Below are 72,089 nucleotides of genomic sequence, written 5' to 3' on the forward strand. Positions count from 1 at the left end.
CTGATTAAATTTATTTAATTTGATTAAGGCAACGATTTAATTGACTTAAAATTTTCCTGTGTTGGTTTTTATGGGCGAACAGTTGATTTTAAGATGATGTGATGTATGGGTAACTGATAGTGATATATGTGATAACAGATATTTGAGTTTTACAGGAAAGAAGATATAAGGAGGAAGAAAAAGGATGACAGGAAAAGGAGCAAAAGTTAGGGGCTCTCCCGCTCTGGAGTGAAACTTGGGGAAACTAACACAAGAGGAACTGAAAGGGAAAGACTGGAAGCAGAAAATACAAGACAATATAGAAAAATTAGTGGTGATGGGACAGCAGCACACAAATCAATTTCTGCAGGTTCAAGCTAGTCTGGATGTTTTAACTACACAATGAAATGATCTTAGTGTGCAACTGAAAGCTGTTAATGATCATGCAGATAAGAATACACAAAAGATTAGAAAATTAGAAAAAAAGACAACAAAAGATCAATCTATTGATAGAACAAAACCAATATGATGGAGAGGCAACTTTAATGGAAATTCAGATGGAGAGTGCGAGTGATGAGAATACAAAATGTATCAGAACAGAAAGGGGAAGATACACGACGTCTGATTTAATATCAGAGTGGATTGACACGCCAACAGAGGAGATACTCATGGATCTGGATTCAGCGAGAAGAGTGAGCACTTTTTATCTAAGAAAACATGAACTACCAAGAGAAATTCATCAGAACTTTTTACAGAGATAAAATAGTGAAGATTTCGGAGGAAAAGGAATGGATGGTGGAGGGTTGCAAAGTGAAAATTCTGAGACATGACCCATGGAGAGTGAGAAAGAAGAGAAAAGAATATGAAGAGCTAGCAAAATTTTTAAGAGGAAAGCAAATACCAAATAGATGGCTTCTCCCAGAAGGTATGTTTTTTTTCAATTCCACTCACAGAGATATAATATAAATTCAACAATGAAAGCAGAAAATATTTTGAGTACAGTGATGATAGGTGAGATGAGAAGTGAAGAAAATGAGGAAGAGGAACTGAGAAGAAAAGAACTAGAAAGTGTAGAAATGGAGCTGGAAGAAAAGAAACCAGATGATTCAGAGACAACTGAGGAATCAGAGAAGGAAGAAACTAGAGGTGCAAGGAGGCACTCACCGACAGCAACAAGAAGTCAAAAAGAGAAGGTGAATAGTAAAAAGAAACATGATGGTTAAGGGAGGATGGAGTATTTACTCTGTCAACATAAATGGCTTAAATTCACCTCAAAAATGAAAGAAAGTCTTCCTTCAATTGCAAAAGTTATTTGCTTAATATTACCTTAGATATTATAAAGAAAATGATGTGTATTTCGTTATTATGATATTAACTGCTGTAATAATTTTATATGTTAGATACTGGAAAGATATTAAAATTCCAACGAAAGATGAATTAACAGAGAAAATAATGAATGTGGCAGAAATGGATAGGCTTACAGAGATTTTGGATCAACAGTGTAAAGTGACACAGATAGAGCAATGGAGACCATTTTATGCTTGGTTGAAAATGAAGTTGTAGATGTATAAGATAGGGCATTTAGATGAATATATTGTATACATGACATATTATACAGGATATGATAGATAAATGATATTAAGAGGCTAAACTAGAAGAGGAACAAGATTAGAAGATATGTATTGATTGATCAGATATATAGATATACGATTGCCTGCACCCTCCAACGGTGCATTTTTGTGTTTTTTTTGTGTTGCGTATTGAGTTTGTGTTTGTTCTGTGTTTGTTTATATTTGTTGTTTTTGTTTTGGAAAATAAAAAAAAAGAACCAAGGTGTTGCTGCGGTGGCTGGAGAAGTTTCCTGCAGGAGCAGGGAGAAAGGAGGATCTCTGCAGGTTGAACAGGATGACTACCCTGGTGGTGGGGTGCTGCAGTGCAGAACTAGGGCCATGTTGGGGAAAGTAGGGGAACGAATTCGCTCAAAGTGGGCATACGTTCCATAGGTGAAACTTGGAATGGGAATTTGACAAAACAATACCCTAGGCACTTTTTTCTTTTAACCAGACTGTTCAAAGTAAGGGTGTCTGACAATCGGTTTGGAAGCTACTCCTTTGTTACACTGGAATAGACTAGAACAGAATCTGTTCTGCATCACTAGTGCAACATATACAGGGACATGTTTATATCCTGTGGTGATAAGAGCATTGGTTTACACCAAGGGACCAAGTGGGTGTATGCAAGAGACTGAGAAGTTTAAAAGCATGTGAAATCTAAGATGTCAAAGGGACATAGCAGGCCTTTCAGTAATCAATAGGCAGGGCTTTAGTACTTTACCTAGCTCTTTGTCATTTTCACAACTGGCAGAAACAGGACAAGAATGTGCAAAATAAACAGCAGGTCACAGCATTTAGCTTTTTAGGGTGTAGCATTGGAGGGAAGACAGAACCTGCAAAAAGCAACACAACTTTACTGTGGACCTTTGGCCTTTATTTCTTGTTATTGTTAAGAAATAATACATGTATTTACACGTTTTGTGAGGCAGCAAAGACAGTTCAAAGCATGGCTGTTCAGTTACTTCATTTCAGGCTTCAGGCTCCATTCTGTGGTTATTGCAGGTGAATGGGTATTTGTAATGTCGCACTAGAGAAACATGACAAGGCTCTAGGACTGTGAGACAACCTTGGATGGAGCATATGGCAGTGGGGCTCAGTAGAACCAAGCAGCACATATGTCACTTCAGAAGCAACCCTGATAACATGGTGAGTAGCAGCTGTGAGATTCTCTGCTACTTCAAAGCTGGCACTTACAAGGGGTATGTAGTTCCTGGTCACGTAATCCACTTACTACGCAACAAATAGTATAGATTTTTCTACTTGTACCTTTTTGGGGTTTTGTTTAAAGCTCTGTTCAGAGGCAGTGCTATAGCCACCTTGGGTGCCCTTTGGGGAGAAAGGCAGAATATAAATCAAATAAATAAATAGTCTAAAGTCTCATCCTGTAGCACTAGAATTTGGTGATCCAAGGGCAATCTACCCCTGGTGTGACAGAGATAGTGAAGTATTTCATTAACGGCACAATCCTAGGCATGTCTACTCATAAGTAAAACCCACTGGGTTCAAAAGGACATACTCCCAGATAAGTGCATTTATAGCTCAAGTCTCAAACTGGGGATAAATGGCACATACTTACAGTAGCAGGTAATAATAGCATTTTCTGGGTGGCAACTGAAATTCTCCCCTGCCAGTATCCATCAACCACCCTTTTTGCCAACTGTTGACACTTTGGTAGTAAAGGAACTTAAGCTTTAGCCGATATGGACGTTTTTGTAATTGCTGTGCTTTTAATTTTTATTGCAACTCTAAAGTCCCAATCCTATCCAGCTACAATGCAGCTGTGCCAACAGGCTGTGTGCTGCATCTTGTGGTGGTGGTGGGCAGTCACAGAGGACTGCTCAAGGTAACATTTGGTCCCTTACCTCAAGGTTCCTGGAAAGTTAGATAGAATTGGACCCTAAGACTTGGTAACCACCCTGGAAAGATGCATGCTACAGTATTGGCAACCTTCAGTCTCGAAAGACTATGGTATCGCGCTCTGAAAGGTGGTTCTGGCACAGCGTCTAGTGTGGCTGAAAAGGCCAATCCGGGAGTGACAATCCCTTCCACACCGGGAGCAAGTGCAGTCTGTCCCTGGTCTGTCTCCCTGGCTATGGGCCTTCCTTCTTTGCCTCTTAGCCTCAGACTGTTGGCAAAGTGTCTCTTCAAACTGGGAAAGGCCATGCTGCACAGCCTGCCTCCAAGCGGGCCGCTCAGAGGCCAGGGTTTCCCACTTGTTGAGGTCCATCCCTAAGGCCTTCAGATCCCTCTTGCAGATGTCCTTGTATCGCAGCTGTGGTCTACCTGTAGGGCGCTTTCCTTGCACGAGTTCTCCATAGAGGAGATCCTTTGGGATCCGGCCATCATCCATTCTCACGACATGACCAAGCCAACGCAGGCGTCTCTGTTTCAGCAGTGAATACATGCTAGGGATTCCAGCACGTTCCAGGACTGTGTTGTTTGGAACTTTGTCCTGCCAGGTGATGCCGAGGATGCGTCGGAGGCAGCGCATGTGGAAAGCGCTCAGTTTCCTCTCCTGTTGTGAGCAAAGAGTCCATGACTCGCTGCAGTACAGAAGTGTACTCAGGACGCAAGCTCTGTAGACCTGGATCTTGGTATGTTCCGTCAGCTTCTTGTTGGACCAGACTCTCTTTGTGAGTCTGGAAAGCGTGGTAGCTGCTTTACCGATGCGCTTGTTTAGCTCGGTATCGAGAGAATGAGTGTCGGAGATCGTTGAGCCAAGGTACACAAAGTCATGGACAACCTCCAGTTCATGCTCAGAGATTGTAATGCAGGGAGGTGAGTCCACATCCTGAACCATGACCTGTGTTTTCTTCAGGCTGATTGTCAGTCCAAAATCTTGGCAGGCCTTGCTAAAACAATCCATGAGCTGCTGGAGATCTTTGGCAGAGTGGGTAGTGACAGCTGCATCGTCGGCAAAGAGGAAGTCACGCAGACATTTCAGCTGGACTTTGGATTTTGCTCTCAGTCTGGAGAGGTTGAAGAGCTTTCCGTCTGATCTGGTCCGGAGATAGATGCCTTCTGTTGCAGTTCCAAAGGCCTGCTTCAGCAGGACAGCGAAGAAAATCCCAAACAAGGTTGGTGCAAGAACACAGCCCTGCTTCACTCCGCTTCGGATGTCAAAAGGGTCTGATGTGGAGCCATCGAAGACAACAGTGCCCTTCATGTCCTTGTGGAAAGATCTGATGATGCTGAGGAGCCTGGGTGGACATCCAATCTTGGGGAGAATCTTGAAGAGGCCGTCTCTGCTGACCAGGTCGAAAGCCTTTGTGAGATCTATGAAGGCTATAAAGAGTGGCTGTCGTTGTTCCCTGCATTTCTCCTGCAGTTGTCTAAGGGAGAATACCATATCAGTGGTGGACCTGTTGGCTCGGAATCCACACTGCGATTCTGGATAGACGCTCTCTGCAAGTACCTGGAGCCTCTTTAGTACAACTCGGGCAAACAGCTTTCCTACAACGCTAAGGAGAGAGATGCCGCGGTAGTTGTTGCAGTCACCCCTGTCACCTTTGTTCTTGTACAGCGTGATGATGTTTGCATCCCTCATGTCTTGAGGTACAGGGAGGATAGAAGTAAGAGCCAGCTGGGCAGCAATTTGTCACAGATCATTGGGGGGGGGGGGGAATGGAGCACCTCCTTTTTATACAACACTTTGCAGGTTCTAATTTCTTTTCCTGAGCTTATTGACTCCTTAATAGCTAATTCTTCCCCCCAACATATGGGTTTGCTTTGAGGGAATGATAAGTAGGGTATGCAATAGGTGCAAGACAGTTTACCTCTACTGTCTGTGCCTGCAGTCTTTCCAGTGAGCTTTAAGAAAAGCTCTTTCTAAAAAACGTGTACGGTATTTTGCCTTGGAGTCTTAAGCATGGGGTTTGAGACTCAGTGATAAAAGCCACATGGAGTCTAGTCACCAGGGAACTTAGCTTTGACGTTGATCCTACTAAGCCCCAGTGTTAATTACTCAAAAGGCAATTGTTTATTTTGCGTGAGCAACTCCTGAGAACTGTAATTTCACAAGTGTGTTATTCATTTCCCCAGGAGAAATTTAAGCCTATGGGCTTATAGTCACCATCCCAACTATCTAGGTGAGATTCTGCTATGGATGGGGACTCCTCTTGTCAGCCATATGGGTACTATGTGGGTGATAGTATATCGGGATTCTCTCCCCATTGCTGGTGTAGTTCTTGCTAAGTTACATCAATGGGACTCTAGTCCTGGAGAAAACAACTATGACAAGATACAACGGAAGTCACTTTCTAGGCCTACTTACAGAAGATTCCCATATTACTTTTGGCACCAGGATGCAAAAAGTAATCCTTTTTGCATCTTCTCCTATTGTCTTCTGTGCTCCCTGAGGCATCTGGTGGGCCACTGTGAGATACAGGAGGCTGGACTAGACGAGCTTTTGGCCTAATGCAGCTGGGCTTGTCTTATGTTCTTTCAGGCAGTAGCAGTGCTACACTCACCTGAGACAGCATCTAAGAACTTCTGAATGCAAGACAGCTGCAGTAAGGGGTCACTTTAAATTTAAATATACCAACAACCATGCTGCTGTGATTTTCAGCCAGCTGTTAACATGCTTGTTTATAAATTTTATATTATAAACCTAATCCTCCCCACTCCACAATACAGTAAAAATCAGTGCACAATACACAATACAGTGCAACAATCCATTGTATCCAAATGGTCAGCCACATGGAGAGTACCAAAAGATCCAATTTGAAATAATGTACTTCCGGGAGCAACCATTTCATATCATTCAAGTCCTCCGTGAGCAAGTATGAATGTTTCAAGCTTGTCAAGTGGGGAGTCAGGCATTGCGCCACATCAGTAGTATTTCCCTCACTGCCCTAGAACAGAAACATGCGGTATAAAGTGCTTATCTGAGATTAGAAAGTTGTGCTGCTCTTTTCACTTCAATTACATAAAGTAGCTAGAAGGCTTTGCTCTCTTTTGGTAAGTGGGTGCCCCTTGCCTAGCTTCCTGAGGTGATAATCCCAGTAAGCCAGTGCACTGAGAAAGAAGATCATAGCCAGTGAGTTCACCTTTTGTCAAAGGAGGCATGAATATAACCTGCAGAAGCAGGGTTAGAGGCAGATAACACTAGTTGTGGCAGAACCATTCTCCCCTGACTCGGCTTAATGCAAGAGTCACCATTCCCTTTTGTCTTTTTTTTTTTTAAACAAAGCCAAGATAAATCCTCCAGCTTTGATAAGGCTATCATCCGAGTAGTGTTGCTGTGCTAGCTATAAACAGTGTTGGCATTTCCCTGTGTCCCTGGAAATCTGTTTTCTAATGGGCCAGGCATTGCTTTGGAGAAATATGGCATTTGAAGACTTCTTATAGCTCATGGAACCCTGGAGAGTCAGGTCAAGCTAGGCTTTAGTATAAGTTCCTCTCTGAACTTGTGCAATTTGAAAAGAGACTCTCCAGATGCAAGAATGATGTATGGAAGAGGTATGTGGTTCTCTGCCTTGCATGCAATGATAAAGCATTTGCTCTTGCTATGCACAAGGTGGAGCTAGAAAGCAATGCCACCCAATTAAAAAAGAAGTTGTTTTACTAGATCAGTCAAATTTGTGAAGCTCACAAATAGTGGCATGAAGGAGATTGCACCATCTTGAATTTAACAAGCAGGGTTTCATTAACCTGTTTAAGCCAGTGGCTTTCTATATTTTGTAGCAATGAATTATCCATCCCATTCAGAGTAGCCCAACTTTTTAATTAAGCTTTTCCTCATACGAAAAAGGCTCCAAACCTGTGATAATTTTAATTCACCTTTTTGTTGCTCCTGTAGCACTGTATCTACTTCAAACAACCACAGCTGAGAATTAGAACTGCAAAGTATTTTCCAGTTCTCCTTTCACATTTAAGATACATGTTAGGTGCATCAACCTGAAGGATTCATCTAGTTTTTTTTAATTTTTATATTATATCTCAGTTGCATTTTTTATGAGTTAAAAATCTAATATGTATAAAACCATCCAAGGCCTACACATTAGGCAGCAGCCTAGTTAGCCTAATGATATAGTACAAACCCTGCCTCTAACCCGCACACACCCCTCACTGAAAAGGGATCCGTGGTATCCTTAACTAGTGTCAATTCCTAATGATCAATAGGAACATGTAGAATTCTTAGTTTTGGGTTCACATGACACTCCAAGCATTATAAATATTTTGGGATGAAGTCAAGCTTTAACTGGAAAATTGTCACAACTCATAGGAAATGTTATTCAATATACCACAAAGCAAGATGAGTCGTGTTAAGGTAAGATTTACTTTTCTAGCATGCCAATAGGACAAAAGGATTACTTGTATAATCAGTTGTTTTTATAGATACTGTGTTGAACCGAACTCTTTATAAAAAGCCACAAGCAGGACATATGAAATCCACTGCATCATGTATGGACACATTGATACCATAGAGCACATTCAGTTTCTACTCATGGGGGGGGGGTCGTATTAAAACCACCCTTCGGCCAGAGGTTTTACAGGAGATAAATACAAGGATAAAATCAGGTCACTATGGCTGAAATACTGACAATCGCTTCCAGCTCTACACAAATCATTTTACCAGTAATCTAGATGGTTTAAATACATGAAGCTTCATTCCTAAAATGGTTGTAAAGATACAGTAAGATACTCAAATCAGTATCATATTTACTCTGAGTACCCCCTGTGGTGCACAAAGGGGAACCTCAGACATACAGCAATGTGTGTGCGCTATAGAACACTGGGTTTCAATTTTTCACATGACCAAATTTCTGAGTGTACTCCCTTAAAGTAATAGGTTTCACTAAAAATAGACTAAGCAAGGGAGTACAAGTGTCATTTTCAACATACATAATTTCCCTGTACAGCAGATCAGCACTGGTAATGTATCCCCCCCCCCCATTACATTTGTTCTTTGAAATGAGGAGGGTTACTGCTGTTGCAAAATGCATCCTATCCTCTCCAGCTGCAGCCTACAAATGAAATAATAATGGGTACTTTGAACATATGGAAGAAGTTACAGAAAATGTTTTCAACAACTTGCAGTTCTGTACTGACATGCTGAATCGGTTCTGTCAATGATATCTGTACAATAACGGTGATGATAGTACTAAATACATTGCACAATAAAATTCAAATAAAAAACTCCATTAAAACTAAAGACAGACATATAGAGTCCTTAGCACACAATGCAGCTGGGCACAGCACAGAAAGATTTTATTGCAGCTGCTCATAATCAAACCCTAAGTAGATGTTCAGAACAGCATCTTATTTCAACATTGGAGAGGCAAAAAAGTTGCCCTGGCGCCCAAGAGTGGTTGCAGACTTGCTCTTGCTTGCAAACCTAACAGGAGAAAAAATGAAAAATCAGCACAGAAAAGTCTTCAGAGCATGTCCTAATATTACCTAGATAGCCCTCTATTTTAGAACCTGAGCCTTGTACATCTGTCCTTCAATTGTGCAATCACTGGCTCCATGTTTTCACTTTCATTAGCCATTCCACTGCTTTGCCATACATTGTCCAAGCTGGGAGTGTTCATTGGTGATTATGCAATACAAGTGCAGCCTATTTATCCACGGATTTTTATCTGAGGATTTGTCGGTTGGGGGAACCGAAAGCCACACACACCTTTGCCTCCTTTGCCCTGCGCTGGCATCTCACTCCATTTCCAGGTAGCCCAAAACACTGCAAAAAGGCTCTGCCTCGCCCAGACAGGGAAATAGCCCTGGAGCCCTGGAAGAGGTTCGCCTTGCAAAGGAACAGTAACACTCCTGGAGCCCTGAGCCGGGGAAGAGGGGACCGAAAATCTCTGTAGCCAGAACACATGCAGCAAGGTGGAGCTCTCTCTCACTCACTCACACAGGGGCAGGTGTGGTAGCAACAGAGGGGATTGCTTTAAAAAACCCAGGGAGTGTTTAGCAAACTCCCCCCCCCCATTGAGATGGTGCAGGCAATCACGACACAAGCAAGCCTTCCCACCAAGCAAAGCATGAGATATAGCCTACAATCCTCTCCACACTTTCCTGGGAGTAAGCCCCATTGACTGGAATGGGGCTTACTTCTGAGTAGAAATGCATAGGGCTGGACTCTTAAAAGATCAGCATCCCATGTGAAAGAAGTCAGGCAGCTGGGCAACGGGGAAGGCTGAGTACAGAGGGGGATTGATAACAGCTGCCTTAGTTTCCTTCCATCTGGAAGTGTCAGGCTGCAGTGTATTTGCGTAACTCTATGGAATTTAGCACAACACATTTTGTTAATCGCGCTGAGTCACGGAATGGAACTAACATGGATAAATAGGCTCCACCTGTAGTAAGTACAGAATGCAGACACAACCCAAGACATTAGCACAAATAGACATGCCAGCTACACATCTTTCCCTTTTACCCCTCCCTCCTAGATAATGCTTTATTTGGACCCTGAAAATTGTCCAGAAAACCCACATTGCTACATGAGTGAATCTTAATACCTCTCCCAAAAGGAAACATTGCAGCCATCTATGATGACGGCAAAATAGTGGTCCTCCCCAGTGCCATCCACTATCGCTATACTTTTGGAAAAATTACACTCTGGAGGTGGGCTTAGCACTCTCTTCTACTCCAGCAAAGCTGGTATTTCTACATCATGCCCACTCCATCATAACAAAACCTGAGACAAATCACTATTATCAAATTAACATTTATTTTGGACCATTTCAATTGACTTACTGCTAGGAGCCTGCTAGAATCACGGAACCCTTATTTAAGTAGGTGGAAGGAAAACTATTTGCTAAGGCAAGGAAGTAGGTGCTCAACTTACTTAGGTGTGGTCTTGCTGAAAGTAGATTTGACTTTTTGGGACAGTGAGCTGCTTGACGGCGTCTTTACCAATTGCTGCTCTGGAGTGGTGAGTGGTCCCAACATGCTCACTTTGAACAGAAAACCACAGGCATTGCAGTTAACATTCTTACAGCACAGTCCTATGCAAGTCTATTCAGAAGTAAACCCCACTGAATTCAATGAGCATTACTCCTAGGTAAGTAAGCATGTACAGAATTGCAGACCTAGCCAACAATGTCAAGTAATATCAAAAGCCTAATTAGGCAGTGTCTTTAAGAAGCAGGAAACACTTTAACCTTGTGTGTAAAGTTGATATAGAACACCATATACAGTAGGGGCATCTCTCACTTGCGAAGGTCATAAGGCAGTGGCGTTGTCTTCCTTTGGGCTGAAAAGAAGGATGAGGTGGGGCCAGACATATGTTACACTCAGCAGCTTATCACTAACACCACTGACATGCAAAAAAATTTCAAATCCTGCAAGGACAGTCTGCTTATGCACATTCACAGACAGCAACTAGTTCTGAATGAATGTGAATGAAGGAATATAGTTAAAGAAGGTGGGCTGCCACTGAAAATGGCAACCCTATGCCAAAAGTCTCCCTCCTCTTAATATGTAGCAATGTAAATATTTGGATGTGCTATCACATCTTTCATTTCCCTAGCCCCATTCTACTGGGCAGAGAGTTGCACAATGTGATGTAGACGTGCATTTCAATTACTACATGTTGGAAGGGATGGGAGGGAGGACATAAGGCTGCCATCTTTGGCATCTATTACATATTTACTCTCACACTATGGCTTTTCTGCTCTAATAAGCATTTAGAATAGTGCAATCTCACTTGTTAGAACAGACAACCAATGAAGAAAACAGGTTGCTAAGAAAGAATGAAGCAGTTAAACACACACGTAACAGCCTGAATTATTAGTGGAACCAGCAATTGGCAGGAATAAATTGGTGTGTAAAGTTGTTGAACTATTTGTTGAAAGGGCCAGATTTCAGTTAGCACAGCTGTTAAGGCTAATTACCTTTAACATCTGGTGTGCAGGGTGTGGAGTAAGCATTGGAGTTTTCAATGATATGTCCTGGCTCAATATTTTCCTGTTCCACCATCATGAATCGGCTCCAAAATTCCACTGGCAGGCTGATTAGTCGCTCTACAACCTACAGAATCACATTGGCATGTGACTAAGCTCTTACACAGTGGCACAGTATTATAAGCACTTGGTTTTGGCTTGCTTTAACTTCTTTCTCTCCTTTATTTCCCATTTTCTGTTCATTGCCAAATCATGTCGCTTCTCCCTTCACAACAATTCAGCCACATGTCACTTCCACTCTGTTCCCTTGGCAAAATCTCTAGATCATGCCCCGATCTCCTCTCACTTTAACTACTGCAACCTTACCCTCTTTGGTCTCCCAGCAGCTCATCTCAGTCTCCTCACTTCCATCCATCACTGCTGTCAAAATTATTCTCTTGTGGCACTGACTTATGGCTACAATCCTATGCATACTTTCCTGGGAGTAGGCCCCACTCTTTCTTCTGAGTAGACCTGCACAGCATTGGGTTGTAAATCACACCTCCCTTTAAACCTTACACTGGTTTCTCATCTGCTCCCAGATCTACCCTTACTTTCAAAGCCTGCTGTACTTCTGGGACTCATTTCACAATTCACTTCTGGCCCGTGGACCTTTCCTTCTCCAGCTCCATCATCCTCAGCCATCCAAAGAATCACTACTCCCTCAAGCAGTTTTTCCATTGGTGCCTCTTATGACTGGTACTGTCTCTCAATAAACCTGTGGGACAGTTCCACCAGATCCATTTCTTAAAATCTACCCTTTCTGTGATGGCTTTGGCAGAACCCTTAATCCCCATATCCTACTGTAACAAACAGGTACTGTGTGTGTAATCAAAATCATATACATTTTCCCCATTTACCCCTGCCTCCCTTTTCTATCCTTTATTGTCTGTTTCAGTATCTAGTTTGTAAGCCCCTCAGGGCAGAGGACTGTTTTCTTACTCTTTGAAAAGTGCCATGTCCATGAATGGCACTAAATATATTAATAAGCCATCACTAAGCAATGCAAATTCAACTAGATTTCATGTTATCACATATTTCAAAGTTTTCAATTCCAGTCAACTTATTTACACTGCCAACATACCTTAGGTTGCCTCTTTGTGTCTTGGAGTAGTGTCATAGGATCAGGATCTGGCACAGCATGACCAACAATTGTAGGTCCAAAGACTTTGGCCAGGTTTGTAACATCCATTTTGGTAGCTGGACTTTGAGCCACTCTAAAACAAGAGGAACACTTGAGGTAAAACATGTTTGCAACACAGCAGCAAGTATAACATTGTTCTTTATGAGGTGTTCAGAGTTTGTGAGTAGGGTACAAGCTAGAGTCTGGAAAAGTATTCTAGCACTTCCTCTTCCAGAACACAAAACCTCAACCAAACTCACCTCTGTAGGTGTATCATGAGAAAAGCCAGAGTATCCCTATTTGCCTGGGGAAGCTCCCCAACTGTTTGATAAATTGCTGCCACACTGTTATCCTCATCCATTATTTCTGCAAAGAGAACAAAACAAGAATTATGCCTTTATGACAGCTTTCAATGTCAATAAAACTTCATTAAGAGGGGTTTGCTTTAACCCACACGGAATGGCACAGAACTCTACACTTGAATCTACAGCACCAGGAGTTATCATTACTTAAGATTCTAGGACATCAGTAGAACCTCCCTTTCATTATCAAAAAGTGGAAAGTTAATCTGTATAAGCAGCTAAAGGATTTCCCCAACATACAGTAAGATCGACAGAAACCAAACAAAGGAGTTGAAAATTGCATATGGTGATAAAGTTGCAAACACAGAACTGTTCAGGGAGTCAAACTTTCCTACTTGAGCAGCATCCATGTACCCTCCCCAGTTCATGTTTATTTACTCTGTTAAGATCCAATTAAGTAGTTTTGTAGGCTTGTTGTTTTATTGTGGTTCCTGCTGCAACTCTTAAAATTAAGTAGCTTGCACCAAGTCAAAGGATAAAGTAATGCCAGCCAAATTGTTACACAGAAATATATTTCTATCAGATACTTGATTCCCCCCCCCCAATTGTTGGAAGAGTCATTACACTCTCCTACAACAGCAGAGATTCAAGTAATAGTTGCTTGTTGGAAGAGAAAATATAATGAAAGACTGATAATGAAAGGCTCTGTAGGCTTGCCCAGTGGAGGAAAGCTAAGGTGTACATAGTATGGCTCGAACTGAAGAAGGGTTGTGTATTATTCCTACCTGCTGCCTCCATAAAGGCTTTGTTGAGACGAAAGGTGAGAAGTGGTTCTTTGAGGTTGCGGAGGAAGTCTTTAAGGAGACTGCATATGGCATGGATATCTTCTACCTTGCTAAGCAGAGGCACAGTTTTCCCACGAAGGAACTTTTCCTTCAAGTCTTTCACTGTACGGTCACAGCCAGAGATTCGATACAGGCCTGTCTGTTGAAATGAAAATTCTTAAAGCACATTTACCTAGAAGTCCTGTAGATTAACTTCATAGGACTGCATCCATAATAACTGTGCAAATATTTTATTCAGGCGGCGCCTATCTGAGGTTGTAGACTCTCAAACAAGAACTCCTAGCACCTATATTTTGTTCATGCTAACAATTCCATAAACAAGGTAATAACTTTCCAATTTACCCTTACCTCATGCAGTCCTCGCTGCTCAATTTCATTCACACAGTGAACTACAATAGAAGGGATCATTGGAGGCGTCAGAGAAACAAAATCCGCAAGGGCTCCCTGAAAAGATAACAATGATTTTACATCTGCATCTGATTTCATGCAAGTTCAACTGAACGCTCTTAAAAACGAAACACCAATTTTGGGTCTTCTCATAGAGAGCTTGATAATACCTACAGAGTCCTTGACGAAAAGCACCACATAATTGTACTTTAGACAAATAGAATACCAAAAATTGCTTTTAACTGAACTTTATAGCCATGTGCCACATTCTGACACTTGACTGTAAGACTACTACCGAATCCTATAATGAACTGCACATCAAATACCCATTCAATAAACCAGTGCATGATGTACTAGAAATGTTTAAAGGAATTTCACATGTTCTCTGGTCAGCCTAAGGGATATGGATGTTAATAGCATCAGTTACAGTCATCATACTCTCATCCTTGCCCTACCCCTTAAACTGAATAATTTAAAGAGACTATATCAAGACCTTTCTGCAAATTGCTAGGCATGCATAGCTAATATTAAGATCAGTTCAGCACTGTTACCTCCTAGTTCCCCTAGCATAAAGTCAGGCATTCTTACTTTTTGTTCTCTTCCTCATCTGGTCAGACTCAAGCATACCTTAGGGCAGTGGTTTCCAAACTGGTGGGTCATGACCCACCAGGGGAACCAGAAGCAAGGCATTCCCCCTTAAGGGGAGTGGCCTTGCTCCAATGGCAGTGACAGCATGCAGGGATTGCAGTGCTGCCGCTTCTCACGAAAACTGGAGTAGCTTTAGATCAGCTATGAGGGCTGTTTACAGTAGCCACGAAGGAGATAAGAGGGGGCTGCAAGCCTCCAGGACCTTGCAGGAGGCCAGCCCTGCTCCCCAGGCAAGTAAAATACCCTTAGAAGTTGCAGCATTGCGATCCCTGCGACACTGCCGTTGCCCCCCTCCCTGCTCATGCAAACACCTGGTTCCTAACTCCCCTGCAGGAGTTTGGGAACAACTGCCTTAGGCATGAAATGCACCTTAAAGGTATTGTCACAGCTGTGGCACACACACTCAGTTTCATCCAGTTAAGTACCATTCTTTTCATTTTTAAATCCAAGAGAAAGTCATGCAACTGTAGCCCACTGATGCCATCTCATATACAGAAACAAACCTCTCCAATTCTGACAGGTGTTCCTGCCAAGGTAGGGATGCAGGGCAGGGGACAACGGTCTCGGCATTCCGGGTGAGTCACTACGCGACAGTCTCTGCATTTCAGGGACAGTTTCCCAAACTTTATTCGCTTGCCACATGGAACACATGACTCTGGTTTGATAACCTAGGAAGAGAGGTCATTTGTGTGAGAAACTGGCCTAATCCAACACACAGATTTTAATGGGGATAGGGGGGAGGTATCCAGCTCTAGTTCAAATTGCACCTGATTGCACCCATTTTTATCCTGCCAGTCAGCAACCTAGAGAGACTCCTTGGCAAGTTTAAATACTGTACATATAAAAGTAAGTAAAAATTAAACATTAAAATCCTCAAGAGCAGCAAAACAAAGCAGAGAAGCAACATTAGCTAGTCGGCAAAATGCCTTCTTGGAAATTTTTAACCAACTTCCTAAACTGTGACCATGCTGTTATAAGTCTCCTACCTAGACAGACACAAACTTTCATCCTATAAAAACATAATGTTCAACTGAGATACTGTATCCTTTCCTTGCCAATGGTTTAAGTGCTATGTCTGAAAGCAACACTGAACCATAAACAAACAATTTCTTGGACAGGTAGATTTTTTTAAAAAACAAAACAAAACGATACTGACTCTAAGTCCTCATAACCTTTCAATGCAAAATCTGATACACAGCTGAACTTCAGATCTCTCGAAATATAGTTTTATATTTTATTTATATGCCTGGGATGAAGGTAATTGCAAGAAAATTCTTGTTTTCTGTGACAATGAAATTTTTAATAAGTGGCTTGAGTTTATTTTTACATGAGTTATGATTTTCTTGTATACAGGAACATACAAATAATAAGTTTAAAATATCTAAACTGTGCACACTCTTATGGTCTGCAAACTGTGGATAGTATCTCAATTGCCTATATTTCATGCCATTAAGCACAGCTCCAGCCAATTCCACCTGCCATTAGCATTGCATTCTGAAGTGTTTTCCTGAAGTCTCTATAAACATCAGTAGACCATAATATGAACTATAGATACTGCTTTTCCGGAACGCAGGCCAAACTCTCAAAACTCCATTTTGACCTCTTTTCTACCAAGACGCCAGCTCATGTAGGCCACCTATTTGGGGGAAAGGGATGAGGTTGCAAATTCCTCTCATTGTAATGTGAAAGCAGTCATCATCAGCATTCGGCAGTCATCAAGCAGAATGATGATGAAATACCATCATCGGTCATGGTATTTGTTTGACTTCTGCCTGTACACAGTATTTGTCATTGTAACTCATCAGTACTTGTGTGAATCCTATTCATGTACCCAAGTCACATTAAGCACACAAAAGCAGGGACTCCCCTCCAAAACCCACTTAAAACATTTAGTTAGAGGCTTAAAACATTGCCCTAAACCTACGTGTAAGCAGCAGTTCAAATCCTCATAGTCAGGTGCACTCTACCTGGTGCAACTCCTCCGTTGTGGGTTGCTGTTTTAAGTCAAAGTTGTGCCATGCTGCACAGGTACCAACAGCCCAAGACTTGACATGTTCTCAACTGGAATTGCAACTATTACTGCACTTCTTGCTTTTCTCTAAACCCCTCTCCCCTAAGATTTTGCCTCTTTCCCCATTAAAACTCAGGGACCAGGATAAAAGGTTAGGAGCTTCCCTGTGCAACATCTTCCCTCTAAACCATGTTTTCCTTCCTCCCCTTAGATGCACCCCAAAATATACATTCATACTGAAATCATGGTTAGGTACGCAAGACTCAGGTATTATCAGAAAGGGTATCATTTTTATATTAGTTCATAAATTTGCATCTTTTGACTGGAAATTCGCCCCCCCCCATCCCAGTGTATTCTTCAAAAGAGAGTTCATTTCTGTATGATGCCGGATTTATATCTAGTTCAGATTCCTTATCAAGGAAACATTTTACTTCGCCTTAGCTATTTTTTTTCCTTTACAGAAAAAGGAAAACTGGACATCCTGTGTTTTTCCAAGGGAAACATTTGTTAAATAATTCTTCACACAGCTTCCTTGGTAACAGAAGATGTGCTACAAACCAAGATGTGTAGTAAACCTGCAAGCCATGCATAAGCATCTGTACAAAACAATGGTTTAAACTATTTCCTCATTTCTCTAGCCTGTTTACAATGTCTCCAGCAGGACTTACTTAACAAGCCCTCTCTCAACAAGCCCTCCCAGGCTGGATTTAACTTGGCAACTTCAAGTTTATTATGATTAATCATACCATTCTTTAAAAAAATGTTTAAGACAGCTCACAACATATAAAATCATAACACACCACAGAGTACACAGAAAGAGCTACATAAATAGCAACTGCTAACACGTCATAACAGAATTAAACAGCTGATATATTAAAACCCTTGCAGAACTAGAAGGTCTTCACACAACAGCAGCTGTAAAACTATTAAGTCCACAATCTGGGCATGGTCCCAGATCAGGCACTCTCCCATGCTCCAAGCAAATACACATCAAATATTGGTGGAACTCAGAGGAATCTCATCCTAGCAGATCTTAGTACTGAAAAAGGGTTGTACAGAAGAAGCCAAACTTTCAGCAACCCTGGTCTCAAGGTATTCAGGGAATCACGACTTCACTGTACATCTGAGATCTTAAAAGCATTTGTTTCCATTAGTACCAAAAAGGTTGCCACCATAGAAAGTGTCCTGCTCCTTGTCTTCAATAAGTGGTGACTTCCGAGAGGCTCCCCACCCTTGCCACAGGAAGTGAAAGAAGAGGTATGTCTATAAGAGAAGGTGTTTCCTTCAGCTATTTTCACGTAAACCAGTACTTTGAACAGATTCCAGAAACTGGCAGCTTCCTAGAACCAATTATTTCAACCATGCGCACCAAAAAAAGCATTAGGATAGACGGATAACTGCCTTTCCGCTCACCGTTTTTGATACAAATTCATGTAGTCTCATCCCAGTGTTCCCAGGAGTGCTTGATCCATCCGTCACAGTTTTGATTTCTAGCTTCCTGCTTCCTAGGCTTGAATCACTGCTCCAGGGCTGCAGAATGGCTTATGTGAAGGCAAGAGACAAGTCATTTTCCAGACTAGCTTTGACATATGAGTCAAAGTGGCAATAAGAATCCCAACTGTAAACGAGTGAGTGTGCTGTTTCATCTGTTAATGCAGCTGATGCATTATGGGGGCAAGCTACAATGCAGCTAGAAAGGGAAGTTGATATCCAGTTTGGTCTCTCTCCTTTTCTATTTTCAGTATTAAAATAATGAAAGCTTCATTTTAGAAAGCAGCGTAAAGGTTACTTTTAGATCCTTTTCCCTGAACTGAGGATCAAATTTTTGAAGGAGGGATATATATGATGGTCAGCTTTCAATGCACCTCCTTAATCCTTAAAGGCAGTAGAAATAGAAACCGATATGTAGGCTGGATTTTAGCAGAACAAAGTGTTCCAAAAGTGTGGCTCTGCCTTATGACAAAATAAGAGTGCAAAAGATTTGAAAGTGAATAAAACTGAACTAAGCAGTACAAGAATAGCAGCAAAAAAAAATCTGCTCCTACTTTATTCATAACATATTTCAAACATAATTCAGAAATGTTGCCCTGTTCTCCTGAACTTCAATAGCAAACAGCCTCCTTTGAAGTATCTAATCACAGAAAATCATTCCCATTTCTATCAGCATCTGAATGGCTACAAACAGACATGGATTTTGTCCATGTAAATGCTTACCTGCTTTTCTACGGCTTCCAACATAGCAAGGTATAGTCTCAATAGTGGAGATTGCTTCAATTGGGCCTCCATCGTTAGGTACTGTAAGGGTTGTTTTTGCAATTATAGATTCATTTCCCTGAAATAAGACATTCAAATTGTGGCTTCAAAAAGAGGACAACTTCTCTGTAATGGGAGAGACACTTTGCTACATTCAACTAGGTATTTTATATTCACTCAACATTCTCTTTGAGCAACAAGCAATTACATTGATGGGCCATAGTTTTCCAACTATGGAAAAGCAGCCACACCAAGTCTGTTAAGGATGTCCTATAACAGGGGTGCCCAAACCCCGGCCTGCGGGCCACTTGCGGCCCGTGGTGCGTCCCCATCCGGCCCCCAGGTGGGTCGTGTGCCTCCAATGGGCACACGGCCCGCGGAAGAATCACTGTGGCCCGCGCTGCCCCAGCAATTTCACGGTATGTCTTTCCCTCACTGCCGGCAGCGAGGGGAAGACTAGCCTTGCTAACTGTGCAGGGCCTTTTATAGCGTTAAAGTAACGCAAGACTTGCAGGTCTCACGTTACCTTAACACTGAAAGCACTTGTGCCCATGCGCAAGCTGAGTCTCTCCCTGAGTCTCTCCATGGGCAAGCTGAGTCTTGCCCATGCGCAAGCTGAGGCTCTTCAGCAGCAAAGCGCCACCGCTGCCAACTGTACACAGCAGCAGCAGGCACCTGTGGAGAGACCAGGCACCAGGGGAGAACCCGCTCCACCGCCTGTACACAGCAGCAGCAGCAGCAGCAGCATGTGCCAGGGAGAGCTGGCGAGCACCACAACAGAAGCAGCAGCAGCAGCCACCACCCTCACCTACAAGGCTCCCTCCTTTGGTGCGAAACAAAGAGTGAGTCCCCATTTAGAAATACTTTATTCTTTATTTACTGCTGCCTGCAACCTTCCTGCCCCAAATATGTGCTTGCTCTGTTGTGGAATTTTACCAATGGTTCTCCTCCTCCGCCCACCCCCCTTTTCCTGGATAAAATATGCACACCAGCCCTGCATTGTCTGCCTCTGGTTTCTAAACTGCTTGCTCTCTCTATTTTTGGGACAACATACCTCTGCGAGCAGGCATTTTCAAAAATGAAATATCTAAAATCAAAATACAGGTCCACATTAACTGATGAGCATTTGAAGTCATTACTGATCATTGGCTCCTCCAAACTAGTACCAGATTACAGTGAAATATTGAGATCAAGACAACAGTTCCACCACTCTCACTGAAAGTTCATAGTGCTCAAAGTTCATAATGTTCAATGTTGTTCATAATGCTCAAAGTTCATAGTTCTCATGTGTTTTGCCTGTATTATAGTTCTCATGTGTATTTGTATTATAAAGTTCAGTAAAATTCATTTGTTCATATAAGTTTCATCTGTAATGTATTCATTTATGTAAATTTATTCAAATTTGAAATGCAAATTAATTGGTTTTTTTTCTTCAGCCCCCCCCCCCGACACTGTGTCAGAGAGATGATGTGGCCCTCCAGCCAAAAACTTTGGACACCCCTGTCCTATATCATGCAAGTCCTTCAGGTAATAAGTAGACGGTTCAATAACAATCAAATGACACAGGCCATCACAAGGTCAAAAACACATGTTATAAAGAAACTCAGAATGCAAGTCCCACTTTCCTGGGAATAAGCCCCATTGAACACAATGGAATTTACTTCCAAGTTGACATGCACAGGATTGGATGTCTACTCTGACTGCAATACAACCATTCAAAATTACATACTTGGTCTGCTGTAGAACCAATGGAACGAGTTTTCTTCAAAGGACCAGGCGGACCTTCTATAAACTGCCTGGATGAGCGCTGGAAAAGAGAATATTTATAACACTGTCTAAGTCAACACATTACAGCATTCCTGGGGACAAAAAGTGAAGGTAAATTCTATCAGAGTGCGGAGACATTAAATTCTGTCACATCTTTGTATTTCCAAAGGGCACAATACTTTTTGCATGAATTTAAAAGGATTCACTGCAAGTTTCTTAGTGCTCTTACCGACTTGAGACATGCAGAGATTATATTCTCTTCCATATATTACCTTCTGACTAATTAACATGAAATGAAATAGATGGAAAGAGAGGGAGAAAGGCAGCCCTCCAATTTGGTACTTTCTCCATTAGTATACAAGAAACAGAATTTCGATATTTCAGCATCTTGCAAACCCAAAATATGATCACAGTTTTAACTTCCACCTTGGATATCATGCATGAATTGTCAAGACTGCCCAATTCAATTTCAAAGGCCTAGCTACAAGGTATTAAAATTTGAACCAAATTCCAGATTTGGAACAAGCAGCTTAAATTGAATGCATCTGTACACACAGCATGAATCAAAATTAAGCCGCTCTGCAGACAAAGCCAGCCTGACAGGATAGTTATTCTGTTGGCATAAGGAGAGCACACATTTCTAATTGGGAAGCCGACCCATAGTGAAGTAAGAAGACACTATTATATAAGTATTAATGTATACTTCAAAGATTGTGTTTAAGGAGGGTGGGAAAAATTTGCCAGTTTGACCATCTACAACTATTTCCACTTGAAACATGTGCACAGACACCAAGCACAGAATTAAATAGTATGTGAAATTATATAAGCTTGAAAAAGGGAAAGAATATTTATACTCTTTTCTCTCTTTTCTTCAGTCTGACAGCCTTTACCAATGTGGAATCCCATTCCTAGAAATAAGGGGAAAAAACCTGATTAACATGCAGCTAGTGAATGTGAAACAGACCAGACCACAGAGAACATATCTGGTATTCTTATGTATTTATATTCACCCCACCCACCCAGTCACCCCACACTGAATGAATTTGGGGGCAAAAGATTACAGGACAAGGACAAGGAAGCCTCACAATGGATAGAACACATCTCCTCACAAAAGGTCATGTTCTCACATCATCCAGAGACAAAAGCAACACAATAAATAAGACAGCTTGGTTGCATTACCAGTGATTCATCGGTCTTGTCAAAGCTGATGTCCGATAGGTTTGAACCCGATTCGTCTATTGTTGACAGTCTACTAAAAAAAATCATGAACACATTAAAATTAACAACTTCATCAGACTTATGATTACCAGCCAGTTAATCAGCCTTTGAAAGCAGGACCTTGTTGCTACAAAGGAAGAACACTATAGCAAATGGAGAACTACATGTGTTCCATGCATGTGCAATTTTGCTACAGGATTGGATCAGATACCTGACATAGATGTAGTTCATATGCCACGATTTATAGCTTGGATCAGTGTTTCTCAAACAGTGGGTCAGGACCACTAGGTAGGTTACGAGCCAATTTCAGGTGGGTTTTGCTTAATAACCTGTTGTGTTTTTATTCTGGTTTTATTAAAATTGTTGCTCACCACCTTGATTTCTTTTAGAAAGGTAAGATAAATATGTTTAAAATAGGCAGCGCTATACGTATTCTGCCCATGTGCAATACTACTGCATGGAAAATTCTGAGAACACCTGTTTGTGTTTAAAAACCAAGGTTCTTACCACTCTGTCACAGAAATAAATTGTCAAAACATGTCTATTGAAGATTCAAAAATTAAACTGGAACATTAAGATTAACAGCTATGCAGAATACCGAGTGTCATTTATGGGTATTAATGATTCCCTTGCCAATTTGCCCAGCAATATCACATGCCTATTCCTCTCCACACTATATGTTTTTTTTCCTGTCACTTCAACCTTTTCCCAAAAGATTCAGAGCCCAATCCTGCGGTCCGCGGCATGGCTCCGTGCCATAAGGCACATTTGTGGGCTCAATGCCGGGCTCCCGCTGGAGCTAGCCCAGCGGCAGCCGGAGCTGGGCTAGCACGCAGCAGACACCTAGGTTCTGTGGCTTGGCGGTCTCCTGGACCGCCAGGCTGTAGAATAAATAACAATAATAATAAAACTTTATTTTTATCCCGCCCTTCTGCCAAAAAGGGACCCAGGGCGGCTAACATATAAAACAGATTAAAACATAATTTCACAAACAGATAAAAACATATTAAAAAACACATTAGCAGAACCCATAAAAACAGTAGTCAGAAGAGTCAGAATAAAAGAGCATAAAACAGCAGTTCTTAGAGGAATCGGGCCTGTAAAAAAGCAACTAAAAGATATATAAAAGATGTTAAAAAGGCCATAACGTCAGAAGGCTTGGTTAAACAACAAGGTCTTCAGGCCTCGCCGAAAGGTCTCAAGAGAGGGAGCCATTCTCAAGTCAAGGGGAAGGGAGTTCCACAACGTTGGTGCCACTACTGAGAAGGCCCTATTTCTTGCCGCCGCCCCACGTACCTCCTTAGGTGGCGGCACTTGTAAAAAGGCCTTCTCTGATGACCTGAGAGGACGAGCCGGATTGTACGGGAGTAGGCAATCTCTAAGATAACCTGGCCCAGAGCAGTATAGGGCTTTAAAGGCCAAAACCAGCACCTTGAATTGGGCCCGGAAACGAATGGGCAGCCAATGTAGCCCCCGGAGAAGCGGGCTGACAGAGTCAAACCACCTAGCTCCAGTGACCACACGGGCCGCCGCATTCTGCACTAATTGCAGTTTCCGAACCGTCTTCAGGGGCAGCCCCACATAAAGCACGTTACAATAATCTAACTTCGATGTCACCGTAGCATGGATCACCGTGGCCAGGTCTGCACGATCCAAGTACGGACACAGCTGGCGCACCAGCCGAAGCTGAGCGAAGGCCCCCCTAGCCACAGCCGCCACCTGGGAATCCAGGAGCAGCTGCGAGTCCAGGTGGACCGCCAAGCTGCGGACCTGCTCCTTCAGAGGGAGTGCAACCCCATTCAGAGCAAGCTGATAATCCAGCACCTGCATCGAGGATTTCCGAACCAGGAGAGCCTCTGTCTTATCCGGATTTAATTTCAGCTTGTTAGCCCCCATCCAGATCCTCACTGCTTCCAGACAGCGCTCCAGGCCCTCAACTGCCACCCTGGAGTCTGGAGGAAAGGAGAGATAAAGCTGGGTGTCATCAGCGTATTGATGACACCCCACTCCAAACCCCCGGATGACCTCTCCCAGCGGTTTCATGTAGATATTAAATAGCATGGGGGACAGAATTGAGCCCTGCGGCACCCCGCACCTCAATGGCCAGGGTGTCGAACAGGCATCCCCCAGCACCACCATCTGGGACCGACCTTCCAAGTAGGAGCGGAACCACCGCAAAACAGTGCCTCCAACTCCCAATTCGGCCAATCGGCCCAGAAGGATACCATGGTCGATGGTATCGAAAGCCACCGAGAGGTCCAGCAGGACCAACAGGGACGCACTCCCCCTGTCCAGTCCCTGGCGTAGGTCATCCACCAAGGCGACCAAGGCAGTTTCCGTCCCAAAGCCCGGCCTGAAACCAGATTGAAAAGGATCCAGATAATCCGCTTCATCCAAGACCCTCTGGAGTTGGGCCGCCACCACCCGCTCAATTACCTTGCCCAGAAACGGGATGTTGGAGACTGGCCGATCCTAGTAGAACAGGATGCGGGGGTGTGGCTGGGGACGTGGAGGAGGTGTTCTGGAAAGCGGGAGGCGTGTCAGGGGGTGGGCAGGAGGCAGATGCACGGAGCTATGCTCCACAGGATCCAGGGTGCTTGTGCAGGGCTGTGCGCCCTACGTGAGAGTCTTTACTTTAGCACCGACCTTCTGGTCAGCGCTAAAGAGAGTAGCCCCATTGCGGGGTTGCTTCCCTTACTTGCTTCCCTTACTTGGGGAGGTACCTCCCACGGTAGCACAGGAGGTGCAGGATCTGGCGGCAGCCCTCCACAGAGTCGCCGAGCCTGGACACTGCAGGCAGCTCAGGATTGGGCTGCCCATTGTTTAAAAAGCTGAATCTTGGAGGCATGGTCTATATGAATCATTTGTTCTGAGCAGAAATGTTCACTTGCTTAATGCAATGCTGGGATATGGGGAGAAGACAACTTCTTACACACAACTCTGGCCAGAATCATAGGCCAGTTTGAACAATACCTTACCCATCAGCCTCTCTTTGAACATTATGGGACAGGCATGCTGTAAACATGTACATTCTACTCTCTCTGCAATACACTGGAGTTTTTTTCCATTAAATTGAGTTTTGTTCCATTAAGTGGTTGAGGTGGGGCAGGTAGCCTAAACTGCCCTCAACACTCCCTAGCATGCTAGGAAGTAAGGGCAGCATGCATGATCAGAGACTACTCTTAGCACAGCCAAAGAGGAAGTAATTCAGTTAGCATAATCCAGGGGTCTCTAAACTTTTTAGCCAGAAGGTCACTTCAAATATCTGGCATGCTGTCAAGGGCCAGAAAAATAAATTTTAAATATAAAATTTTAATACATTAAAAAAACCTAAGGCCTTCAGACGGCCCAAAAATGACACTTCTAGTTTTTCTGGAAAACCAGGAAGTGATTGTTTTAAGCTTTTAGAAGGCATGGGGGGGGCACATGGCCTCCTGGCCCTCAGAACGATCTCCAGATGTGACTGGAGCACAGCTCTGGTCACATTTGGGTGAGTGGGCTAGAGGCTTTCAGGGGACCAGAGATTTGCAGTGGGCCTGATTGAGGCTTGCCGCAGGCCACATTTGACCCCAGGCCGGGGTTTGGAGACCCCTAGTATAATCCAAACTGGCCAGATGCATTTTCCTTTACTAGTATATGAAAAAGGACAGCAAATAAATTCAATACTAGTTCAGTTCCAAAATGCAGCATTATTTTTCTTCATCCCTTTGAACATTAATTATTATTATTATTATTAACAGTATTTATACAGCACTTTTCAACTAAAAGTTCACAAAGCAGTTTACAGAGAAAAATCAAATAACTGATGGCTCCCTGTTCCAAAAAGGCTCACAATCTAAAAAGATGCAAAAGAACACCAGCAGACAGCCACTAGAGAAGACACTGCTGGGGTGAGGTGGGCCAGTTACTCTCCCCCTGCTAAAAAGAGGAGCACCCACTTGAAAAAGTGCCTCTTACCCAGTTAGCAGGAGTCCATAATGAAAAAATCTCAATTTACATTATATTTTATCATTCCATCATAAAGGAAGCACTTCCAAGATTCCATATCTTTTCATGCACAATCACTTTATAGACCTTCTTTCCATCATTGCTTGGATACGAGTACCTTGCTGGTTACAACTCAAGGTAGAATTTCTAGTTAGCCTATACAATATTAGGCTCTATTTAAGGTACAGCTACCTACCAACTTAAAAAAAACAATGTTTTAGTGGCTCCCTTGGCCACTCTTCAAGTGTTAAACTTCTACTACTGATGCATAGCACTGAAATCTATGCTTAACAGTTAAAAAGGAGCTCTCCCAGTGTCCATTAAAGCTGGATTCACATCAAATAACCCTTTGCCACACAAGAAGTAACTTGATCTCTAAAAACTTGGAACTAGGTCAGTTGTTGAAAAAAGTGTATTTCTGGTGTTTCTAACTTTAATTTTATTACTGATGTAAAGGCAGAGTAATTGACATTCCGGTTAACACTGCTACATCAGAAAAGTCTTTTGACAAGAGATGGGATTATAGCTATAAAGGAACTGAAGGACTTCTACAGCAAAAAAAAGTGTGTTCTAAAGAAGGCAACATTGTTCTGTACATTGTTCAACCACACTGTGCAATTCTCAAAGCCTTGGCATCCTGAAAACTATCCCTCAAACACAGAACTCAGATTCAAAATTTCAATACTGAGTTCAAGGCCTTAGATATTCGTAAAGCCCAAAGGCTAAAGGAAACCATTGGCAATTCATGTTTGCAAAATTCATGAAAACTACAAGAGTGACATTTTAGACACAATTATCGGTTCAGCATAAAATACAAACATTGTGCTGGGTTGCTATGACTGAATTCTTTTAACTACCAAATATTCTGAGACTACAATACAGTATGAACCTGTGTGACTATGAACAATACTGCCAAGAGGCTGGAAACAAGTTCTCTAACCAGAGTGACAGTTGGTTATTTATCTCAAGAACATACTTATCATTCTTGCAGCCTTAAGCAGCACGTCTCCTAGCCTACCTTTTGTTTCCCCCAATGGAAGTTTGAGGTCTGTTTAAGAAGGCAAGTGCCGACTTCTGTTCTTCACTGAGCTGAATACTGCCCGAAGAATCACACATCAGCAGCTCTCTGATCAGCTGAATCTGTCGCTCCTACAAGTTAGGAAACATCAAAAGTACTTTCACTTTCTATTTATCAGACAACTCATAATACACATAGCTTTCTGAAGAAAGTTGCTACACCAACAGCATATTAATGTCTATAAAGAAATACACACCTGTCTCTCAATGATAGCATCAACTTAGTTTAAAGCGGCAGCATAGGAATTTTGCAGGATCAAATTGCTATTCAATGTAAAAAGATAAGATACTCCAAATAGATTTCTTTGAGCCATAAAGCAATTTACTGGCATCTTACAGATTCTATTTGCATATAGTTATGCAAACACCACACCATAGTTTCCACCACATTCACATGGCACCTGTGAATTGAGCAAGTGGCCAAAAATGAACAATTCCCATCAACTAAGGGAGGCAATAAAGCACCTTGGCTCCAAATGCATCCAAGTATATTTAAGGGACGAGTACTAGTTAATTCAATTCTTAAGTAGTAAATTACTGGTCTAGTAATTGGTCCAGTACTGGTCCTGGGAAAAGGGCAGTCAACACCAGGAAGATTTCCTTTGTGTTACAGAAGCAGGGCTTAATCTCTCACAATTCTCCAGGTGTATCAGTGTTGAAACTTGTGGCATCCAATGAAACACACACTCAGAACACCTAGAGAATTGAAACCTGGAACAGACAATAACAGAATGGAGACTGCATCTCAGAAGAGTGAACTGAGCAGCTGGCACTTCAGTCCTGACTAAGCAAGAGATCTGTGATAAATGCCCCATTTTCCCCCTGCTACTTTTTTATCACAGACAAGGGGGGAGGGGACTCACACACCCATGGCCACAAGCCCAGGTTATAATACTAGTCAAAGGGAGATATATGACAAGTTCCCCCCCTGCCCCCCAATAAGGACTCTAAACCAAAGGTTTCCTATTTTCCTGTAATGGTAGCATCTGCAGAGTGACAGACATGAGAATCCAAAGTGCCTCATAACCAGAGACCAAGCAGACCAGCCTGCTGGTTATACTTTTCTCTACCCCTTCCTCATTTTGTTTAAAAGCTTTTTATTTTGGGTTTTAATAAGCTACTGTAGATACTCACCTATAGTAAGGGAAATTTCTGCCAAGTAATCAAGCTCCAATTCGCACTTTGCCTGATCTCCGGATCAATCAGAGGGCAGAGCCTTTCAACTCTGAACAGTTTGTTTCTCAAGCAGCAGGCAGGCACCAGGCAGGCAGGCAGGGCAGAGATCGTTTCTACGGCAACGGGGAAATTCCAGCCAAAGTTAAGTTTTTCATCTCCTTCCTTCTGCTGCAGCCTGGTTCTGGTTCTGCTTGGCAAATGCTTGCAAAGCAGGTCTGTTTTTGGAAACACCAGGATGGGACCCTCCTTCCCAGGCTACAATTCAGTGCACCATTACTTCAGAATGACACCCATGGAAAGCAGTGGGTCTACTTCTGAGTAAAAAGGATTGCAAATATATGCAGCTGCATCTCTCTGCTGTGAATTGAATTGCACACTCTCAGTTATTTGTTATACTCTCAGATGTATGTAGAGCTTCTGGCTTAACACACCAGACACCTTAAAGGTGGATTTGATTCATGGTTCAACCTTTTTCACTTGCATATCCCTTGGCAGCCCATTTCCATAAATTGTACCCTTCCTATTAGCAAAATGTTCGTAATTAGTAAGACAAGCCCTCATCTCCTCCATATGAAAGCCCAGACTTCATGTATTCATTACATAATTTCTCTTTTAATCCATTTGAAGAACAGAAGACTCTACCTTTGCACTGTTTTGCACCAGAAGGGTGCTGAGAAATTCTGGGTGACTGATCACTTTCCATATTATGTTTCAGCTATTTTACTGTGCTGGTTTTCAATCACGGGCTCATAGATGAATTGATGACCAAAAACTAGCTATTGGTGAGGCTTCCACAGCCAACTAACTACCTCCCTTCCAGGCTGTGCATTCTTGAGCATGGTCTGCCTTTTTCTGCCATTATTCCATTCTTTTTCAAGTACCCCTAAAGGTCCTGTTGAGTGTCCCTGGGTGTACATGAATACCAGGTTGGAAACCACTGGTTTGTTGTTTACATGCACTTCCTCTAATAGTGTTTACAAAAAGATGGTGAAGACCAGAATTTAAAAAGAAAATATATCATGATCTTTTACTGTGTTTTTAATAAATTAGAGACTACAGTTCTTAGGTAACAATTAGTGGTAGGTTATTTTTCAGGACCTGGCCTCAGGTAAAATCAGACAAAACTATAGTCAGACACCCCCCTAAGTTTAAGCCCCGACTTATCTGAGGGTCATAGAAAATTCCATGATTGTTGACTCTATACTTGCCCTTGACTTATCTGTGGGGTCGACTTATAGACGAGTGTCTGCAGTAGTTATATTTTGACTCCTTGCCTGCCTAGACCATACTCATTGGTAATTGAGTGGACTGCCCCATCTCTAGAACTGTCCAGTTTCTCTGGACATTTTAAAACACTGCTAGGATATACGGTTTCATGGGAGGTGATTCCCCCCCAAAATAGCCCCCCCACAACTGGTTTCATCAGCCTGGGATGGTGGCAGGGGATATCTATAGATTCCCTATCACCGCTTGTAGCGCATGCTGTTGTGCTGGCGCTGCCAGCCCTCAAGTTGGCACTGTACCAGTGCAGCACCACTTTAGGATCAGGCTGCCCATTTCAGTTAGATATTGAAGCTTTTAACAAGAGGCACTGCCATGGCATGGCACGAACAGAGGAGTTGTGTCACTTGTCACAGTAATAACAGAACTACTATTTAGCAAGTACCTTTAACATCAAAGCAATTGCATCTACCCAGACACCTTATTTGTTAAGGGAAGGATCATATTTTCCAACAACAATCTGCATGTTGTTGCTTGTGTTCTGAACACACACGCACCCCATAGAACAGATATCATCCACATGACCAACAACCAACTATACACAGAGTCCATTAAGGTCTCGAGTTTATCTTGAAAGCCTCCATGCTTTCTGTGCTTATCTTGAAAGCCTCATGCTTTCTTTCCAAGTGTCTGAATGTCAGACACTTGGAACAAACAAGAAAGGGTTGTTGCCCTCATACTCTACATTTGGCTGGCCACTGTTGGAAACAGGGACTAGATGGACCCCCAGTCCAACCCAGTAAGGCTCTTATATTAAGCCTATCATTCCACATGTTAAAAGGAGATGAAGCAACATTGTACACACCAGCTTCTCACAGTCTGCTTCAGCACGTTGTCTTCGTTTGATCTCTATATCCACCTGATTTCTGGCATGTTTCAGCTTGACATCCAGGGCACTGCGCTCAGTTTCTGCTTTCATCAGATGATCCTTGCACTTGGCGAACTCATTTTCCAGATTCTGCCACCTTTTCCTAAACTCTTCAAAATTCTTGGCCAGTTGGATAAATTCTGAGAATACACATTGTAATCCATTTACAATGGATTGCCTTAATATCTTTCCACATTTTCTTCTCATATCTTTCTAGTAGATACTTACCATGATGTAAAAAAGTGACAGCACAAGGCATGTTGGCACCTAATAATTTAGAACACAGGGCAGAAGACCCACAATCTCCTCCATTTTTACTTCCCAACAAAGGATGTATGTTGGGCCATTCAGTCAGATTCAATGTTAAGAATGACCAATGAATTTGAAAATATGCCTGCATTGAAATAAAAATATGAATTTGCTGCCAGTTTTCATACCAAAGGATGAAGCTACGGCTATAATTAACTTGAGAATGGATTATTTTATGGTCACAGATTAGCAAACTAGAAAGAACATACAACAGCAAAATTTAAATGTAACTACTGTAATATGCTTCAATAGATATAGATTAGTATTACAGATGTCTGGGCCAGTAACTGTATTCAGCTAGATAATTATACAAGCATTGATTTGAAAGGAAAAAGCCAATTTCCTCTAGCTGCTTAACACTGCCCCACAGCCCTAAGGGGAATATAAACGTTTCATCTTGCAAAGCCACATCTACAGAACATTGCACAAACCATGCCCTCAGCCAACACTACCCCCCATACTCCCCATTATTTAAGGATGTCATTATTCTGTGACACAGTACACTTCCCTTGGGCAATGTGAGACCTGCAATGGTATATGGCAATGTAACATCACATCCCTGAGGCAACAGACAGAATAAGGTAACTACTAGAGCCATAATGTTTTAACCACATGCTCTACACTGTTGCCTAGAAACCACGTTGAACAAGACCCACTGGTTGATATGCAGACCTGTTTTCTACAAGAAGGCATCCATCCCAATAATCCAGCTTCTAGAGACAGTTCACATATATGAACAGACTGATCTAAGGAATTTGGAAAACCTCATTTCCACCAAGCCATTAAAAGGATACAGATTCCAGATTCCCTTGATTCCAGAACCCCTGCAGATAAGGGAATCCACGAGATGCCTCCCCCCAACCTCTGGAGCTGAGGGCGCTCTGCTCCCTTCGCCTCCATAGGGTTTTCTGAGTCCAGCAGAGGCAGCACATGTCTACCTGCAGCCTCTGCGAGACTCAGAATGCCTTTAGGGAGTAAAAAAAGCAACTTCCGGTTTTTGTGAAAACTGGAAGTGACATTTTTAATGCCTTAAGGCATCTGCAGATACAGGATCTGTGGATATACCCCCCCACCCCCATATTTTTGAACCATAGAGCTGGAAGGCATCTGAAGAAATGATTTCTGCATTCTTTAGTCACCTGCATGTAATCTCCCCCAACTAAAACATACTTACGGTATTCACAGCCTTCATTCAGAACTTCTGCCTGACGCATAAGCTGGTCAAAAAGATTCCGTACGTTCAGCATTGTAACTTCCATCTTTGCACCAAGAAAATGAAATAATTCAGAGATTAGTCTTTTCTTTTCCCCAACAAGCACATCGAATTTTCACCTGCAAGGTTGTCAAGCTTATGAATTAGAACTACATTATGGATTCAGCCATTTGAAGTTTAATTTGAACACTACCATTAAGTCAATTTACACATTTCATCCTTCATTTTAAAACCAACCGGAGGATGAGGGAAAGACAGAAAAATAGCAAGAGATGTATGTGAGAAAATGCATTTACAGATACTTGGTTCCATGTAGCAGTGAAGACTACAGTGTTAAGCCAAATGGCTCAGAAAGGTAGGTCTTGAGGAAGACTTTATGGGAAGAGAGTTTTGATTGGAGCAACAGAGAAAAAAATTAAAACATCAAAAGTGTCTAGATAAAAATGAAACCTGAGTTGAATATACTAAAGTCCAACTTATGGCTCTGAAAAGTCTTTTTAAACAAGGAGAAAATATTTGACATGAAATTAATATTATAAATATCACAACAGCTTATTTATTGTGTTAGAGAAAACAATTTATAAACGTTCAGTCATCATAGAATTCACTTTCTGTTTCATGAAGAACACACTATTATGATTAAGCCTTGCTTTCTAGACTAGGTTATGTCAAACGTTTCATACAGAGGGCCAAAGTTAGCATTCATGGTGCCTGCATTCATAGTGCCTGCTGAGGGCCAGAAGTGACATCATTAAGCATGTGATGGCCAGAAATATGCACTTTGTTCTCACAGAAACTCATTAGCTGCAAATGACAGAAAATGGGTATATCTTATTCATGTTTGCAAGTTATGGGAGAACCCAGTTATCACACTGGGAGAGCCCAATTAAAATGGGGGCCAGATAAATTACTTCTGGGGGGCCACATTCGACCCCTGTTCTAGACAGTTCCAGGCACTAAATTAATATCTAAAGAACAGCTTAGGTTCACACACGCAATCTGCACGACCAAAGATCTTGCAGAAGATCATCAGTGTTTTTACTGATCTAACCACCAGTTAGCATGCAACTCTCAGAAGTGCCAAATTACAAAACAGGAAACTTTACTGAAATCAGTGATTTACCATGCATTTTCTCTTGGCAATTTAAATTCCTTTAGTTAAATCTAATCAGTGTTTCTCAAGCAGTGGTACTTAAAGTGGTGTCCAATGGTACATGCAACACTCCCAGACCCCCGCTGCCGGGCAATGAGACCAGCAATGCAATTCAACATGCAGCAGTAGGAGGCTTGGCTCAGGCAGAGCTCCAGTGCGTGTTTTGCACACTCAAAAAAGCCTTCCTGTCCACCCTGAGCCTCTAACTGGTGCTTATCACATTGCATCTGTCTTCCCAATACCACCGTCATACCTTTATCAGCATCATAAACAAAACAAAATCAGTAAACCGTTTTTAAAAAACCCTAACCTTCCTTTACAATTGTGTTTGACCGCCTCCTCTTTTTAATAATTAAATTAAATTAAAATGCCACTTTCACAGAAAAATTTTCATTATCCCCTGAAAGGATAAACCTAATTTTTTCCAAGTCGACCCAACCCACCCTCCTATCAAGAAGACCCTCCCAGTACAGAAGGAATTGGTGATGACACCATCACCATTTACTTCTGGTGGTACTTCCAATAGGTGAACCATGCAAAGTGGTATGGTGGGGGACAAACATTGAGAAACTCTGATCTAAATCCATCTAGCATAGACTGGAGCACCTCAAGACTCCTTTTCAAATTAGCTAGAGGGTTTATAAACAAAAAAGGTCAAATTCAGCCTATTACTAGCATTATTTTAATCACACAATATACAAGGGGACCATATCTGCAGATCCCATACCTGGGTTTCACTTATCCACTGACTGGGTCCATGGGCCCCTGTTCATACATCCCCTCTGTAGGCAAGGGGAGCTCTATTCCCCTCGCCTCTGAAGAGTGGGGGGACATTCCCTGGTATCCAACATTTCACTTAACCATGGGGGTTCTGGAACAGAACACAGGGCAGGTCTGTACCAGAAAAATATAAAATATGTATTTTTGGAAGACCTCTGAACAGGTTTCATTTTTTTATTTTTGTAAGCTACTGTTCCTACTACGAATAGCTTTTAAAGTGGTCAGCACATTTCCCAAGCAGCAGCGTCAGTAACATCACAGCAATGATTAAGAGAAACTGCTAGGTTCAGCAATGTGGAAATTCCTTCTTCAGTCCATGTAGCTGCTAGAAATGTGAATGGGAACTATGGCTAATAAATTACCACCAAGTAGAGTGCAATGCTTATATTGTACCATCTGTGCCAGACAATGCACCACCTTCATGGCTACAAGGCCACAGAAAAACATTCTAAATGCATAATACAAAAAGCACTCTGAGCAAGCACACTTTAGTACCTGTACAGTATTTCTCAAACTGTGGGTTCCGATTCAATTGTTTTTGATGGGTCCTGAAAGTGAAACTGACATAGCCAACAAGGACAATATTTGGGATGCTGAATCCAAAAATAGCATTGGTTTTGCCCGACTGACTCTAGTTTTGGGGATACAGCATAGCCACCTTATACATCGATTCGAGCAGCTTCCTCATGAGGAAGCCATGCCATCACCTTCCTCACAAGGAAGCTGCTTGAATCAGCATATAAGATGGCTATGCTGTATCCCCAAAACTAGAGCCAATCGGACAAAGCCGATGCCATTTTTGGATTCAGCACCCCCAAAATATCCTAAATTTGTTCAAACATCATTGGCAACTAAAAAGGGCTTTTGGGGGGCTGGTGTTTTGTAGGCTTGTGTAATCCTCTTTGTAGTGGTAAATATATTTGCTTGAATGATTTTCATTTTAAATGTTATCTGACATACCTAGAGCAGGATATAAACAAAGAGTGCATCAGCAGGAGCAACAGTCCTGCTAGTGATTTTATCTTAACTACCAGATCAAAAACTCAAGGATAGCAGGGATCCAAAATCTTAGCAAACATCCTTAACTGTTGCATTTCAACTCAGGAGAAGCTCAGCAGCTTTTAAAGAGCTAGGCAGAATCCATTTGTCATTTTTATAAAGTCCCCTAAGAATTGTTATAGCGAGTAGCATTTGTGCTTGCGCAGGTTTGTTCAGGAATAAGATTTCAGCATAGGGTTAGAAGGGGTGCAAGACCATTGCTTGTTCTCTATGACCTGTAGAGATGTGCCCCTATCTTGCTTGCTTCCTCCCCCTTTTCCAATGAGCAGGATCACCCTCCATGAGTTCTGCCAAGCTGCATGGAGTCAACCATGCCATGAGCTCACACACACTCATGCAAGGGAATACCTCTAGGATTCCCTGCCCCAAACTCCAGGACATGCACTTCAGATATGTACAAGTTTACTAATTGTTAAGTCCTCAAGAAACATACCAGTTCTGATCTAGAAGTTTGTCTAGAAGTCAGAATATACACAAGTCAAAACAGTTAGCCCAGCACTTTCGCTCCTGTGCAAAAGCACCACAACAGATTAACTGGGCATGCACAAAAGCACGGGTACAACTGTATGTAATTCTGGGACCTAGTATAAAGTACTTTTCTTTGAAACTTTTGAACAGTATTTGTTCCTGTTATCATCGGATACACTCCCCATTACCTTATTTTTTATGTAGTTGTACTGGAAGTGCAGGTGTTTCTTGCTTTAAACTTATTAAAACAAAGGCTGCAATTTTTTTTAGCTTCTAGCACTAGAGAGCTTTTTTTTTTTTTTTTTAGCTTCCAGGGCACTTGGGTCATGTTTGTTTTTTAGAGTCTTAGTGTGCTAGCCAAACTAGAATTTCTCCAAGCCAACTCAGAGCCACCACCATGGCTTATATCACCATCTAGAAAAGATGGCCACCACCATGCTTATATCACTTCCACCTATTTTCAATCAAAACAAATGCAGGAACCTGTCAGAAACATGGTGGCCTCCATAGTGTATGAAGAAAACATGGTGACCACCAAACAATTGATTTTAATTACAAGGAACTATTTTGTCTTTTTTGAAATAACTACGCTGGAAGCATGCGTGTGGCATGCCGAAAAACATCCCTTCCACATATTTCCCTGGCTAAAAAAAACATAGCCAAAGCAATGTGCTGTGCAGGCAGCCAACCTGCACACTAGAGGGTGACTAACAGGAAGTGTTGCGCTGCTTTGTTTTAAGCAAGAAACACCTGCGCTTCCAGTACAACTACACAAAAAATAAGGTAATACAATAGGTGAGGAGGCCTGCTATTTTGTTGCAAGGTCAAAAGCAAAGTCCAAAAGCAAACTCAGTAGGCAAGAATGGTGATCATCTGCAAGCTTTATTTCGTTGCCAGCAACGGGCTTCTCAGGGACTCCTTGTCCAAAGCGAAGAGAGCAATGAGAGCCACATGGGAGCTCTCAGAGAGCAATTTTCCAGTCTGACCCTCCTGCTTATATTCTATTCTGGCTCCTTTGTTTGAGTCGGACACTTCTCATTGGTTGGTGTCTGAAATCAGAGATGGGGGCTTTCTCAGGGTTGGCCACAGATAACTGTACAAGCATTTGATTGGTTGGTTTCAAGTTACAAATTCCGAAAAAGGCAAAAATGTACATTGAGACATATATATCTTAAAGATTTCAAAAGCCACTAGGTGGCACTCTTTACTCAATTACTGGCTTTTGGTATGTCTCTACACTTATTTTTGACCTTGGCAAGGGCCACCTGCTTATCTTTAACATTCCTTCTTCCAGACACCGTGGGGCTCTGTGCCAACATTGTCTAAATCAAGTCCTCTGGCTTGCCTCTATTCCATGTGTGATTCCATATGTGAACTGTTACCTTTTGAGATGTATAGTGGTGTAAACATATATTTAATACAAGACAAACTAACCTCTTATCGTACAAAAGGATTTTAAGAGACCTTTCTCATTCATTTTAACTAAATCCAGCCCCTTCTGTCAGCTTTCAGCTCAGACAGAGGCTCTCATGATGTTTTGCTGATCAGGGGACTTTCTCAGGAATGTTCCTGCTTATCTTCTGTCTAGCTGGTGTTTGCAGGTGTTTGTATCTTAGAAAACTATTTCTATTTGCCAACAGATAAAAAGTTGCATTGCTAAAACTTCTCCATTAAATGTTTCAAACCTGTGTATAACTTTTCAATTTTCCTACTTCTTGGTGCCAACTAGATAACATTGCCCTCGCTTTTTGTTGCAAGTGCACTCGCTTTTTACCTGCTTATTGTAACCAAACTGTGTGGGATGTTACTCCCTTATTCTAATTCTGCCCGTATGCTGCAGTCAAGTCTCTATGAGATGCAACAAATTCTGCAAGACTTGGAGTTTTCAAGGTAGCAGAGATACAGCTCCTATATTCCATATCTATGAGCTGTCTGTGAGACAGACCCTTTTGATTTTTGGCTGGAATGGCTTTTGCTGAGGTCGCAATTTGAATCACATCTGAGACTTAAGCAGCCTTAATGGTCTAATTTAATGGCTTTTTACTATTTTGTGTGTTTATGCTTTAATCAAACCATTCCAACTTATTTTAATGTTATTACATCCCATATATGTGTTAGTTACACTCTAGAGACTATAATTATTAAAATATTGAAGAATGCATGCAAACATTGGCACTTCTATGATGCTTTGGTATATTAACTCCTCCCAGTCTTGCATACAAGACCGTCCTCTGGTTTAAATAGCTTTTATAGTGTTATTACACTGTCCTTCTGAAAATATAATGTTTAAAATGCAAAAATGCTTTTCTCATTTGCTTAGAAGCAAACCTAAAAATGGAATTTGCCTCCCTGTTCATTCTGCTATCTGGATGCCAGGTGGTTTGCCAAAAAGACATTCCTTGAGACCATTTTTAACAGCCAGCCTGCAGTTTGCAGACAGAGACCTGAAAAATGCTTTTTGGTTCTAAACCCCTATTAAACTTCTATTTAGGCTTTTAATTAATAGTTTGTGAATATTTTCCCTATAACTGTAAACATATAAACTAATAATTTGTTTTAAACTAATTTAGCTATAAACACCCATAACATAGCATAAACATTTGGTTCATTAAACTTATAAATATTTGGTTTGTTAGCATAAGTGGCTTTCATGGCCTTGTCTCAATTTATCCTGCAATCCCCCATTTCCATAGTTTCCTTATCGGACCTGGAATGGAACACCCTCAGATACGGGGCCCGACTATATTTTTAGCAGCAAACTAGCAGGGGCTGGTGGGGAGCCATAAAACTTTGTAGAATTTAGACCCATAAACCCCTTTCCTTTCAACAAGCTGCGATGGCTGTATCAGCAGCACAGAACTGAGCTGAGTGTATACAAGTGAGATCCATTAACAAAATGTTCCTGTGGATCCCCAAGATAGACGGCGTACTTCAGCTTCATCTCATTTCCCCCTCGTACTTTCAAGTTCTTTTTATCTGCAATCTGCACCCTTTCTCCCTTAGTTAAGTCTCAGTTTCTTGCAGCTCATCTCCTTCAATGGAGGTTGGGCAATGGTGCAGAGTAGGTGAGCTCAGACACCAAAATGGTCACAGAGTTGCTCTACTTTCTTCTTTCCTTTGTTCACTACCTTGTTTAGATCCCACTGCTATTTACCCGGAGCCACATTATTGATGGGAGGGGAGGCAGATGAAAAAATGTCAGTTCCATTGTTTCACTTCCTCCTCTGAAGAAAAGCAAAGCCCACACCCGATAAACTCTGAACATTGTTCAGCTGAACCACCAAAACAAAGCAACCAATGCACATGCCATGCACGCAATGCAAACACTAGCATTCAATGAGAATACTGACGGGAAGGGATTTTGCCCCTTCCGAGGAGGTTTAATTTGGAAAGTATTCCAAAATTTTCTGCTTTGCAAACCTCAAATTTGTCAGTAGCCCCCCTCCCCCATTTTTGCCTGCAAATTGCGTGGCATAGGGCTGCCGATTTTGCTAATAGAATATATACCTGTAATTGTACAGATATCAACATAAAATGGTACTTTAACTTATCCTCTGCACGAAGCTGAGCATCAAAGGCCATATCCACTGAAAGAACTCCTCACAGACCAAAATGAAATACCCTAAAGCCACAAGTTCTGCATACTTAATATACCAACAAGAAATGTTGCTTTACAAATACTTTTCCTTTGGTACTGCAAGATACATCCCCATGTCTTTCAAGTACTAGCTTGATGTTCATGCTTGAGTTCAGCCTACCAAGTTCAAGTTCTGGCTATTTGTAATTCTGTAGTTTAAAATACTACTTTCCGCAGCAATCTTCCTAGTATAAGCATCCATATAAACTTTGCCCCACATATCAACACTCTTACACTAAGGCTGAACTAAGGCCTAACCTAGACCATACATGTTAGAATAGTCCACATAGAACAGCCCACTATCTGCAAATACATCCAGCAAACAAAGTATGAGCTTAATAGCAATATTGTACCCTCTATGACAGGGGTTCCCAGTAGCAACACCTTAAGGCAGCAGTTTTCAACCGGTGTGCTGCAAATGGTCTGCAGGTGTGCCACAGAAGTTTGCGGTTGGGTAACTTATTAGTAGGGCTATTCGGGATGTGAGCCCCTTACCAGCAGCATGGTGTGCCTTGTCAAAAAACTGATGGTGTTCCCTGAAAATTTTAGCATCATGCCAGAATGCCATGAGATGAAACAGGCTGAAAGTCACTGCCTTAGGGTATCACAGAACACTCACGGGGTGCTGCAGGATGTCCCTCATGTCCACACCTGCCTGTTATCCCAGGTGCTGCCATCTTGAATCTTTCAAGATTTGGGTACTGCTACCTTGGATCTCATGAGATCCAAGATGGCAGCACCTGGCTGAGCCGCGAATGCTGTGGGGGTGCTGTGATTCAGATACATTTGGGAACCACTGCTCTGTGTCATTGAAGTCACTTCACATGGAGGATTTTAGTATGTATGAACGAAGCCTAGGGGTCTCGCAGCTTTTAAACTGGGAAAAAATTCAGAAATTTGTTTGATATTTAAAATTAGAATCAACAATGCATAACAGATTCCACTGGAGCCTCTTGAACCACTAGGAGAGGCCAGCCACTTAAGTAGGCTAGAAACCCACAATGCCGACTACTTTATCAAAAGCCCAAGTAGTAACACTTTACACTGTATCTAAAATATGAATAATTATGGAAAGCATAAAAGGCCACGCAGGGAACAGCCCTGTTTTCATCTCTGCAGGAAGAGCAGTTTTTTGAAAGACTGTTTCCTCTCAATCCCATTCAGGTAAAATGGCACAATTATACTTTTATATGAGAGAGGAGTGCTACCATCTCTACCCACACACCCCATACTAAGTATTTAGCAATAAAAAAGTTTAAACTATAATCTAAACCTAAACATTTAACAGTTTAGAAACATTACCTCAACATTTGCCAAGAAATAACAAGAATTACCCAAGTACCTGGAGCCTCTGTCAAGTGTCTCAAAGCACTTTTAAGATTAAACGCAGCAATGCTAGCATCATTTCCCTCCACTGTGACAGACAAGACCAGCCTTTGCTTTTTTTAACCACTGGAGCTGAAAAAGATGTGCTCTCGCATCCAGCAGTTATCCAACATGGTCTCCACCTGTGACAGAATCCACCACCCTGAATGGCTCCTCAAACATACACGCTGAGTTGGCCATTTCCTTACCGGCAATTTCCCTAACGTACCAGACTCGCAATGCCCTTCACGCTGCAGAGGCAGCACCACTCGGAACAGGGAAGTGGTGATGATGCAAAAATGCGCCACCACCACTTACGTTCAGGTTCAGAGGTCAACCATTACGCTACGGATGGCTGTAAGAGCCTCAGGGCAGAAAGGCCTTTTCAAGTGTATGAAAACCAGGTTCAAAATCTCTGCCCATGCGCCAAGCCTCCTGCCACTGTTTGTAGGGTTGCAGCATAGTCTCACTGCCAGGTAGCGAGTTTCCCACAATGCCCCAGTGAGTGCTTCATGACAACCCAGAGCATTGCAACACACACTTTGGGAACCTCTGCCTTATATCACTGTAGGCCTAGCACTGGCAACAGAGCACTTATAAATAACCACTCAAAGAATGAAGAACCACTAGATTTGACCCCTTCCATCTCAGCTACGGAAGTAGACCAGCTAGGTGAGTAGTCATATTCAGATGAACCTGATAGAAAACAGTAGTTTCCCACTAATAGAATAAGCGTCAGAGAGTTACATGCTTATGCACCCTGTTCCTCCCAAAAAAGAGGACAGTGAAAGCTTCTATTGTTAGTTTAGGTCTGTGTTAACACACACAGGAAACTGTAACTTATTAACAAACCCAGGTTAGAACCAAAAAGGCTATCAAAACACAATCTGAAATCCTGCTAATCCTAATACTAGGTAGTCAAACCAAAATTTCCTTAATTTGTACAATGTAAGACTGCATTTTTTTCTTAGAGACAGTGGAAGCTCTCTCTTCACTTCACACATTCGGGGGAACACGCGGGTCTGCAACTTTCCAAGGTTTGTTTCATAATGGGAAACAACAGCTTTTCAATACATTTTCTAGCCAGTGTGGTTTTGCACAGGGGTTCACAATTCCACTTGCCATGCTCACCATGACAAATCTCCCATTGCCCTCTAGCAAGAGTGATGAGAAGTACCCCAGCTTCTCTCTAGTTTGGAGCTGGGTAAAAGGCAGGGATAATCCCCACCAACACATCTATGGGGAAGATCCTTGACTAGGGCTGCCAGCTCCAAGTTTTGACCTGAAGTGAAGGGGATCCTCCACACCAGCGGTTCTCACACTTTTAGTTCCAGGACCCACTTTTTAGAATGAGAATCTGTCAGGACCTACCAGAAGTGACATCATCAAGCAGGAAAATTTTTAACAATCCTAGGTTGGAATCCTAGGGAGAGTAATCCCCATTGACTATCACTGTTAAAAGCATATACAGAGCAGCCTGTTAAAAGTACAGATCTGTAAAATTTCCCCCAATGCAGTCACATGCCATGGTACCATCAAGTCTAATATATTAAAAATAAAATACTGAAAGAATGGGGACCCATCTGAAATTGGTTTGCGACCCACCTAGTGGGTCCCAACCCACAGTTTGAAAAACACTGCTCCACACCGTTTTATCGAGTTTCTAAGATTCTCTGAAGCCCAGAACAGCTGCAGGGATGATCCACAACCCTCCCTTACAGGGAGCAGAAGATTGTCCCAGACTTTAGGCAAAGGGTCAGCATAAAGTCAGGGACCAAGGCTGTAACCCTGTTCGTGCTCATGTGGAAATTGTCTACCAAACACAGTGTGGCTCACTTGTGAGTAAATACGCACAGGATTGTACTGCAGAGGAGAGGTAGAGTCCTGCTGACTACAAATGTTTATTTGGCTATCAAAGTCAGTCAAAATTTGTAGAACCTTATTTATACATAGCTGGCTATGGCCTTCCACTATTATAGCAGTGGAAAACAAAACATTTCTTCTGTAACAGTAATGCTGTTGTGTCAAGGGAGACACTACTTTTGCTTAAAATGTTAACATAATTAATAGTCAATGCTGTTCCCTTAATGAGCGCTGATGGCTATAAAATAATTTTGCTTAAATGAGCAGTAATGTATTTTGATGGCTGGTAGATACACTGGCTTCCCACCCAGCCTACTGCCTAGAACGAGGGCTGAAGAGATGGCAGTTAAAATGTCACATGGAGGGTGGAAATTCTGCAGCTGGCTGACCACAAGCCACAGCTGTTGCTTTTGAGGGAAGAGAAGCTGCTCCAATGACTAGCACTGTCTGCATGCATGCCTCTTGCCTCATGATATTCAAGTTTTAAATAAGTAGGTATTACAAAAGCAAAAAGCCTTAAGGCTACCATACTTTCTCTTCCCCTCTAAAAGGTTACCTATGCAGAAGCAGGAAACAGAATATACTGTATCTCTTTCTCCCTGCTCAAAACCATCAGCAGTGTGTTAAACACACTTTTGTCAGTAGGTTAAAACTTTCAAACCCAATATTGCTAGTACATAATGATATCACATTAAACCCATACCAGTGAAATTTACTATTCAGAGCACAGAGGAAATACTGCTTATCTAAATTTACCAGATATCCTTTAAATGATTTTAAAGATTAGAAAAGAGGGGAATCCCATTTCTTTATGTAGCATGCAAACACAACCTGAGAGAATAACCTTAACAGATAAATGGGAATGAAAAATCATTTTTGGAAGGCAAAATGAATACTCCAGGTTACTCAATAGAACAACTTTCTTCTGAAAACATGGCATTTACAAGGCTTTCAAGGATTTACTGAATGAAGGCTTAAGAGAACGAAAGGTCACAGATAAGGCACTTGAGAAAGAACAGCAGATCAAAGGTAGACTTCTTACCAAGTGTCAAAGCTAGCTCCTCAGTCACAGACAAACTTATTTGGAGCCAATTCTCACATTTAAACATGGAAAAAAGAACTGCTTTACAACAACTAACCAACTCCAATTCAGAGTTTCAGATTATTGGCAACTACAAGTGCATAGATTCTGAATTTCTAGAGCTCTATGATGTCATAAACTCAGGATTGGTTCAATTTAGAATTTGACCATGTAAACAGTTATTTCCACGAAATTAGTGTCTCATTTTAAACAAGGCTGCTTTGTGCCAATGCTGCACGCATAATGAGTGAGGGCCTAGTCCGAACTGGAAAGACAGGCACAGTGAACACCACACAGGTAAGTTGTTCTCATACGCTTGGTGTTCCAGCTAAGCAAAGCCTCAGAAAAAGGCCTTATGAAAGAAGCAGAAACCCTTGTGTAGGGCTATGCGTTTCTTGAATGCTCAGTTTCAATAAAGGTTTGTTGGAAGAAACCCCAACACAAACTCTTTATGGCTGTGCAGCATCTCTCTGTAATCAATTTACAAAAGTGTAGTCATGTTATTCTTTAAGGTGATATTTATTATAGCTTAAGCTTTTATAGAAGTCCCCTTCATCAGATGCATGAAGAGCCCACTGCACCTGATGAAGCAGGCTCTAGTAGTTCATGAAAACTTATGACCCTGTTCCCCCCCCTTCCTCTAATCAAGATCTCCTCAGTTAGCAATTCATTCAAGAACAGACTTGGGACAATATTTCTCATTCAGAGGCACCAGGATTAAATTTTAAGTGCAAGTACCAGCTTCACACATTTAATCAGTGGCCTTATGCAAAATTTAAAACACACACACACACACACACACACACACACACACACTTCCAGTTTCTTAGTACCAGGAGCAACTTCATAGAACCTTGGAGTACCAGGTGCCTTATATTTTTCAGCTCATCGCAAGAAGTTACAGAGAAACTTTTGACAGGCAGCAATATCAAGTTGCTGAGATGCAAAGGAATACTCAGATGAGTATACACAGGCTGCATCAACAAGCTTTCATACAGGCAAAAGACAACCTATTTCATATGCAAAAAGTATATTATTGTTAGAATAAGTAGTGCTTTCAAAATTCTGACTGAGAGGTCATTAATTCAAACACACTACCCAAGCTAGCCATTTACAGAATGACCAGAGGGGCTCACTGTAAAACAAGTGCTACAAATGGTTGCTGAAAAGTTTTCATTCTATGGTGAATGCAATTGGGTTCGGTCTTAGGCCAAGAATGCTCATAGTTGGCAAATTTAACACCAGTTTATACCACCACAACATTATAATGCCCCATATTTTCGCAATCACACACTGTTTCGCAGGCAAGAGGCAATGTTTCGTCCTGCTCCTAGATTCCTGAAGCCCTGGAGGCTCAGACAATAGCATGCTAAAGACTTAAAGAATGAATCTCCTAGAGACACAGAAAAGTAACTTTGTTATCAGATCTTTAAATAAAGAGTTTAACAGACTCCCATCCAGATTCCTGGCTGCCAGCTGCCCTGTCATTACCATTCCTTTCCACCTCAATCAACATATTACTCTTCTGTGGCATCTTCCTTGCTGCACTCAATACTACTTTCCACATTCTTTAAAACACACACACACCCCTCAACGCACCCTGCTGTCAAACTTCTCAAATTTGCCATTTACTCTCTTCCAGTCTTCTGGACCTGCAACCAAATTTCTACACTGAAATTGCTCTCACCATCATCATCAATGATAATCTCATTTCTAAATCCAAGAAATCTCATCCTCCTTGAATGCTTTGTTACTTTTAAAACAGTAACCGCATTACTGAGCTGGTCTCCCTTCATGCCCTAGATTTTTATGATAGTGTTCTTAGCTATTTGTCTTCCCATCCAAGCGTAAATTCAATGTTTTCATAGGGACGAGATCTTTCCCTGCTTTCCGAGGTCTATTGTGGGTCTGTTGTGGTCCCTATCGTGCTCTCTCCCCCCTCCCCCACACACGAAGTCTCTGAGTGACCTTTCAGTTCCACTTATACTGGGACTGAGGCGACACCCAAAAACATCACCTTCTATATAATCCCACAACTCCAGCTATGCACCTCTTACTTCCAATGGAATGTATAATCTGTTTCTCAAACTCAGCACATCCTAAGACAACAAAATATCATGTTGCTTTCCTTTGTACAAAATTGCAAAAATATGGTCCTTCCTCTCCAGCTCCACAATGAAAATCTTCATTTATACTCAAAATCATCTCCAGTCCTCAAGTAACCTTTCTAGTGTTCTACCATCACATCTCAGCCTTTGCACTTCTACCAGAAGCATTCTTCCATAATAATTCATCTGTCATATTTCAGACCATAATATCCCTCCATAAACCCCTACATTACCAGTACTATCTCCCCATCAAAGCCTTCCATAGCTCACCACCCTCATGGCTGGAATGTTTTGTCACATAGCAACATTCCAGCCAGCAGTGAACTGCATAGGATAGCATTCCTTTTGAACTCACCAAGCTAGCTTTCATCCCTTCTTCCTTGCTGGCTCAACCAGCTAACCAGTGCTTCACACACTTTCCGGCTTTCCATTCATGCTTTCCCCAGCTAGCTATCTTTTTCCTGCCTTCCCCAGCCCATAAAGCATTCAGGGATGCTACCCAGTTGCCCCAAGGAATTCTAGGGCACAATCCAGTTGCCATTCTTCTTGCCTCCCTTTATCGTTAGTACTTCCTCTCAAAATACCTACATGCCACTTCCTCTCTTTACTCCCTTCAAATCATTTCTCAAAACCCAGCTTATCCATAAAGACTCTGACACAATCCTCATTCCCTACCCCAACTAAGCCAGGGTACTGGTAACTGAATACATATCCCCCCACCCGTGTACTCTCCTCTACTTCTTCCTACACCCTCCCTGTGTCAAAATTATAGGCTGCAAATGCCTCAGGGAAGCAGCTGATGACACCAATTGGAGCACCAAACTGCAATTGTGAGGCATTTCTATGGCCCTGTAAACTGCTCAGAGACTACAAAAAAATGGCACTGAAGGGGAATTCCTTGCATTCCACCATCACCTGCTCCACAGCCTTCCCAGACAGTCACCTCACTGGACGGGGGGGGGGGGGGAGAAGAGGAGGCAGGAATGAGAAACCCCCAGTTTCTCCCAACTCTTCTTTTTCACTATTGGTCTTCTGAAGCTCAAACATCAAAGAGCCCCGCTGGATCAGGCCAAAGGCCCATCTAGTCCAGCTTCCAGCATCTCACAGTGGCCCATCAGATGCCTCAGGGAGCACAGAAGACAACAAGAGACCTGCAACCTGGTGCCATCCCTCGAACCTGGCATTTTGAGGCAGCCCACTTCTAAAACCAGGAGGTTGTACATACCCTGTTGCGGTTTGCAACCTGCGATGGACTTCTCCAGAAATCTGCCCAGTCCCCTTTTAAAGGCATCTAGGCCAGATGCCACCGCCACACCCTGTGGCAAGGAGTTCCACAGACCAACCACATGCTTTTATTTGCCATCATCCCACAGCAAGGAGTTCCAAAGATTAAGGACTGTTCACAACTAGAGATGAGGCGAGCTTAACACAGGAGGGATTGTAACCCAGAGCTTAAGAACATAAGAACATAAGCTTGTAACCCGTGATGACGTTTCCACCAGGAACCTGTGCAAAGGCGTCCGGGCCAGACGCCATCACCGTGTCCTGTAGCAGCGAGTTCCACAGACTAAGGACACGCTGGTGAAGAAAGACTTTTTCGACAGCAGCTAAGGCTTGGGAAAGTTTTCCTTACACGCCTCCGCGAGGCGAGGCAGAGTTAAGGCTCCCGCAGCCGCCTCTGGGGGGAAAGTCCTCCAGCTTCCCAGCGCTGGAGCCAGCATAGGCAACGCTGGCCGCCTGCTCCCCCTCCTCAGGGGGCCGCTTCACCCCAAGCATCTCCCCCCCACGGCCCCCCTTGCCGTAGCTGCCCCCTCCCCGCACACCACCTACCGGGGTCCGCAGTAGTGCCAGTCCTTCCAACCCCCCACCCGACAAACCGCCGCGCAGCAGCAGCCTCTTAACGGCAACCACCCACGCAGGCCCGCCTTCCAGTTTGAACCGCCGGAGCCTAACGGCTCCCCTCATTCTCATTGGCTGTGAGGCACAAGCACGTGACCACTCGAACAATGACGACACAGGGGAACAAAGTCACGGGGAGGGCAAGGTCTCCCTGCTCACCGCGTTGGTTTCGGAGTGTGACGCTGCGGGCGCCTTCTTTCTTAAGGGCAGGGTGCCCTTACTTCAGCCCTGGCCTCCAGCACTCTCAGCTGGGTGGAATCCTGCTGAGAGCCTCTTAGGTCACCACCTCTGTACAGCGACTTGGGATCTTGCTCATTCATACAGAAAGGGAGTTCACAGTGCAAGGAAAATAATAAAGGATGTTTTTTCCATGGAAGAAATCTGCTTTATTATTATTTGCTGTGCTTATGTGAGAAATTACCCCCCCTTTTTTTTTAACTCAGTTGTAAAATGAATGCCTTAGGCTGCAATCTTATCCGCCCTTTCCTGGGAGTAAGCTCCATTGACTCTAATGGGACTGACTTCTGAGTAGACATGCATAGGGCTGGGCTCCAAGGCTGCAATCCCAGCCACACTTTCCTGGGAGTAAGCTCCATTGACTCCAATGGGACTCACTGCTGCATAGACAGGCATAGGATTGGGCCCTTAACACAGAGAAGTCAGAAGTTGTCAGGGGATGTTGCATTGTGTGCACTGCTGATGGAAATCATAAAGAAATTACATTTCTATATGAAATATAAAGTGCAATCCTATGCATGTCCTTGCAGAAGTAAGTCCCATGTAATCTAAAGGGATTTATCCCAAGTAAGTATGCATAGTATAGGATTGTAACCTCAGTCTTCTCTCCACTCCTGGAAGGGACTTAAAAGCAGGCTACAACAGTGTTTCTCAACATTTGTCCTCCACTGTACCATTTCACATGGTCCACCTTTTCAAAAAGTTGGGAACCACTGTTGTAGCTGGTACAATTTGATATTAACGCTATCTTACAGTCCAATTGTATTCTTTCCACTGCAGCCATGCTAAAACCGGCTGTGCTGCATGCTGTGGGGTGGAGTAATCAGGAGGCTTGGGAGAGGCAACAAAAAATATTTTCTTCCCTTGACTGCCAATGGGTCTCCTTGAACCTGTGCCAGCTTTATAGCTAGTATAAGTCTGAAGAAACAAAGGGGGCATGTCAGGAGGCGGGGTAGCATCCAGGTGTAAGTCATTTGGGCAGGAAAACACCTCTCCTGCCTCAATATGTCCTCTTCCCTCTCTCAATCCGCCCTGTTCTGTCCACTCCACCAACTTACTGACATCAGTGAGGCTTCTCCTGGCCACCGCTGTGTGGGGGGTGTTCCTCGTGCCTAAGGTAGCAGCCCAGAAGCGTGCAGCTGCATGTGTTTCTGTAGCAGCATTTATGGCACTGTAGAGTGTGTTTTGCCACCGGGATGCTAGTTCTAGCAGCAGAGCCCAAGCATAAAACTGGGCTGCTAGAGAGTTGGTAACCTAGAGAATCCTGACAATCCTTGTGGATCCTTCCTCCATAAATGCCCATGTGCTCCCCAAGGAAACTCTGTTTCTTACTCCTCTAGCTCCAAATTGCCCTATTCTGCTTTCTCAGCCTTGTAACAGATTTGACCTGAAAGTCTAAGCTAATTCATGTACTGTTTAAATACAAAGTGTCTCAAAAATATGTACACACATTTTAATGAGCCCTTATTTGTACACAGTTCATTGTAGAAAACCTGCAACACTCTATCTAAGGGAAGCAACTGATGTGTAGAAGGAACCATCAATGCACACTCATTAGTGGATGTCTGCAGATCCCTTAGTCAACTATATTAATGGTGTTTAAATGCCAACGGGGAACATTTCAAGCACAGTGTCTAATTCATTGGCTAATTAATTAACTGGGTCAAGCAACTGTTTCTTTGTACACCATATAGAGTATATGTGTGAATTACAGCATAATAAATTTGAGCTATAAAGTGTGTGTCTTTATAGTGACACATTTTCTTGAGATGCCCTGCGTATGGGCAATCAGCTAAAGAAGTGGTACTCATCTGACTTCAGACCTTTACCCCCAGCCATATTTTTTATCTTGTTTTTGAAGTTCAGCAACAGTAGTAAAAAATGATGTGGGCCAATGCCAATGTACAATGACATTATAATATTGGCTGTTTTATTTTCAATCCCTTTTTTAATGATCCTGAGCACAGAATTGGCTTTCGTCACAGCTGTCACACACAGGGTTGAAATTTCATTGAGCTGTCCACCACCACCTCAAGATCTCTCTCTTGATCTATCACAGACACTTGAGAGCCCATTAGCATATATGTGAAGTTTTGATTTCTTGCCCCAATGTGCAATACTTTACACTAACTTACCCTGAAGTGCATCTGCCATTTTACTGCTCGTTCCCTGGGAGATCTTTTTGGAGCACTTCTGGACATCACTACCCAGAAAAGTTTGGTGTCATCTGAAAACTTGGCCACCTCACAGCTTATCCCCAACTGCAGGTCATTTATGAACAAATTGAAAAGCACCAGTCCCAAGACTGATTCTTGGGGCACACCACTTTCATCTCCTTACATTGTAGAAATTGTCCATTTACACCCACTCTCTGCTTCCTCGTCTTCAACTAGTTCCTAATCCATAACTTATGCCCTGATTGTGGAGTTTTCTCAGGAGTCTTTGGTGAAGGACTTCAAAATCACTTATTAGTGATGAAGCTAGGCAGTTTTGTCTTTCACCCTACAGCCATTGCTTGACAATATGGGCAATGCATCTGGTCACAGTATGACTATTTACTACTAATTTACAATCCCTTCTGGACTTCACTGCCCAGAAAAGTTTAGTGTTATCCAAATGGTTTATACAGAAAAAGGGGAAAAAAGATTGTACTGTATTATCTTTACTCGGAGATTCAGTGCAGCTTTTCAGTTCTCCAAGAAAGAAGTGTGATAGTACATCCCCAGACTCCCATTCTCTAGAGAGCCCCATGCACTGCCTTTGAAAGTGAGGGCTGCTACCAAGCAATAGGCTGTTCAAGAGGGAAGGACATCATCAAAAACAAACATAGTGGAAGTCTCTGTTGGAAGAAGAGCCTTCACTGAGACAGAAAATGCCAAAATTCTGCTTCCAGAGCAGAGGTAGTTGTTGTAGGATTTTGGACAAAGAAAACAAAGACATTCCTGGGTGAATAATGATATCTGGAACATCTCCAGGGTGTGTAGTCAGGAGTTTCCTAGGCTTCACTGAGAACTTGTCCTTCCAGGAGAGCACAAAGGCACCCCAGTTGGAGGGGTTCCTGAAGGGACACAATGTCTGGCAGGGTGTGGTCTATATCATGCTTAGGTTCTTGGTGGGAAAGGCTTCCCAGAGAAGGAATCCGAAAAGACCAGGTGGCTGACTATTGGACAGTTGTGTGTGATTTATTATCCTGGAAGACTTGTGCTTGCAAGCACAATTATGCCTAGGTGGAGAGTCTGAATTTGCAGGGCCTTGAGGAAGGTGACACACAGATGCCCCAATGTGTTACCAATTTCCCTTCTGATCAATGGCCCTTATTAGCATGATCCTGATTAGAGGGAGCCAGACCTCACTCCCTCCAGGACAAAGTCCTGGCTGACTGTTTGGAATGTCAGCTAAGGAACCAAGATGAACTTAGGAGAGACTATGCACATTTTGGAACGTTAGACCACTGGCAACACTTCAAATGCATTGATTTACCAATTACAATATCCAGGTTCTCTGTAAAAAGTCAGTGAACAAAGAATGACAAATAAAAACAAAAAAGGGCTAGCATGCAAGCAACCTCAGATTAAAGTCTATTCACAGAATATTCTTTACAATGAGGCCTACCCAGCATTGATCTGATGACTCAATATTCACAATGATTAAAATGTAAGCACTAAAATTCAACATGCTTTGCATCACCTCATCCACGTTTATGGTAAAAAAAAAAAAAAGATACAGATTTCTTCTTGATAGAAGAGTAGTTCTGACAGCCTGTTGCCACTCCATGCTGTTCGCAGTAATGAACTAATAATAATCTTACCGCTCTGTAATGTTAATGGCTGCAGAACTGCCTGCTTTAATTTTACTTTTGTTTCTACCCATCTGCTTTCATTCTTTTCTTAATCCAATGCAGTTTCAACACATTCAAATCATTGTAACTACAGTGCACCTTATCTCCTTGTTCCCCACCTGACTATATGTAGTAATTCCAAATTTTGCATGTTTGCTGTTCATGCAGTTGTGTTCATCACACATCTGGTACACAAAACGTAGAGGTACAGGTGGTGTTTTGAAATGGCTATGCAGTGGCTGGTGCTTATGAAAAAGTGGGAGGCTCTGCGTGCAGTAGTATAATGGAAGGGTAGTGAAAGAGACACCTACTCCCCACTGTAACCTCAACGAAGTCAGGATGCAAAATGGACCTCAGAAATTCTGCAGTATCTATACAATCATTACAGTGCAGTTAAATAATAATAATATATGCTTTCTTTTCACTTTAGAATAAATAGACATGCTTTCAAAGTGGCAGATGAAAATCCAGATATCCATTTGCTGGAAGGCTCAAGGCCAAATTAAATAAGATGATGGAAATTGTGATCACATCTCACATTTCTTTACATTTACATTCTTTATATTCTTGCAAAAAGTGGGGGGGGGGTGCCATGTAAATTAGATCAAGACCGCCAAAGTTAACTTCCCCCCATGCCATTTTCCCAATTAACCCTCCCTCCCTCTGCCCCTATTTCTGCTGATGCAGCATACTTAATGCCAGATGCTGTACTCTCTGGCTATCTCCTGCTGTGGCTGAGAACAGTTTTGTGGACTGGCCAGTGTGATCTCTAGACCTGCCTCTACCTCTTCCTTTGTCCCTGTTCTGACTGCTTCTGACTAGTCAAGCAAAAAGTGAGTGCCTTGCTGAGTGAGGCAAACCCTGTAGCTGGATTTGAACCTGTCTTGCCTGGTTGGCTCCCAGCCTGCATCTTGGTACAATAGGCTACTAGCACCCTACCTGATGTGACTGCTATTGGGCTCCCCTTATAACTGGTCCCAGTCCGTCCCCTGGCAAAAAGGTGCCTTCTAGCTGGGGGACTGGCCCTCTTCCATGGGACCTATCTTCCATCTATTGTTCTGCTGTGGTCAAGGAGGTATTTGTGTCTTTTGTGTGGGTGCCATGACTTAGGGCTGGCCCAAGACCTCCTGACACCTGAGGTGGAGTGCCAAGTGCTGCCCCCCTTGTCCAATGATGTACCAGCCCCTGCTCCTCCCACACTCCAAAGCTCTAGCTGTATACTATGCTGTCCTTCCCTCCACATTTCCTTTTCTTCTCTGCCCCCTCTTCCTTTTCCAGTCCAGATAATGGAAGGAGGGGGACTGGAGGCAAGTAAGTGAACAAAGATGAGTGTCCCCATCAATCTGCTTCCTGAGGTGAGCACTTCAGTTGGCCTTATGAATGAACTGACCCTGAGGGGATTTGAATCCTGATTGTTGGGATTCATAGGAGTTTGGTAGTGTTTCTATTTTGCTGTGCATGCTATAGCAGTTCCTGCTATGTTCCTGCAGGGGGTGTGGGTGCTGCGACATCCTTGTATCTGTGTGTGCCCATTGTGTCATGTGGCATCTGCTCAAAGTTGTGACTGTTGCTGTGTTATTTGTTCCCAGGGGCCACCAGGGGGCATCATCCCAAAGGTAGCTGCTTATTGGACCTTTACTCCAGCATTGGAGCTGGGTAGATGTGGTGATTAGCTTCTTGCACACTGGCCCAGTGTCACAATGCCCGCCACTCCATGAACAATGGGCTGTGTCAGGGTTTTCATGAGGAAGCTGCACCAGCATGGCACTGCCCAGGCTTTCTCCTCCACCTCCTTTGGGCTGGATGGGATTTGGATATGGTGGTCATTCTGCTGGTGTTACACTTGTGCAGTATCACTATAGGATTGGGCCATAATGCTGACATCCTACACACCTGGGAGTGCCCCCCATTGATCTCAGCGAGACTTACTTCTGAGCATAGGTTTGTTCTGTGAGTCTCCTTGTCACTTGAATAGAATGATGCCAATGTGACAGCAAAATGGATTAATGAATCCAGGTGGGAAAGGAGTAGATGAGATAGACAGATGCTTTGATTACCACAGAGTGTAGATTAGCTCCATGTTACATATGGAGTACCACTGATATGGAGGAAACCAAGCCACTTGCAAAGGTCAGTAGGTCAATATGTTTGTTAGTCTATAATCCAATGTGTACTCACTGGTGTAGATATTTAGGTCATGTATACGGCTCCTTTCCCTGAAGTATTGGTGTTCCTCACAAACAGTTTAAAATGGAAATAAAAATGCAAATTTGTGCCTTCCTCCCTTCATAGTTTGTAGGGAAAACAGCTTGATTAGTTTATGGGCTTGGTTTATGGATGTATTCAGTGTCTTTGGTTTAAAAATAACTTTATTGAGGGAAAACTAATTAGAAGGGACACTGAATAAGTCAGCATTTGCAGCATAGAAGCTTGGAGCCCAGGGGCTTCTGCTTTTAGGGAGGGTGGTAAAGTGATAAAAGGGGAGGAACAGCTGGATAATCTTATACATTATTTTCCATCTCTAGCTGTTATTTTAGCCACTAGATAAAACTACTCCCTAGGAGCCCTTTAGCACACAAATGAGACCCATTTATTAGAGTCCCCATTCAGAGAAAAATAATTCCTTGTGAGATTTTCTTTTCCTGCCCTTCACACACACACACACACACACACACACACACACACACACACACCCCTACCTTTCTTTTCTGTTCTACCACCCCAAGTCTGAGCTGGTTCCTTCTTTGCCTGCTGGTTCCAGTCAGATAAATTTAACAACGAGCACAACACTAAAACGAGCATTGGCCATACACAAATAAATACCCGAAGAAGATTCTCATAACCATAAAATAAGGATCTGTTTTTATCTATTAAATCTGAAGCACAACAGTGGGTAATTGAAGGACAGACATTGGAAATTATAAAGTGGAACTAAATGCTTGAAGGGGCTAGGTACGAAAGGGAGTTCATAAAATGTAGTTACTCGTCTCTCTCCAACTGGCTTCACAAAACGCCTCCAAGTGGTCACGGAAATCCAGGGTTTTCTTGGTTTCACTTGTAATCATTTCCAGCTGAGAGATTCCTCAGCAGTTTGGAGATGTGGTAATGGGGGGAGAGAGAGAATACTACCCATATGTATAGAAAACATGGAAAAAGTAGTGATTTGACTCAGGCATCTCATGCAACTGGACTGGTGGCATATCAAATATCCTCCTTGCATCTTCCCTCCCCCGTATTTCAAAGCTGTTCTTTGTCCCTGAAAAATCCCACCTGCTCATCCCTGACCCTCAAATGCTTCAGCTCCTCAGCTCTTGAAAAACAGTCATCTTTGGTTCATTGTTGATGATAGTGAAAGGCTTCTGAATGCCATAGTCAGAAGACGGAGAAGGAACAGAAGCTAGCAAGGACTTTTGTCAAATCCAGCAGCAGCTGAAGGCATGTACTTTAATTCCAGATACAACAATGCAGCAAAATCACAAAACAAAATCAGTTCAAAAGGCTTCAGTGATAGTTTTTTTTAGGAAGTCAATCTTAAATCACAAGAGTTAGACCAGCTCAATGCGCCGAAGTGTTATTCTCAGTTCACACATGCTAGCTGAACATGGTAGGTTAGATGGAGTGTGCAGGGATCTTCCCAGGTAATTTTGGTAAGCCATTTCCTCCCTCCGCCCTTAATATTATTTTTATGGTTGCCCTGGTCCATAGTGGGATGATAGTGGGATATTCTACGATGATAGTGGGATATTCTATTCCTACATAATGGATGAGACTAGTATGCTTAAGCTCGGGAGAGAAAGGGGAATAGTCATATACATTACATGGAAGTTCACTGCAGCACTAGAGAGAGGAAGAGCACAGCGCTCCAAAAATTAAACATTTTTTTTAAACAAATGGGAAAGTTTCAGACAAAATGGGAGGGCGCTGCTGAAAGGGGGTAGCCATGCTGGGATGGTCTTGCAAAAAGGAAGAGCTCTTTTGCATGGGTGGCATGGCAGCTGCTTAAGGAATTTCAAATAATATATAATAAAGTGTTTTTAAAAGGTTACGACATGGGAATGGCGGGGGCGAGAGGGAGAGAGAGAGAGAGAGAGAGAGAGGAGTTTGTCTCACACGCATGAGACCACATGAGAACTGAATCTCAGCCTTATGGGTTCCATACGAACATTCTAATTATTTGACTGCTGCGGAGATTGAAGAGGGATTTAGGGCACAGGCCTTGTTTCCAATGCCATGGGTCATTTCCTCTTATAACGTGTGGGAAGGACGCCTGTAGCAAATGAGTCCAGACTGAGAGACTTGGTTCGTAAGAGACCTTCCCTTTCAAGGGAAATGTTCCTTTCAAGAGCGAATGCCAATCATTTTAGGCATTCTTCACGCTATTTCTGAAAAGCACTCGGAGTGATTATCATAATGACATTCCAGAAAAATCTCCTGGCAGTTTGTAAGCGGCATAAGCAGAGTGTTTCACCAGTAAAAATTCTGACATGATTTTATGTCCAAATTACTAACATCCATAGATAAGAGCTGTAACTAGTCAAAGGACACCAGCAGCAGGCAGTCAGAAATATCAGAGAAATCTGGAGACATTGAGATTTAGGGGTTTTTTTTCCATTTGTTTTTAAGAATTTCAGGTGACTGTTTCACACTGTTGGAAGAACTTGGAGGTGTACAAGGAGCTGTGACCTTGGTTTATAAGAAGGTTTGCCTGGCCACATGAAGGCACAACTTAAAAGTCAGAAAGCACATATTTGTCTGATTGTATCAATGGCTGTCTATAGTGATCAAAGGTCACTTTACAGCAGAATGGGAATGAATGACCAAGTGTGCTTCACTTAGAAAAGTCTGAGCCATTGGTTCAACACTGAGAACTGCCAAAAATGTTACAGACAGTCCTTAGTGGTGTAGCTAATGATCGTGTAGCCCAGTGCCAAGCTCAAAATGATGCCCCGGAAAAGATGTTGCACCTGGGTTTTTAATAAAGTGAAAACGGGGGAAAATCCGCCTCCTCCCCCCAACAGTTTGCCATCCCCTTGCTCTGCTGCCTCCCCCCAGGCTCCTTCCCATGTTAAACCTTATTGGTTTCCTGTTGTATCATAATAACACCTAATAGGCTCTCAGAACAATCAGTCTCATAGGTCAGTTTTGAGTTAAGAAAATCCAGTTTTTGTTACATAATCCAGTTGTGTTTTTACTTTCTGGTTATTTGGCTATAACTTCTGTTTGAACAGAGATATTTTGACGTGGTTTGTTTCATTGCATTCTGCATTAAATTCCACGTTGAATGGTATATAACATTATGGTATTAGTCGTACATACCAAGATTTTCACAATTTTGACCACTTGTATCAAGCTTAGGGTGCAATCCTAACCCCTTATATCAGTGCTTTCCAGCACTGGCATAGCGGTGCCAATGTGACGTGTGCTGCATCCTGCAGTTGGGTGTCACTCATGGTGGCCTCCTCAAAGCAAGGGAATGTTTGTTCTCTTACCTCAGAGCTGCATTGCGCTTATGTCAGTGCTGGAAAGCACTGACATAAGGGGTTAGGATTGCACCCTTAGTCTGTTGCCACCCTAAAGCTTGTTGCCTGCTCTGTACAGTTGCTACCCCCTACACCCCCTTAGCTACGCCATTGCCAGTCCTAGTTTCAAATGCATATCTGCAGCCGTGAGGGACATAAATATGCATGCCTACTGCAAACCTGGGGGACTTTAGGATTCTCAGAAGGGCATCTCACAGCAGGAAAAGGAAAAATTCTGCAAAAATACATGCCAGCATCCAGAACCTCCTTCCTTCCCTGCAGCAGCTCAATGAGCAATGACCCTAAGGTTCTCCCTGCAGTTCGCCTTCTCTGCCTCTGGTTGGTGCCACACATGCTCTCCAAAGCCTTGGCAGACATTCTAATGCCCGGCAGTGGCGCGATTGATTTCCCCGCAACAAGAACAAAGGGATGGAATCAGAAGGTCCTTTCATGCACAATGTGATTCCAAAGGAGAAGGAATTAAACGGCAAGCGAAGATCGCGGGCCCTTTTGCCATTCCTTTTATTGTCAAGCAATTATCTTCCCTTTTGTTTGTGTCAAGGGGGCCAGGCCTGCAAACGTCTAGTCTGGGAAGCCGTTAATAGAATTTATGCTAATTTGATGATTCTGGCGATTACCAGAGGGAGTGACTTGCTCGTATTTTGCAAGCAGTAAAAATTTTTTGACTGCATCTCTGCAACCACATGAAGGGCCCAACTGTCAGCTTCAGTCAACAGCCAGGCCTGTTTTAAAGCCTGTTTTTCAGCTATGCCTGCATTGGTGGACAACCCCAAATGTGTGCAGGCATAGGCAGATGCACATCTACATGTGCATGCACATCTACATCTGACAGTCACTCAGGAATGATCCATTCCATGATCCTTCAGCCTCCTATTGATATCTTCTATGCGTCAAGGGGGAATCAGATGTTGTTTCCTCTCATATTTATTTCTCCCTAAACTGTACATGTTGAAACAGTCTCATGAAAATGTGGGCTATGTGGCCTCATTTAGGAGAGTTGTATGTACATCATGAAACATTTCTTTTTCCTACATCTTGCAGTCATCAACTCTGTGTGTAATTGATCTCTGTGTGTAATTGTACTGTAGATCTGTACACACAGAGATCTGTAGATCTCTGTGTGTAATTGTGTCATCATTACAGTGAATGAAACAGCCTCATCCTCCACTGATTCACAATCAATGAAGTGTGTGTGTGTGTGTGTGTGTGTGTGTGTGTGTGTGTAAACAGTGGCGCCACTAGAGGGATGCAGGAGTTGCAAGCCACACCGGGTGATGCACAAGGGGGGGGGGGATGTGACATCACTACTGGCCAAAATTTTTAAAATCTTGGTATTTTTGAATAATGTTGGAATTGGTGCAACTCCATATGCTCTCAAGGGGTGGCAGGAGACTGTCCTAAAAAGGGTTAAACCCAGGCGACCTCTACCTGTCCACTTCTAATGACCTATGTGGGAGGGGTGTGACCCAGACCCTATATAACTCCTGAGCATGCTCTCCTCCCTCTCTCTTACCTCTTCCTTCCTTCACTGATCGGACAAGATGGCTCGCAGCAGGGCTCTGCTGGTGACGCCATTTTGAGAGCACATGGCATGCAGGACGAGGCAGCTATAGGGCCTTGTTGTCTTACGTTAGTGTACCTCCGAACATATTCAGATGCTGTAACCATACTACTAAGGAACTGTGAGTAAATGAAACTACTTTGCAACTTCAACCAGCCAATGTTGTTTGTGTTTCTTAATTAGCAGTCAGCCGGGTGTGGGAGGCTCCCTGGGGTTGATTCCCAGCAAGAAGGGGGATCTGCTGCTGAAGCTACTCTGCTTCCCCCTTAAGGAGGAAACCAGGTTTAAGAAATTCCTCCAACAAATAATACCATCATGTTATATATTATTTGATGAGTGATTTCATGCAGAATGTAGTGAAACAAACCACACTGAAATATCTCCATTCGGTCAAACGTTATAGCCAAAAAAACTAGCAGGGGCAGGGCAATGGTTCATCACCATGTGTACCACCTGGGTCATTGCCCTGCCCATTGCATGGGAGGAGGTCCATCATGGGAATGACACGCTGACCTCCTGCAGCAGGTGATGCAAACCCTAGTTACGCCACTGTGTGTAAACATGGCTTGATAGACTTTCAAACCAAATATATCTGGCTTGGCTCTTCAGAAGGAAAGGGTATGAACAAATGGACAACACTGATGCAAATCAGAGTACTGCCTATAGCAGGGGTGCTCACACTTTTTTGGCTCAAGAGCTACTTTGAAACCCAGCAAGGCCCGGAGATCTACCAGAGTTTTTTTTACAATGTTCGCGCCATCATAACATATAACATTTATGTGTACAATGTATGTTGGTGTACCTTGAGCCCCACTGAGTATAACAGGACTTACTCCTGAGTAGACATGCCTAGGATTAGGCTGTGAGGCTGCAATCCTAGCCACACTTACCTGGGAGTAAGCCCCATTGAGTACAATGGGCCTTACTTTACTCCCGGCGTTTCCTCCCAGAGGCACCTGAAGGGGGGGGTCGGCACTCTGCGATCTACTCATTTTGCTTCGTGATCTACCGGTAGATCACGATCCACCTATTGAGCACCCCTGGCCTATAGGATCAGATACTGGGACAGGGATAAAAGAAGTGTTCAGGGTTGGGAAGGGAGAAGCAAGGAAAAGATGATGAAGCCTTGGCCGTCTATAAACGTCCCAATCCTACAAGTTGAAAGTGTAATTGGCAGTCCAGTCCTAACCAACTTTACACCATCGATGTAGCCACAGTGCAGCCCTGAAGTAATGGAACAAACATTCCCTTACCTTGAGGTCTCTGTGACTGCCCACCCCACTGCAGAATGCAGCATGAACCCTCTTGGCACAGCTGCATTGGTGCTAGAAAGTTGGTTAAAATTGGGCTGACAGTTGCATGGTGTTTCTGAGACCCACTTATGTTTACCCAGCACACTATCAGTTTGACCTCCACACCACAGACTTTGGCATTGTAATTTGAAAACCCAAGAGACAAACTCCATAACTTCCAAAAACATTATAGACAGTACAATGTGCACCTCTATGTCCTGATAAAGCCCGCAAGTGCATGCCATAAACATTGATACAGTAGTCACGAGCAGCAAAACAATTACCAATAAATCTAGTTATTCCTCCCCATATTTATACAACCAAGGAGTGAAGAGGAAATAGGAGAGTGCCAGTTAGCTTCCCTTCCTTCTCCTCCCCTGCCTCTATTCAAAGGGCAGCCCAGAATATGGGAGGGTTATATAATGAAATTTGGCAATCTGAGCTCCCTGAGGAACTTTCCCCCCCTCCAAGCATTTGCTGTACACAGCAGGGAGGGAGGGGAAGAACCATTTCTGAATAGGACTGTACACTGTTGTGCTTGAAATCAATATGCACAGCTTTCCTATCACAAATCAAAGCACCCATCTCTGTGCGTCTAAACATGACTGTGTCAAATCAGTTTGTGCCACTCAACAGTTGTGTGTCCCTTTTTTCCCTTTTGTTGTTTGTTTAATCTTTGCTTTTGAAGATTTTCCAGGTAGGACAAGCAAATATACAATAAAGGGATACAATAAATATACAAAAAAATGGAGCTACCTGATCAAATTGTCAAGACAAAATTCAACCAAACATGTAGATCCAAAGTGACATAGTGCTATCCCATTGAAATCAATGGAATTTAAGCCCATTCCCTAGCTCTGTGTAACATGATAGGCATTTTAAAGAGGAATCTCTTAAAATAAGGGTTTTCTGGCTGCAATGCTTAGGGCACAGGTGGCCAAACTGCAGCCTGTGTGCTGCAAGTGGCATGGTCAGTACGGAATAGCAATGCTACTGGACAGGAGCAAGAGGATCCATGGGTGAGGGTACATCACAGAATCTGTTGTGTTCCTGAACCAGTGGCAAGAATATTCACTGCAGAAGCTGCAGTTCAGTTGTGCCCTTGAGTGGCACCATCTCATACATTGGCCTTGAATTGTGCACTTGAATTGGTGCATGTTTCAAAAACAGGGCACAACTGGAAACCTGGAAAGTCATTTTACCTTGAAATGCAGAAATGTGGCTGGTAGTGTGGTGGGGCATGACAGCTGCTAGCAGACACTGATGTGCCATGTCCTCATTGGAGACAGAGGCAGGGCAGGCTGGGTCAGGACTGTACAGGTGTGCAGTTGCAGACTGGCTAACTAGACATGGGTACAACAGGAGGGGTTGCAGCTCAGTGAGAGACCATATGATTTGCACACAGTAGGCACCAGGTCCAGTCCCAAATACTTGCCATAATAGAAATCAAGCACTTGACATCTGAAAAGCCAACATGCAAAGTGTTTTTCAGGGTGACCCTGCAGCATACCTGATAGAAACTATAGCATCCTTTGGACAAGTGCAAATTGTGCTTGGCTCTTAAGAGGACAGGCAGCAACAGAGCGAGAAGAAGAAGGAACTGGGAGTTGGAAGCTAAGAGAGACAAGTGTGCAGTTGTCACAGTGATCTTCTTGACAGGAGCGACCCACATTCTCGGAATACCTTTAGTAATATCAAGGAGGTGCCATGAGCAGCAGTAGAAAAACAGTATTTGAGATCTGGAACATTAATGCAATATTTATAAGTAAGAAAAATGGTAAGAAGTAATTCAAAAGAACACTGGTGAATGACTGTCCTCAGCTATGATCTGGGCAAACGTTCTTCATTCAGCCATATAAATGGCTTTTGCTGGTGCCTTTCATGCAAGAATATGTTCCATCATCCTCCATCAGGTGCCGCTGTAGCCTTTAGGATGAACCTTCCTAAGAAAAAAAGCTGGCATTATCTTTCTGGCAGGACTATTCCTTGCAGCAAGTTTTCTCAGGGTCTTGACCACCCTAGCATTAAACAAAGATACCCAAGGAGGGAATTTTGTTTTTTTGTTTAAACAAGTGAGAGACTGTTCTGAGCCCAAAATCTGGACTCACTCCTGCAGTGTTAAGCTGGTGTAGGTGCTCCGTAAAGGAGCAGAAAACCTACACTAAGTGAAATCTGCCTTCACATTTCAAAGAGCAGAAGGATTTATCAACAGTGGAGAGGGGAAATTCTAAGCTGGTAGAGAAGAGAGATTGTTTTCAGTGAAGACAATGGGAGTTTCCTATTGATCTCAAGGCACTCCTTCTAACAGACAAATCTCTCCTATTTTGTTTCTTAATATAGCATCAATCAACTTTGTGGCTTCTTATTATTTAAATGTTTGGCTTGGAAATGAAATAAGAATCAATCAGTGGAGCTCTCTGCATTTAAAGTGCAGGTATCCTTCTGCAAGCAATGGTTTCATCAAGTGCCCTCCAACCTTGTGCCAATTATTTAGGAGTTACAGCACCTGGGCTTCTGCAGCTTTTGTAAGCTGGAGCACAACCTACACTTGGGGGGGGGGGGAGGAATGGAGGGGAAATAGAAGTGCTGCTACAGAAAAAATCTCAGCGGTGCAGTCTTCAGTATGAGGCACGGAAAATCCTCCTAAAGCCCAGAGCAGTGTTGGTGCTCCAGAGAAAATGGCTGATGACTCAGACTGTGCACAGATGATTACTTTTATGGAGCAATATGGGAGCTACATTACCGCAATGGCAGGCAAGCGCTTTTGGTGCCTGAAGTGGAAAATCCAAATGGCATCTTTCTCCTCCCACCACTTGGCATTGGGTGCAAATCATTGGGACATTCTCCTGTGCCAGGCTCCATAAAATGAATGGGAGTATAGCTCTTGTGCAACTTTCATTCATTTCAATGGGGTTTGCCCCAGCAAATGTTCCAGTGGATTATGTCCATGGGTCAGGTCTGCCCATCTCTTACTCTGTCACCCTTAATGGCACCCGATTTCCGTCACCTAAGGCAACTGCACTATCTTTCCTCATAATAGGGCTATCTCTGTGCCATGTTGGCTTTACCCACAATCCTATTACCATCGTTTTAGCTGAACAAGTGTAATTGTCAAGGTTCTTAAACAGGGATCTCTGGCTCACCTCTGAGACCAATTCATTTGGTGGTAGCAGAGACAGGGAACCCCCTCCCCAGGGATCTCTCAAGTCCCTTTTCTCTCTGCTTTTAAGCAGGCAGTGAAAACTCTCCTCCTTTGAAGGGCTTGTAATTGCTGATTCAAGCTGGCGTTTTAATTGATAGCTGTTTTTTGTTTGACTGTTTTTATTGTAATTATTTAGTTCTTATCTGATTCTTCTTAGCTGCTCTGGGAAGACTTGCCTTAAAGAGGATAATTTTAAAGAACACACTATTATTAATTAAGAAAAGGGGAGGCTGTGGGAGAGGGAAAGTCCATACTGCTATTGTAGATAGATAGATCACTATAGTGCTGGAGAGAGGGAGTGTAAATTGTCCAAAGAAAAATTGAGGTAAATAAAATAAGAGCATGTCCTTGAAATGGTAGATACCTGTGCAGAATAGCAGGTAGCCTTGCACTTTTTTTCTCTTTGAGTGCTTATGCTAAGTGGATAATCATACAGTATTTTAATATAGGAAGTATTTTAATATAGGAAGAAAAAAAAAAGATTTCTAACATTGACTGTTAATGGGCACAATCCAGTGGGTGTCCACAAAGTCAGAACAAAACAAACAGGTCTGTTGAAAGTAGTCCTGAAGGTAAATATCAGCTTTCCCAGACTATGTAGCTCCTGTACTATGACTGATCCTTGGGCTGCAATTCTACTCATCCTTAACTGAGAGTAAGCCTCATTGAACTCAGTGGGACTTACATTCGAGTAGACCTGTATAGGATTGTGCTGTTAGCCCAACTAGCCAATATTCTCCATTCTGACTGAATGTTACTCAATAGGTTCTCAGGCAGGATCCTTTCCAAGCTCCTCTACCTGATTTGTTTTTTTTTACTAGATCTCTCTCTCTCTCTCTCTCTCTCACCCACACACACACAGTGGCACAGTATGTAGCCACTAAGAGAAGATTTGGGATATATTGTGTTATCAGTATGCTGATGACACCCAGCTCTGTATTTCCTTCCCATCTGGTACAAGGGAGGTTATACCAGTGCCCGGTTGCAGTTCCAGTAAAGGACTGAATAGCGGTTAATAAACTGAAAAGTAATCCAGCAAGGCAGAGGTGCTGTTGGTCTGCAAGTGTGCTGATTCAAGACTGGGTTTGCAATAGGGATGTTAAAGCATCCCTGGTTTTGACCCAAAAGCTGTCAAGGATTTGCCCATGTTCCAAAAGAACATGTGCAAATCTCCAAGGATTTGCGAATGATCAGATCACTCACAAAACAGTTGAAAGTTTTCAGCCTTCACTGCCTCCAATGCTACCTCCCCTTTCCCCATCCGAAGGTACCCTGAAGTTTTCCTTGGGATAAGGAGAGGCAGCAGCAGAGCCACTCCAAGCCACTGTCATCCACTTTCCCGACCCCAAGGTACCCTGAAATACTTACCTTGGGGCTGGGGGAAGGCACTGGTGGTAGCAGAGGCAATGCAGGTTGCTCCAAGCTCCATTAGAGCAGTTTTATCCTGCAGGGGGATGCACTGGGACTGTATGCCTTTTCTGGCCACAAGAACACCCTTCAGTGCATCTGTAGTGGGGAAGAGATACTCCACCAGAACTTGGAGCAACTCCCATTTTCTTCATCACTGCCAATGCTTTTTCTCAATCGCAAGGTGTTCCAGGTTGCCTTGGGATGGGAAGTGGGGGGAGGGGGAGAATGGGACACAGTGGCAAAGGCGGTTCACAGGATTAGGGCAATCCGAGCCCTTGTCACTTGTGAGCATTTGCAAACGCTATCAGGGCTTGGTTCGCCCCCAGTCCTGCTCGCAAGAAATTAATTTGGGGGAGTTCAATATTTCAAGCTTCCCCAATCAGTTTGTCATGATATCTCTAGTTTACAGCCTGTTGGATAGGATTACATTCTTCCTGAAGGTCCAGGCTCGAAATGTGGGAATGCACTTGGATCTGGCCCTGACTCTAAACTCAGGTTGCAGCTACGGAAGGAATGCTCCCCAAATGGCCAGCGCTCCCAGGAGCTCCAAAACTCTGTTCTGCTTTTGCAAAGCGCTCCAGCCAGCAGCCCAGTCTGGCACAGTATTGGATTGGCCAACAAACTGATCACTACCAGGCCAGCTCAGGACTCTTGAAGAGGTAGCCTTTCTGATGTCCAGTCAGACACAGAAGCGAATATCTGTCTATGCACTCTCACTTTGGAAACTAGAACTCCTCCTTCTTTGAAGATATGTGCCCCAGAACTAAATCTGCAAAGGCTACTGGTACCTATCCCAGGTATTGGTACTGGTTTTGCAATTAGTTCCTGGAATTTTGTCAAATGCACATCTTTATTAGGACATAAATGTGTGTTATCCTTCCAACAGTTCATTTGCATGCATGGACATAAAGATTTTAGATGGAAATCAGAGTATTCATTTAGCAATCCCAGTCCCAGTGAAGAACATGTTGAGTGTGGACCAGGACCACTAATCTGTTAAAGCAAAAGGGAGACCAGGGTGGATTGCACTGAGAGCAGAAACAGAGATGTGATGTTAGCATGAGGTTCTCCCGAACTTCAGGTTTGACGTTAATGTTCCATTTTGGAAATTGGAGAACACTCTTTTTGAATGCACCTGCACTCAAGGACTCACAGAGGTACAGGTGTGTGAACCCCTGCCTTTGAAAAGCTGTCCTTAGTAGGAGGCACTTGTGCTATGCATTCAGCCCTGATTCACTTGCTATGTCCTAAAGCAGTGCCAAGGGGCCACCATTCTATCAAGGATGGAGTTGATTGTTCAGTTAAAGACCCTGTGCTGGAAGTCACTCTAGTGTTCCAGCGTGGGGCTGTGTGCCACCAAAGGCAATGTCTTTCAAATACAAAATGTCAAATCAGGACACTGGTTTCACAGGGTCACTAAACAACCCAGGGCCCATTCTTTCTGCCAGAGCAGGGGTGCTGGAGGCAGCATCCTGGCCCCATTCCAGTTTAGGAAATTTGCTTTCCGAAGGCCTTGTCGTCCCTGTTGCAGATCCAAGTAGATGCTTTATTCTTCGTTTTGAGAATTGTTGCTGCCTCTCACCCTGGAGGGACTTGCATATCAGAGGTGGGTGAAGAGATTCCTATCTATATCCTGTAAAGCACTTTGGGTTCCTTATTCATGAAAGGAACTGTATAAATGGGAGATCATTATCTCACTGATTAACATAGCTCTTAAGCCACATACAAACTGTATCCATAATTTATTGAAATGCAGCATAATGACACCTTATTAACTGAATCCCCTATTTCTCTGAACATTTTTAAACAAATTCTGTAGCCTTTCTTTCAAAATATGTCTGTATTTTGGGTGGGTTTGACTTTCCATGTTCTAATGGATTGATTTCACCTGTCTAGCACTTTACAGCATCCAGATTTCAAGGCAGGTGAGTCCTTTGCTTTCAAGGAATGCTGTCAGGCCCTTCATCAAAATACCCCAAAGGTGAGAAAGTAGGACTGCAAGAGAACAGAGCTACAGAATGCCCCACCATTCATGAAGCCCCCTTAACATCACCATACTCTATAAACAGTAGGTGGTAGACAGTAAAAGGTGACCTGATGACATGCACAATCACTGTAATATATTCCTTCATTACCCTAAATCTCCTGGGAGCAAACCCTGTAAACTTTATACACATTTCTCTAAGAAGGATGGGGCTCACATCCCTATTTGGCTGAGGCTATAATCCCTTTGGGGTATAGAGCCAAGACTTTTGTGGTGAGGTTCAGGTTCAGGTTGCTGCATGACAACTGCAGCCCACCCAAGGGACTGAACCTGCAACTCATCCCAACCTTGGCTCAAACAGTGAGATGAACATCTATTTGTTCTGGGCCACCCAGTCCCTGTGATAACATTATCCACAAGGCTTTTTAAATATGTATGTCTGAATGTACATCTGTGCTTCTTTCCAAGACCTGCAAAAGAAAACTCTTGTTAAAACATTTACTGGATATGATCCATGGCTCCATTGCAAGAGCATTTGTGAATCAGAAGTGCCTGCCAGGCACAAATGTAGCAGGTGAAGCTTCTCTGAGCATGGAGATGAAATGATAGGAAACATTTCATCTGCTGAATTTGTGCTTGTTAGGCAGTAGTTATAGGCTTGGGAGCTCTGCCAGAAAACAGTTGGCAACCACATCAGAATGCTTCCATGTGACTGTAGTCAATGAATTAATCTGGGTGAGGGTTTAAAGTCAATGCATAAAGTTTGCTGATGCTTTCTTGGATAAGCTCCCCCTTTTGAACAGGAATATGGGAAGAAAATAAGTCTGAACAGACATGGTCAGGGGAAATGGCAGTGTTACAGCTACCAGTTTCAATATGCTTGACGTTCCATAATGCACCATTACATATGATATTCTGTCTCTTGTATTCTCTGAGATTTATGGTTTTCTCTCTCCTTCAGATCTCCCTATTTCTTTTTAATCTCTCTCTGTGCTCTCTTGCATTCATCCATTTATCCATAAGTCCCAGGGGAGATCTATTTCCATGCTTTTATCTGGGATCTTTATATCACTTAGAAGATTACTGTGCTTTCTTTTGTTCTTTTCCTCCCCTTCCCACACACTCTCTGGGTGTTCACACACACACACACACACACACACACACACACACACACACACACACTTTTTGTCCCTTTATTTCAAGTATCCTCGTATCCTCTTTCCGACAATATCTGACTAATTTATCCCTCTCTTGTTTACAAACTAGGCCGGATTACCCTAGAGAATCTCAGGTCTCTGTTTTGTAGTGGTGCAGTAAATGTGTGCAGTCTGCATTGCAAGCTAAACTTGTAGTGAAGCAATCACATCTCCATGCATTTTACTCCACATTAATCCATTCAGGCTACATTATCAGCGCAACAGGTTGCTTCAATTGGCCAGCCATTGGGTGCTTCTAAACAGGAAATCCTATAGGGGGCTTCTTGTTTGATTTGTGAGCTTGCCAAGGCAACTCTTGTCTACTGGATTTGGCTCCTGACTCTGGAATCTTCCTCTAGCTTAGCTCCTTACTCCAGCTCTTGGCCTCACCATGAATGCAGTGCATAGCTCAGCCCTGACCCAGCTACTACTCATTTCCTTCACGGGAATATTCAGGTACCATGTACTTCAATAGCATCCAAGTGAGTATCTATTCTGCAAGCAAGGACTGGACTTGGAATGGGTGGGTGGAGGCTAGCCACTCAAGTCTGGTTAAAAGGCTGTAACTTCAGAAACAGGACATGGATTCCACAATGTGAAGGTGAACACATCGGCCAATCCTAACCAACATTCCAGCACCAATGCAGCCATGCCAACTGGGCATACATTGCATCCTGTGGTGGTAGGGGCAGTCATGGATACTCTTCAAGGTGAGCAAACATTTGTTCCCTTACCTTGGGTCTGCATTGTGGCTGCATCAGCGCTGGAAAAGTTCAATCAGATTGGGCTGACAGTGATGTCCAGAAACCCCAAGTAGTTACAGCCTGAACAAAATCATCTTGCGGGTCAGGTAGAGCCCCCGGCTGCCAAGCAGCCATCTCTATGTCAAACCATTTAAATAAAAACAAATTGCATACTGCCCACTGACTTGCACTGAGCCTGAACTAAAAACTGGTGGCAAACCTACAGCCATAGGATTGGGAAGAAGCGGGAGCTTGTAATACTGTTGTCGCGGGAGGCCTCACTCTCATTAGCATGGGGGCAGCTCTTCCTGGGCCTCTGTTCTCCGCCAGCCAACCGCCTCTGCTTGGCACGGCCTTCAAAGCTGTTAAGGGAGGTCAGATCCTGTAGCAGATGAGCAAAATGGAAAAAGATTAGAGCAATGCCTTTGCTGTCATTGGCAATAACGCTGCCTGAGTAGAGAAGGAATATTTGATTCACAGCTCTCCTGGGGCCCCCGCAGTCCTGCGCTAGCTCCAACAAGCTGAACAGCAAGAGCGCTGAAATGTTACTTGCTAGATCAAAAAGACAACGCACAAGTAAAGCGATGGCCTGCTCAGCTCCCTAAGGGCTGGGAACCATTCACTTCTCTTTCAGTGCTGCTTTCCCAGAACCGCTCTCATCTGCAGAGCAGCCAAGCCCACCAGGCCCAACAGCATCTCTTAATGCCATTAAGCTGAGAGGTTGACCTCCAGGCTAGATCAGGTTGCTGACAGAGTGGTCACCATGGCAACAGCCCATCACCACTCAAGACAACATTGGGGGCGACATGCCGGCCAACAAGCAGTTTTGGACTGCTACACTTGGTATAAGAATTGACATCAGAACTGAAGGTTGGGGTAGGCAAAAGATCCAAGTTTCTCAGTGGGACCACCTGCCTGAGTTATGAGCACACACCTGTCCACTTTAGAAGACTTGTCTCTTCTTCCCTCCAAATCCCTACACCAGATCGAATAAAGACAAAGAAAAGTGGCATAAACATTTTATTGGCTGCATTCATCCCGTGCATTCTGATACAGTAAATGTATATATTTTCCTGAAGAAAGGGAGGATGATGACAGCACTTAAGAGCTTCATATGTTGAGCTTTAAGGCCAAACCATAGAGTGTCATATTGCTCTAGCTGCAACTCTTGCTCCTGACAAGGGAAAAAGAGCTACCTCAGCAGCCAATTAAGAACCTTTGCTAAACCTGAACAACTAACTAGATAGCTCCTAAAGCCAACCTACCTAACAGCTCAAATTTAGTAAAGAAGTCTTAATCAGTGCGCAAACAAGCCAAAACAAGCTTGTAAGGAAGCTGGCTTATTTATTTATTTTGCTTTGATTTAGCAAGCCTAGCTCAGCCTTGGGGGCAATTAGCTTAATTGGCAATAACATTACTTGGGAAACAATGGTGAAAGCAGAAGGGAAGGACATTAGCCTTGGCATCAAGATTTCCCAGATGGGGAGAGTTTGCAGGCCCACACCTGAATCCCATACAAGAAGGCAAGTGAGCTGCATGGAAAATACACATGCAAGTCCTTTCACTGTGGGCATTTAGTTGCAAGATGATGGCCATTTAGGTTTGTGACCTGTCCTGTGGAAACACTTGAAAGCAGACATAGTAATGACTTTTGTTTGTTTATTACTTGCCATTTCTCAGTGCAGGTCTCAAGGCAGCTCACAAGAATATAAAAGCAATAGAAACAACAAAACACTAAAATCATCATCAGAACCAGCCAGACAGTAAAATCTATTAGAGAGTCAGCAGCTACAATTTCATTCAACAAAGAATCTGATGGAATGTTTTCAGGGCTTTCTTGAAAACTGGGAGAGCAGGAGCATCTCAAAGCCCCGTGGGAGGGAGTTTCAGATTTCAGATCTGGTGGCCACCCCATAGGAGGCTTTGTTCCACATGCTCACCAACTGGACCTCAGTCAACAGCTGTGTTGTTAGGTAGGTTATGAAATCTCCAGGATTAGCTGGGAATATTCAGAAATTAGCACCAATTTCTAGCTAGATCAGCGATTCCCAAACTGTGGGTCAGGACCCATCAGTGGGACACAACTCGATTTTTGGTGGATCGCGAAACTGACAAGGCATTGAACTCTATGGAAAGTGAAACTGAGCCACACATGAGCATTCAAGTAGGTGACCTCAGCTCTTATCAAAGGCCAGACAAAGGGGAATGTTAGGCCACCATAAATGTCCTGGTCTGATAAATGTGGAGCTCAACAAATGCTCCAGAAGGTGGTCCCCCCCACCATAGTAAAAAGGATAAAAACGGAAGTTTGAGTGGCTGGTAAAATGAAACTTTTTTTTGTCTCGTAAAGCTAAGTGGGTTCCAATATAGTGCCATTTTAAAGAGTGGGTCCTGGTGCTTAAAAGTTTGGGAACCACTGATCTAGATGATTACTAAAAGCAATCCAGGAACTTCCAACATTACATTGTGTTGGGGGGGAGGCGATCTGGTGGTTAATGGTACAAATTCAGGTCCAGGACTACTGGATTTTCGTTGTCACTTATAAGCAATGTGGGTATGGCATTGATCAGATCTCCTGAGAGATATTTTTTGCTGTAATCCTATCTTGGATCAAAAAGTGAAATAATATTCCTAATAAGTACATAAGAAAAGCAAAAGACAGTTGTCATGGGCTGATCCTTACTTGTTCACTCATACCTGACACACCTGAGTGGGAAAAAGAAGCCCCTGTCAGGTCTGGAGAGATGATAATCTCTTTGTAAAAACCACCTGAACAAATCTTTCCTGCTTTCTTACCCATGCTGAACATTAATGAAAGCTTTTGAAACAATAGGTGATTCTTAATGGCAGCTATTGTACTGGCAGTTAGTGGTACATACTGAGCTAATGAGTACAGACTATTAATGGTGGATAGCATGCTGATATAGAGGGGCTATCATCCAAAAATGACAGCTGGCTGTCCCTTTTAGGGCCCTGAAGAGGGCAACCTGTATCACAAGTTTTCCCTCTCACAAAAAGAAAGTGGAGGGAACAGGTGTGTCTTTCTTCTGTGCATCTCCTTTCAAATATGGTCACCATGTGCAGATGGTATTTGATGGTTGGGATGGTGTAGCTAATTAGCATATTAGACTAATATGGTGGGAACCTGTAATGCCTTGGGGCTTGGCCAGGGTTTGGTGGCCACAACCAAATCTAGATTTTGAGCTTGTGTTTCCCCATTCACTTGCTGAAGCTGAGGGCTGGAGAAGCTGAAGTCCAGCAGACAGAACATACCAGTGAAGGCAGAAAGTCAGGCTCCTTGTATTTACACCAGGCCTGACCAATTCAAATGGCTTCAAGGCTGGAACACACAGAATCTCAGGTATCTTACCAAGCTATATCTCAGCCTCAGTCCTTGAAGTTCCCTGTTCAACAACCCCTGAAGCAGTAGCATAGCTGGGGGGGAGGCAATGCAGTAAGTACTGCAGGTGCCGCAATGTGCCATTTAAGCGGCCCCTCCCATTCGCTGTTGGAGCTATTCTGGGCAGTGACTGCGATACATTCAATTCTTACCTTCCTTCCTAGGATCTCAGAAGCAGTTGCAGGGAGAGCTATGAGAGTATGGATTCCACCATAACTAAAGAGTACCAGCTGAAGATATTCACTGCCAAAGAGAAGTGAAACCAAGGAGGACCTAAATGCAATCTGAGCCCCTCTTTTCACTGAAGGCTTTAAAAAATTCTCCCATCC

General features: G+C 43.0%; 1 protein-coding gene across 2 annotated transcripts; it reads right to left on the reverse strand.

Moving 5' to 3' along the window:
- Positions 1 to 7,859: 7,859 nt before the first annotated feature.
- On the reverse strand, positions 7,860 to 47,307 carry RACGAP1 (Rac GTPase activating protein 1). Of its 2 annotated transcripts, none has more exons than XM_066614972.1 (17): positions 47,289 to 47,307; positions 31,906 to 31,990; positions 30,360 to 30,562; positions 27,039 to 27,169; positions 21,995 to 22,064; positions 21,670 to 21,723; positions 20,778 to 20,855; positions 19,010 to 19,127; positions 18,209 to 18,336; positions 15,288 to 15,452; positions 14,098 to 14,193; positions 13,690 to 13,888; positions 12,863 to 12,968; positions 12,564 to 12,696; positions 11,432 to 11,567; positions 10,384 to 10,492; positions 7,860 to 8,931 (listed from the first exon to the last, which is right to left on the reverse strand). In XM_066614972.1, the coding sequence occupies exons 2-17, from the start codon at positions 31,988 to 31,990 to the stop codon at positions 8,856 to 8,858; spliced, it is 1,887 nt and encodes a 628-aa protein (XP_066471069.1). In that variant the 5' UTR covers positions 47,289 to 47,307; the 3' UTR covers positions 7,860 to 8,855. The 2 variants fall into 2 exon arrangements, with proteins under 2 accessions (XP_066471069.1, XP_066471068.1); XM_066614971.1 differs by having other exon boundaries at positions 21,995 to 22,067.
- Positions 47,308 to 72,089: the final 24,782 nt, after the last annotated feature.

The sequence above is a fragment of the Tiliqua scincoides genome, chromosome 2, assembly GCF_035046505.1.
Source record: "Tiliqua scincoides isolate rTilSci1 chromosome 2, rTilSci1.hap2, whole genome shotgun sequence".
NCBI lineage: Eukaryota > Metazoa > Chordata > Lepidosauria > Squamata > Scincidae > Tiliqua > Tiliqua scincoides.

What these genes read in the sequence shown, in the direction of transcription:
- RACGAP1 (XM_066614971.1), bottom strand. Translation starts at nt 31,990, where the DNA reads ATGGAAGTTACAATGCTGAACGTACGGAATCTTTTTGACCAGCTTATG. An exon ending in TCCATTGGGGGAAACAAAAG is followed by an intron (nt 22,068 to 27,038) that starts GTAGGCTAGGAG and finishes GATTTTTTTTAG; the next exon opens with TAGACTGTCAACAATAGACG. An exon ending in CACCTGTCAGAATTGGAGAG is followed by an intron (nt 14,194 to 15,287) that starts GTTTGTTTCTGT and finishes TTATCTTTTCAG; the next exon opens with GGAGCCCTTGCGGATTTTGT.